Source organism: Schistocerca cancellata, chromosome 4 (assembly GCF_023864275.1).
Source record: "Schistocerca cancellata isolate TAMUIC-IGC-003103 chromosome 4, iqSchCanc2.1, whole genome shotgun sequence".
Lineage (NCBI taxonomy): Eukaryota > Metazoa > Arthropoda > Insecta > Orthoptera > Acrididae > Schistocerca > Schistocerca cancellata.
In genome coordinates, this window is record NC_064629.1 from 879,708,595 (window position 1) to 879,780,683 (window position 72,089).

The window sequence follows — 72,089 nt, forward strand, 5'->3', positions numbered from 1 at the left end:
TATCGTCACCCAGGCGAACGTCTGTTCTAAACTTGCACCACGCCACGGATGGAGGCCAGTGGGGCTGTGTTATGCGCAGGGCGACATTCACCTAAGCTTCGATGGGACCCATGATAGTAATCGAAGGTACCATGGCAGCCGTATTTCGACCTTCTCTCTCTCTCTCATCCTCCATGTAGATGTCATTATGGTCACAGAGTGTCTTGACAAATGCCTTTGTTCCGTTTACTGATTTAACGTAAGACCATAACTACACTACTGGCCATTAAAATGGCTACGCCAAGAAGAAATGCAGATGTTAAACGGGTATTCATTGGACAAATATATTATACTACAACTGATATGTGATTACATTTGCACGTAATTTGGGTGCATAGATCCTAAGAAATCAGTACCCAGAACAACCATCTCTGGCAGTAATAACGGCCTAGATACGCCTGGGCATTGAGTCAAACAGAGCTTGGATGGCGTGTACAGGTACAGCTGCCAGTGCAGCTTCAGTACGACACCACAGTTTCTAAACATTCTGTGTGGTGTCTGTTTGTTCTATATCGTGTCTCCCTACCACTTCCGCGCAACGACGCTCTGAGGGTGTTTTTTAGGGAATTGAATAATTTGAACCTGGGACCTGTTGCTGGTAAGGAGACGCCAGACCACACATGACATGTAGAATTCAGAGGAGTTCAGTGAGACTAGCGATGATATAACCAAATACTTAATGATTTCAGGGTCAGCTCCACTGCACTCCCTGTAAAAGAATCTTAATACTAACTAAATTTAGTGGAAGGGGTTCAAGGCTTTCCTATTTTTAGTTAGCTGATAAAATAACTTCGAAAAAGCAGTTAAGTTTACCATTGGAAATTTTATTCTACTCACAAAACATCGTTTATAAATTGCACTATTGATAAAAGGAAATGTTTTAATACAGGATGGTAAAAACCAACTGCGTTCAACAAAAATGTGAACGAATATTCCCTGAATGGGTTTCCAAGTTCTACAATGGATCGAAGGATGACCTATGCCATATCACATCTATAATCTAGGTTTAAATTAAGTTTCACAAAAGAGAAAACTATCAAAATGGTCTACAGTGACCCTCAATTATCTTTAATTACTTATCTAACTTGTCGTAAATTACAGTGGCTGATGTGGCTTCTCAATAACTATATAACAGAAAAATCATCGTGTTTCAGATTTTTACTTCAAGTGGCAACTGTGAACACCATGAGCTTTAATTGACGATCGATACAAGTATTACGCAAAAAGGGGGTGTAACAGATGAGACTTCTGCAGTTCTGAGTGAAGCCTTATGCGCTCAAAAATGCTGCATCGCGTGCGTTCATTACCTTGTTGGTGTTCGTCAGGGGGTGGCGGACAGCACAGCTCCGTCCAGCTCGCCCTCTCGGAAGCAACTCTCTAGCAACTATCTCCTAACTTCTCCTTACTATAATTTACCGAAGTTGGTTTAAAAAAAACTATCTGGCTGTGTTTTCATCTGACCAATCAATGTTAACTTTAAGCTCTGCCTACAAAACCTCTGTCTATCCAATGAGAAACGTTATATTTTTCGTGGTAGGGCAATATTTTTAAAGTTTGCAACGTAACAGAGACGCGAAAAAGTCTCACGCTAAAAATTGCAGCTGGTGTGGTCCTTTTAGCGTTATCGTAAGATCTATACTGTTCTTTTGGAGGGCTCTAGCTTTTAACATGGGCAGGGGGGTGGTCGTAACGTAACAGAGACGCGAAAAAGTCTCATGCTAAAAACTTGCGGGTGGTGTGGTCGTAGCGGTTAGCTGGCGACGTGGGTGTCCGTCCCTTATCGTAGGGCCTTTTCACTTAACACAGTTCTGCTCTCGGCTTCTGTTATCGTTTCTCCCCTCGGAACTGCGTCTGTCTCACGGTGGAAAGATATGACATGCATTTAGGCATTCTTGTGTTAGTCTGTGGTATTCCATTTGCTCACTCGTTACTCGTATTACTTTGGTTAATTTAATGTCACGATTTATTCAGAGCTATGTGACATACTACTGGATTTGCTTATCATGTCAGGGTTTTCATGGAAGGTGTTGGATTTACCTGACACCTTACAAGTTCATCAAGAGTAGTGACTGGCGTATTGTGACGAGCCAATTGCTCGGCCACCATTGGCCAGACATTTTCAATTGGTGAGAGATCTGGAGAATATGTTGGCCGGGGCAGCAGCCGAACATTTTCTGTATCCAGAAATGCCCGTACAGGACCTGCAACATGCGGTCATGCATTATCCTACTGAAATGTAGGGTTTCGCAGGGATCAAATGAAGAATGAATGGTAGAGCCACGGATCGTAACACATCTGAAATGTAACGTCCAGTGTTCAAAGTGCCGTCAATGCGAACAAGAGGTGACCGAGACGTGTAACCAATGGCACCCCATACCATCACGCCGGGTGATACGCCAGTATGGCGATGACGAATACTGTGGTGTCACCGCCAGACACCACACTTGCTAGGTGGTAGCTTTAAATCGGCCGCGGTCCATTAGTACATGTCGGACCCGCGTGTCGCCACTGTCAGTAATTGCAGACCGAGCGCCACCACACGGCAGGTCTAGAGAGACGTACTAGGACTCGTCACAGTTGTACGACGACTTTGCTAGCGACTACACTGACGAAGCCTTTCTCTCATTTGCCGAGAGACAGTTAGAATAGCGTTCAGCTAAGTCCATGGCTACGAACTACACTCCTGGAAATTGAAATAAGAACACCGTGAATTCATTGTCCCAGGAAGGGGAAACTTTATTGACACATTCCTGGGGTCACATACATCACATGATTACACTGACAGAACCACAGGCACATAGACACAGGCAACAGAGCATGCACAATGTCGGCACTAGTACAGTGTATATCCACCTTTCGCAGAAATGCAGGCTGCTATTCTCCCATGGAGACGATCGTAGAGATGCTGGATGTAGTCCTGTGGAACGGCTTTCCATGCCATTTCCACCTGGCGCCTCAGTTGGACCAGCGTTCGTGCTGGACGTGCAGACCGCGTGAGACGATGCTTCATCCAGTCCCAAACATGCTCAATGGGGGACAGATCCGGAGATCTTGCTGGCCAGGGTAGTTGACTTACACCTTCTAGAGCACGTTGGGTGGCACGGGATACATGCGGACGTGCATTGTCCTGTTGGAACAGCAAGTTCCCTTGCCGGTCTAGGAATGGTAGAACGATGGGTTCGATGACGGTTTGGATGTACCGTGCACTATTCAGTGTCCCCTCGACATTCACCAGTAGTGTACGGCCAGTGTAGGAGATCGCTCCCCACACCATGATGCCGGGTGTTGGCCCTGTGTGCCTCGGTCGTATGCAGTCCTGATTGTGGCGCTCACCTGCACGGCGCCAAACACGCATACAACCATCATTGGCACCAAGGCAGAAGCGACTCTCATCGCTGAAGACGACACGTCTCCATTCGTCCCTAAATTCACGCCTGTCGCGACACCACTGGAGGCGGGCTGCACGATGTTGGGGCGTGAGCGGAAGACGGCCTAACGGTGTGCGGGACCGTAGCCCAGCTTCATGGAGACGGTTGCGAATGGTCCTCGCCGATAGCCCAGGAGCAACAGTGTCCCTAATTTGCTAGGAAGTGGCGGTGCTGTCCCCTACGGCACTGCGTAGGATCCTACAGTCTTGGCGTGCATCCGTGCGTCGCTGCGGTCCGGTCCCAGGTCGACGGGCACGTGCACCTTCCGCCGACCACTGGCGACAACATCGATGTACTGTGGAGACCTCACGCCCCACGTGTTGAGCAATTCGGCGGTACGTCCACCCGGCCTCCCGCATGCCCACTATACGCCCTCGCTCAAAGTCCGTCAACTGCACATACGGTTCACGTCCACGCTGTCGCGGCATGCTACCAGTGTTAGAGACTGCGATGGAGCTCCGTATGCCACGGCAAACTGGCTGACACTGACGGCGGCGGTGCACAAATGCTGCGCAGCTAGCGCCATTCGACGGCCAACACCGCGGTTCCTGGTGTGTCCGCTGTGCCATGCGTGTGATCATTGCTTGTACAGCCCTCTCGCAGTGTCCGGAGCAAGTATGGTGGGTATGACACACCGGTGTCAATGTGTTCTTTTTTCTATTTCCAGGAGTGTAGCAAGGCGCCATTAACCATTTCTAGAGAGAGTCTCACTTGTATCATCAAGAATGCTGTATACAAATGATGGATTAAAGTTAAGTATTCCAGCAGCTACGTACTTTTCTTTATAGCATTCATTACGTATCCTGTTTCAGACCTCACGACAATCTGCGTGGGCTTAACGCGTGCATTTCGGCCTCCTTCTCTAAAAACAGTGTCGGCACGTCTGCCGACACTTCAAATACACTCTTCCAATGTGCGTTCACCGCGATGTCGCCAAACATGTATGCGACCATCATGATGCTGTAAACAGAACCTGAATTCATCCGAAAAAAATGACGTTTTGCCATTCGTGCACCCAGGTTCGTCGTTGAGTACACTATCGCAGGCGCTCCTGAGTGATGCAGCGTCAAGGGTATCCGCATCTATGGTCTCCGAGCTGACAGCCCATGCTGCTGCAAACGTCGTCGAACTGTTCGTGCAGATGATTGTTGTCTTGCAAACGTCCCCATCAGTTGACTCAGGGATCGAGACTTGGCTGCACGATCCGTTACAGTCATGCGGATAAGATGCCTGTCATCTCGACTGCTAGTGACACGAGGCCATGGGATCCAGCACGGCGTTCCGTATTACCCTCCTGAACCCACCGATTCCATATTCTGCTAACAGTCACTGGATCTCGACCAACGCGAGCAGCAATGTCGCGAAGCGATAAACCGCAATCGCGATAGGCTACAATCCGACCTTTATCAACGTCGGAAACGTGATGGTACGCATTTCTCCTCCTTACACGAGGCATCACAATAACGTTACACCAGACGACGCCGATCAGCTGCTGTTTGTGTATGAGAAATCGGTTGGAAAGTTTCCTCATGTCAGCACGTTGTAGGTGTGGCCACCGGCGCCAACCTTGTGTGAATGCTCTGAAAAGCTAATCATTTGCATATCACAGCATCTTCTTCCTGTCGGTTAAATTTCGCGTCTGTAGCTCGTCATCTTCGTGGTGTAGCAATTTTAATGGCCAATAGTGTACTTAGAATTTTCTATCAATTCAATAGATAGAATTTTACTCTCTGTGGAATCCACCACTGATAAATCTTCGCACCGAGCAGCGCCGCGCTCCATTAGGTACGATCGAGAAATACGTCGTTGGCCACACTTCGTGACATGAGCTTAAAACCTGCAAAGATCCCGACACACAGTCCCCGCCCACCCCACTTAAGCTCCACCCCTGCTCATCAAGATGCTCCGCCCAACCGGAGCAAAATGATACACATCGTCGCAGATATGTTACTCCTAAAACGAGAACTAGAAAATGAACAATTTCCAACGTATAATGCACAGACTTTAAGTTTCAGGTATTAATGTAAAGGTTTACAGACACGACTACCATTATAACTGTATGTTATTGATGAAGTAGAAGTGTCTATAACTTAAAATGGATTTCCGGTACCTAATGGTATTTACAACAAGCGGAACAAAAAATCACGAATGATTTAAAATAATAAATGAAAGCTAAGTACAAACGTGCTGTCTGTTAATTATAATGTGAGCCAATTATCATCAAATTAATCGCTTAATATGACGTGATCTTTCGGGAAAACTACACTTCGCAAATAATGTGGTTGGAAATGTTACGTATGTCGGTAATAAAAGCTTACGATGCCGCAGATGGCAACAGAGTTTATTTCTTTTATTCCTCCAAAAAAATCTTTCCAGATTATACACTCCTGGAAATTGAAATAAGAACACCGTGAATTCATTGTCCCAGGAAGGGGAAACTTTATTGACACATTCCTGGGGTCACATACATCACATGATCTGACTGACAGAACCACAGGCACATAGACACAGGCAACAGAGCATGCACAATGTCGGCACTAGTACAGTGTATATCCACCTTTCGCAGCAATGCAGGCTGCTATTCTCCCATGGAGACGATCGTAGAGATGCTGGATGTAGTCCTGTGGAACGGCTTGCCATGCCATTTCCACCTGGCGCCTCAGTTGGACCAGCGTTCGTGCTGGACGTGCAGACCGCGTGAGACGACGCTTCATCCAGTCCCAAACATGCTCAATGGGGGACAGATCCGGAGATCTTGCTGGCCAGGGTAGTTGACTTACACCTTCTAGAGCACGTTAGGTGGCACGCGATACATGCGGACGTGCATTGTCCTGTTGGAACAGCAAGTTCCCTTGCCGGTCTAGGAATGGTAGAACGATGGGTTCGATGACGGTTTGGATGTACCGTGCACTATTCAGTGTCCCCTCGACGATCACCAGTGGTGTACGGCCAGTGTAGGAGATCGCTCCCCACACCATGATGCCGGGTGTTGGCCCTGTGTGCCTCGGTCGTATGCAGTCCTGATTGTGGCGCTCACCTGCACGGCGCCAAACACGCATACGACCATCATTGGCACCAAGGCAGAAGCGACTCTCATCGCTGAAGACGACACGTCTCCATTCGTCCCTCCATTCACGCCTGTCGCGACACCACTGGAGGCGGGCTGCACGATGTTGGGGCGTGAGCGGAAGACGGCCTAACGGTGTGCGCGACCGTAGCCCAGCTTCATGGAGACGGTTGCGAATGGTCCTCGCCGATACCCCAGGAGCAACAGTCTCCCTAATTTGCTGGGAAGTGGCGGTGCGGTCCCCTACGGCACTGCGTAGGATCCTACGGTCTTGGCGTGCATCCGTGCGTCGCTGCGGTCCGGTCCCAGGTCGACGGGCACGTGCACCTTCCGCCGACCACTGGCGACAACATCGATGTACTGTGGAGACCTCACGCCCCACGTGTTGAGCAATTCGGCGGTACGTCCACCCGGCCTCCCGCATGCCCACTATACGCCCTCGCTCGAAGTCCGTCAACTGCACATACGGTTCACGTCCACGCTGTCGCGGCATGCTACCAGTGTTAGAGACTGCGATGGAGCTCCGTATGCCACGGCAAACTGGCTGACACTGACGGCGGCGGTGCACAAATGCTGCGCAGCTAGCGCCATTCGACGGCCAACACCGCGGTTCCTGGTGTGTCCGCTGTGCCGTGCGTGTGATCATTGCTTGTACAGCCCTCTCGCAGTGTCCGGAGCAAGTATGGTGGGTCTGACACACCGGTGTCAATGTGTTCTTTTTTCCATTTCCAGGAGTGTACGTCGTTGGCCACACTTCGTGACTGGCCCGCTGCTAACATCGCATGCGGCCTTCGCGCGCGCTCGCTCCAAAACGCACCCCATAACACTCAGCGGTTGGTGGCCCAGAATATACAGCGATCCCAGCCGCCGGCTCCCTTAACTATGGAGCCTTATTTAACCCCGGTCCAGACGTCTACAAGCCAGTTCTCATCGTACTATGTTTCAGCTCCACAACTGGGAAGTACTACGCTGCGGTGAACCTGCTGTTCGATGTTGATTCGGCTGCGCTCTGGACTTAGAATCCGGATGCTATACTGTAACTTGGACTTCAACGTTCACTGGACTTAGTATGTCAACGAAATTGTGATTTTCGCCAGAATTCTGCATTTCAATTGCACTTCCTGTACATTGGTTCAATGGTTCAAATGGCTCTGAGCACTATGGGACTCAACTTCTGAGGTCATTAGTCCCCTAGAACTTAGAACTACTTAAACCTAACTAACGTAAGGACATCACACACTTCCATGCAGGAGGCAGGATTCAAACCTGCGACCGCAGCGGTCTCGCGGTTCCAGACTGTAGCGCCTAGAACCGCACGGCCACTCCGGTATAACAACCATCAATTTATACAATTTTCTATAAAGTGTTCAACAACAATTTGGCACTTGGTAACAGAATTACTTGTATCAGTGCTGCGTCAATCGACCGTAGAACGGTGATGTTCAAATGACTCTAACCACTATGGGACTTAACAGTATGCCGTCCGGCGACACCACAGTGGTGTCGTGCGTGATATAGCGGTCAACGGCCGGTGACACCGAATGGTGTGTGTGTGTGTGTGAAATCTTATGGGACTTAACAGCTAAGGTTATCAGTCCCTGAGCTTACACACTACTTAACCTAAATTATCCTAAGGACAAACACACACACCCATGCCCGAGGGAGGACTCGAACCTCCGCCGCGACCAGCCTCACAGTCCATGACTGCAGCGTCTCAGACCGCTCGGCTAATCCCGCGCGGCACCACAATGAGGTCTTAAGCATAGTATCACGCAGTGGCGAGCGACAGCACTTTAGTATCTTGTGCATTCTGTTGGTGTTTTGTTTAGGTAACAATAAGTTACGCACGTCAACAAGTTTTTTGTTTTTATAAGTACTTATGCTGTTTCATCATGGCGGACGAAAGAGACAATAGGATTATTTATGATGAATGCGCGGACGACTTGTCTGACGTTCCGGGCGACTTGGTCGATTGGGTAGAAGACACTGGATATCAAAAAAATGAAAGTGAAGCAGAATCGTCGGAGGATAGTGATATACGTCCAAGAAGAATTTCGCGAACGCTACGGTTGCCAACTGATTCGGCTGAATCAGACGAAGAAGACCGTGCACAGTGGTCAGACTTTGATTTACCGAGGACCAATAATAAATTTGAAGGATCCCCGGGGCCGGCCGGAGTGACCGAGCGGTTCTAGGCGCTACAGTCTGGAACCGCGCGACCGCTACGGTCGCAGGTTCGAATCCTGCCTCGGGCATGGATGTGTGTGATGTCCTTAGGTTAGTTAGATTTAAGTAGTTCTAAGTTCTAGGGGACTGATGACCACAGCAGTTAAGTCCCATAGTGCTCAGAGCCATTTGATCCCCGGGTCCAAACATATTTCCCAAAGATACACAGAGCGTCGAGGATATCGTAGAATTATATATTGGCAACGATCTATTTGAATATATTAGCAACGAAACCAACAAGTATTACAGTCAAAATTGCAATAGGAGGAAACGATTTTAAAAATGACAAATTTGTCAACGTTGCGGGTCTCGAACTTATAAAATGATTTCCAACAGCAACAATAAACCGGATAATGCCAATCGGCTTGTCTAAGTGCAATTCGCAATTGATTATTTTTCGAAAAAGTTTAAAGAAACGTTTAATCTAAGTCAAAACATCTCAATTGATGAAGGAATGGTACCGTGGAGTGGACGATTAAATTTTAAAGTTTACAATCCGTCGAAAAAAAAATGGTTCAAATGGCTCTGAACACTATGGGACTTAACATCTGTGGTCATCAGTCCGCTATAACTTAGAACTACTTAAACCTGACTAACCTAAGGACATCACACACATCCATGCCCGAGGCAGGATTCGAACCTGCGACCGTAGCGGTCACGCGGTTCCTGACTGAAGCGCCCAGAACCGCACGGCCACACAGGCCGGCTCCGTCGAAAATTACGAAATACGGCATACTCATTCGCATGCTGTGTGATTCGATTACGGGATACATTTCCTCATTCAAGATATATTCCGGCGCTGGACAGCCTTTAGCAAAAACAGTGACGGAACTACTGACACCTTCTGATGGAAAGTGGCATCACTTCTGCATGGATTACTATTATAACAGTGTAGAACTTGCAGAGAAGTTACTTGAAAAGAAAATTCGAGTTTGTGGAACGATACGTCAAAATAGAGGATTTACGGAAAATTAAAGCGCGCAAAAGTCAATGTGTTTCAAGCTTGCCATCAACGGAAAGGTGACGAGTGGCCAGCGACAAGCCAAGTAATCCGAATTAGCACTGCCGGCGCCAAGCGAATACATTTGTACGATACGTGCGGAGGGCAAAGTGTTAACATCTGAGGTCATCAGTCCCCTAGAACTTAGAACTACTTAAACCTAACTAACCTAAGGACATCACACACACACACGCCCGAGACAGTATTCGAACCTGCGACCGTAGCAGCTGTGCGAATCTGGACTGAAGTGCCTAGAACCGCTAGGCCATAGCGGCCGGCAGAACGGTGATGTATTTATCGTGTTATTCCTATTTTAATACTTTCGATTTCGTTGAACGTTTCAGGCAAGGCTCTCCTTACGCTACTTCTGGCGTCGTTAATTTTTTGTTTGGCCGCGAGGCTTTAGATACGTTTAAGTCTACAGTGAAGCTTTCTTCGCTTTCGGAGCAGCTCTTTGACACGGCTGTCGAGCCGTAGCCCCCCTTCCCCATTCCTCACAACTTTGATCGGCACGTTCTTATCTAAGGCGTACTGCACATTACTCATGAATTTTTATCCATTTATGTTCAACGTTTTCATCGCTGGAGATTAAGGTTTAATGTGAACCGCACATGTAATCTGAACTTTGTTTCTTATGGCACTTGTTAAGGAGAAATATCTTCTTACCTTTCTTTACATTCCTGTTTCTAGCCGTATTCAGTGATGCTGTAAGGGCCTTTATGATAGTCGGTTTCTTAATATAAGTCAACTGGTCGAAACTTTCTGAACTGCTGGTAACCAGCAGATCTAAAATATTTCATTCACGAGTCGATTCTCTGATTAGCTACTCAAGATAATTTTCGGATAAAGCATTTAGAACAATAGTACATGAATAACTGTCCCTACTAAACAGGGATTGGACAAAACTATGAAAACATCACAAGAGATGCATGCTTGAGCATAAATTCAGATGCAAGCCAAGCCCACAGGTTTTGATGTTGTACCGAGTGGTTATAATTAATGTGCAGATACACACAGAGGTGGAGTGTGGACTGTAATGATCGTATGGCAGCGAAACTTTGTACGTGCTCTAATGCGTTAATACGGAAGCGATTTACGCTGGGAAAAAAATGGTTCCAATGTTGGCCACTAGGTGCAATCCTGCCGTTGTGAATACAAGAAAGACGTATAGAAATGTTTCCATATGGAATGGATTAGGAACGAGAAGTGGGCAGATAAGGTCAAAAACGCAAGAAGGAAGGTTGCAGTACGCAGATCTTTCACTGGGCGAAGGACATGAGGTGTTGTCCCTTCGTTGTCCTATCTTGCACGAAAACAGTGGTTTCCACACAGGTGCGCACTTCCAAGACAGGAATCACATGCAGTACAAGGTCTCGATAACGAGCAGACGTCACGGTACACGTGACAGTCCCTCTACGTGTATTCTCTTCAAAGAACGAACAGAGAACAAAGGTGCTTGTGAATGTACACCCACACAGTTACATACGGCGCGTGCAATGGCTCTTCGTGCACAACACGTGGTGTAACAGTACCCCAAATTCGACAGTTCTGTGCATTCACTGCACCATGTAGTGTAATATGTTCCTCATCAATCCACACATTATTACGAAGCCGTGGAGTATCCACTTTGCGCCATGTAGGAAACCGGAGAGCAAATTCAGAACATTGCAAGGTATCATGAGGTTTTCAGTTGCTGCACCATCTGGATCTTCTACAGATACCAATGTAATATAGACCGAAAAACTTTCCGTCCTGTTGACTACGGGCTGGACATGTCTCTTGACACTGCGCGAGTGCTGGCACTACCTGTGTCAAGTGCTGCTTGGTCACTTACAGCAACAGCAGTCCCGTCAATAACTTCCACTGAGGTAGGACGTCTTCAGTATTGGAACAACAGGGGTACTGCCCCAAAGTACCGTTATCCAAGAAGGGCGGCGATGACGTCATACAAGATGGCGGATTATGGCGGGAAGTTTGAATTTTGGAGGGAAAGTGCCACGCGCCCCCTCCCCCAAAAAATGGCGGGAAGTTCAAATTCCAACATGATAATGCGTCACACCCCAGTTATGTCTATTAAGCAAGGAAAATGGCGGGAAAAAAGAACTTGTCTTTATTATGTAACCAATTTCAAGCATATTTGTTCGCCACTGGGTCTGGACTCCTACTGACTTAGTTCATATCGTCGCCACCAGAGAGCACCACCGAGACGTCATCCAAGATGGTGGATTTTGGCGGGAAGATACGACACGTGGGCTACCTCCACTAACCTGACCCCCCCTCCCCCCCCCCCCAGAAAATGGTGGGAAGTTCAAATTCCAGTACGATAATGGTGGGAAAAATGGACTTGTCTTTATTATGTAACCAATTTCAAGCATGTGTGTTCGCTACCAGGTCTGGACTCCAACTGACTTAGTTCAGATCGTCGCCATCAGAGAGCGCCACCGTGACGTCAGATCGTGACGCAAGTACCGTTATTCAAGATGGCTGCACCGACACCCCCGGGATAACAAGGCCGTCCAGCAGTGTTAGTGACGTCACACTAAGCGGCCCATAGCCGACGCAGCAGTCCACGGACACCTCCGTAGAGACGCGCCTGATGCTAACGATCTTCTGTCCGTCATACAGAAAGGAGCGAACTATAATTCCAACCAAAGACCAAACTATATATATTCTTGTAAACAGCATAAAGGTTCATAACGAAATACCGATTAGATATACGGGCAGGAATAAGTTTAATCGATTGAGGAACTTTGCCACTATTTTATTATTGTCAGAACACTATTTAGCTTTGAAACTCGCATACAGGTGGTGACAGATGCCAACTGACAGCAGGACTTAACATTTTCAAGCTATTACACTGAAAGTAAATTATCTTAAACACTGTCATACACAGCAAAACCCTCACAACTTTCGTTTACAATAAGGTAACAAGAGTTCGCTTTATCTCATAAAACACGTGACTATTGTGAATTTACTCATATCTTCATGGTGACAGCTCTTTCCAAGAATTTTTACAAGTGTATCCCCAGTAATAAAGAATGGAAACAAAAGATAGATATCAAATATACTCCTTTTAACAGACATTACTGAACACAAGATTCTGTCTTGCACTGTGATACTAAGGGACTGCTCTTTCCTTTAAGAAAAGCCTGAAAATTTGAGGTTAACTCTGCTATTGAAGATACACTTATTGAAACAATATTAAAAATGTTAGGAAAGGTAAGGAAATGAGAAACAACCAAGTGCATTACATGTAAGAATGTGAGCAAAAGGCTGAGGCTCTCTTTACTTACCATTTTCAATCTCTCTACAGCTTATTTCCTTTTCCACGAAGAAATCTCATTATTGCTGTCTGTTTCTAACAAGTGCTTTTCTATTTAGAAAACCTGACAATTTGATGTTCATTCTTGTACTGAAGATAAACACTTTTCAGAGGAGTTCTAGAACCTATTCCTGCCCGTATATGTAATCGGTATTTCGTTATGCTGTTTACAAGAATATATATAATTTGGTCTTTGGTTCGAATTATCGATTAGTTCGCTCCTTTCTGTATGACGGACAGAAGATCGTTAGCATCAGGCGCGTCTGTACGGAGGTGTCCGTGGACTGCTGCGGCGGCTATGGGCCGCTTAGTGTGACGTCACTAACACTGCTGGACGGCCTTGTTATCCCGGGGGTGTACACAGAGGACGCTGTCTTGACGTCAGCTGATGACGCGAGTACCGTTATGCAAGATGGCGACAATTTTTTTTCTCCACTGAGATGAGCTTTCGTTGTCAAACCATCGTCAGGAGGCGCATAACACGGCACGAAGAGGAACTAAAGTAAAAGTACGTACGAAAGCTGAAAACAGATAATGAAGAAATATACGTAGTAACCGAAAGTAATGACAGTTCAGTACGAGAGATTTTCACTTTAATAAGGAAATAGGAAAAAGCAGCGTGACTAATAACAGAAGAAGCGTAACGAAGCAACAGTTACATGACACGGAATATAAAAAAAAAATTAAAAACTAACTCTGCCAAAGCTCCTTAGTCTGCGTTCTGTATCCTATTTTTAATTTAATAATATCACATGATTAATCATTGTACAAAAATTAGTTTTTAATTTTTTTTAAATATTTTAATTTTTAAGGATATTTCCATCTTTTAAAAGTTCTACCTTTTAATTCCTCGATTTCACAACCTGCCATTTATTATGTTTTGGCTTTTCTGTTACTGGATCCAGATTTGGGCTTTTTCTGTGTATTTCAGCTTGTGCTATTATTTATTTATTCCGCGTAATGTAACTGTTACTTTGTTGCACTTCTGATTCTATAGTTCCTAAATTTTAAATTTTTAAGCTTTTGAACTGTTTAAAGGAGTGGGTTACAAACATTTTACTTTAGTTTTCAGATACACCTGGAAATGGGGCTGAGACCCAGAAACCTTGGTAGGGTATAGCGCCTTCTGCCGTGTAAAGATTTCGGTCAATAAAAGCATTGTACAACGTTGTCTTTTTTTACCGTGGAAATGTTCTATGTAGTTAACGTGAGTGATGTACTTCGATTGTGACCTGCTATTCGTCATCAGGCCCAGAAAGGGTGCCATATAACCTAAAATATCGCTAAATGCACACCATACATATTTTAAATCCGAGTAGCCACTTACTATGTTTGTCATTTTATCGAGAAATGTAGCTCATATTCACTCTTAAACATTTGGTTATGCACGGCCTAGTCATATTCAGTGTTAATTACCCTGGTTCGTGGTTCGCAGGAGGAGAACCAAAAGCTCCTTAGAGAAGAATTGGAACGTCCGAGGGTGTCAGCAGCGTCGAATGCTGTCAAGTGCGTCCTCCTGTTGCTCATCGCACTCTGCACTGTCATTTTTCACAGCGAAATGTGTGGGAATGAACACTCCAGGGAAAGGGGTGGTTTCATTGAGATCTTTTGTGCCACCCCGTGCGGCCTTTTAGTGCCGATTTTGAGCGGCGGTTGTTTAGGATGTTTTTCTCGGCACTCATAAGAGAATCACATGTTTTCGGTATACTATGCGTCGCAGTTCTAACCTCCATCGCAGAGACGTCAGGAGAAGGGTGAAATATGGGTAAGGTGGGGTGTGACGACCTTTCGGTCATGTGACACGCCCATGGTGGCGTTAGGTAGAAATATGGTGCAGTTTTGTGACAATGTGACATCAGTAACCCACCTTATACGTCACATGAACTTCTGAGCTGTGGCTTTTTTGGCATGTGTCGAGACCTCGCTGTTTGAAACTTCGTCGAGCCCGAGGGTGACGTTCCAGAGCGCCACGATTTTACACTGTTACTAAGGAAGTTTGTGCGCATCGTTGATTTCATACTTAAGCGTCGCAATGGGTGGGAATTACGGCCCTTCGAAAAAGCCATCCTTTAATTCAGTTGCTCAGTGTAGCTCATTATCTAGATGCGTTGCACTTAAAGTGAGTGATTTACAGTACCCAGCTCCTTCTGCCATAACAATTGGTGCAGATCATTAAGATTGCAGGATTGTTTTTCGGTGACGTTTAGCGCCCTTTTTCAGGCTGTACCAGAGACTTTAGGTGGACCTTGTCTCGGTGTTATATTGTTTGGACAAGAGAATTTCCTTACTGGAAGACAGAGCTTGTAAAGTGAAAGTCTTTGTAAATATTACATGTGAATGGGAAACACTTTTGTCGACCAGTTAGAGGTAACAGTTCCGATTCAAGGTACCATTTACGTCAACTAAACGATTCATTTCCGAACATTGCAGTGCTTTCTCCGTATTGCACGCAATCCTTCCGAGGTGGGGGTCTACCAATGCGTAAACACGCTGTGCATTATTCACGTACAACTAGACACGTGATTCCTCTGAGCAGATAACTTTTTTCGGGTTTACTATGACCTATTCGGAGAGGAATGCCGTACAACATATATGGTGTGGAGTGAGGCCCTTACTCGATATGCTCGTATGGCTCAACGCCCTGAGTGCTCCTTTTCGATACAGGGGGCGAGTCACATCCGGATGGAATCCGTGCGGCGAATTAACAACCTACTGTCTGACACACCGGGCAGCTTCGGTGTGGTTTTCTACGCTCGTTTAGGCTAGTACTGCATTGGTCCCCCAATCTCCCCATCAGAAAATACGGTTCATAAACAGTTAAAATGCGAGACCACATACAGAACAAAGTTTACATGTCGTACAGACAGAAGGTACACACTACTTCTCTAATGACTAGTGACAGGAACAGCACCAGGCTACAAAGTTGAAATAAATAATACAGTTATCAAATCACGTAAACAGCAGATCCCATGAGACGGGATACAGCTAGGAAAGACACAGCGAAGCCCTTAGGCTCGACGCACACACGGGGGATTTATTATTGCGACCTCGCAGCAGCATTTCCTCGGGCCTTTCTGCGCTACATGTGAAGCAATGGAGCCACGCGCACTACGATAGTAATAATGCGATCTCACTGAGAGAACTGTGCTCGCCGGCCACTGCTGCTTCATAGCGATCTCGCAAATTGCCACGACTGGGCAGTAGACGCGTGTTACAAACCCTAGAAACGGCTGCCGTCAGCCTGACATGAATGCAGCTCTTGTGGATGTAATATTTTTTAGTTAAGAGGTGAAGAAATACACTGCAATATCAAGCACATCTCGCTTAGAGTACCATGATAAGATTAAGAAGATAGCCACATTCTAGAAAGTTTTGTAAGGGTTTTACTGCGAAGCTTTACTTTCATATTCTCTGATATCTATGAACAATATCATGAACGCGCTTTAACCAGGCATGAAATAACTTGTGGGTGAAGCGAAAACTTCCTGTTGCATTTATTAATGTACTCATAAACGAAATTAAATCAAACACTGCAGCCTTTCTTCTGCATTGGTCCATACTGGTTGACTTCTAATCTAGTTATGCGAGCGATTATCGCTACGATGTTGCCGTGTGTACTGAAAGGATTTCTGGCGCTGCGAGCGAGTGTACTGTTGCTGCTGTACATTGGGAAAAGAGGCAACATAAAATAAGATTGTTTAGTGATTCCACTCTCTACGAGTTTTCACTCTCACAATAAAAGACAAACAGAAAATAAGGCACAACTGTTAACGGTACGAACCATTCACGGCTGTGCACAGCTACAGTTCGACATACCTTCGATTCCGTAAATCCTTGTAAAGCGTTTGCAGATCACCAGGAGTCTACTTGTAGATCAAAAATTTTTCAATACTATGAGGCGGAGGTGTTCAGGTGTTAACTGGCTATCTGTCTTCCCATATGCGTTTCACGACGTTTACAATTAGCAGAACTGGGACAAACTGCAGTATATCATCACGATTCCCAAACAAGTGTAACATGATTCTGAAATTGCACTACCGAAAAACTAACAGCTGGAAAATGTCTTCACCGGTTTGTAAGCTTCAGCCATGAACTGGTGTAAACGGGTCAAATATAATACTGATGTAGTTTAGTATTTGATAGTACCCTCTGTGGACATAAACGATTCCACGAAGTCTCAGCTGAATTTCGTGAATAGGATAAACATGTTCCGGCCGTTAATCTGGTTTCATTCTGTGTTGCTCACATCAGACACGACCACCGATGTTATGTTAAACTAACGTGATTCATTCACCTGTAGTTGGATTATGGATTATGATAATCCCGCCATTGCTGTAACGCTTTCGTCTTCCCGGAGACCGTAGATTTCGGTGAATTCTGATGCAGTTTTTTTTTTTTTTTTTTTTTTTTTTTAGAGCTGACAATATTTCGATATGCACATCCTTGAGTACGGCCAAGTCATCTGCTAATAGTTTCACTTCCTTCTTCCACATCCAATAGGCTGCCCTACAAACCTCAAATTTTCCATTGACATTCTTTAGCTTTTGAAAGGCCGTCTTAAGCGGACCTTTATCAAAATCCCTTACACCAACAGTTTTCCCCATTATTCGCATGCAGGGATGACCCAATGTGTTCTCTGCGTCCCCACACACTATAACAGCGCATCAAGTTTTGCCAAAGTGTCGAAAGTGTGCTCATTTACACATTAAGAGTGTGAATAATATTTTCTGTCTGACAAGTGTGTGTATACAGGGTGTTACAAAAAGGTACGGCCAAACTTTCAGGAAACATTCCTCACACACAAAGAAAGAAAATATGTTATGTGGACATGTGTCCGGAAACGCTTACTTTCCATGTTAGAGCTCATTTTATTACTTTTCTTCAAATCATATTAATCATGGAATGGAAACACACAGCAACAGAACGTACCAGCGTGACTTCAAACACTTTGTTATAGGAAATGTTCAAAATGTCCTCCGTTAGCGAGGGTACATGCATCCACTCTCCGTCGCATGGAATCCCTGATGCGCTGATGCAGCCCTGGAGAATGGCGTATTGTATCACAGCCGTCCACTGTACGAGCACGAAGAGTCTCTACATTTGGTACCGGGGTTGCGTAGACAAGAGCTTTCAAACGCCCTCATAAATGAAAGTCAAGGGGGTTGAGGTCAGGAGAGCGTGGAAGCCATGGAATTGGTCCGCCTCTACCAATCCATCGGTCACCGAATCTGTTGAGAAGCGTACGAACACTTCGACTGAAATGTGCAGTTAGCTTCATCGTGCATGAACCACATGTTGGGTCACACTTGTAAAGACACATGTTCCAGCAGCACAGGTAGAGTATCCCGTATGAAATCATGATAACGTGCTCCATTGAGCATAGGTGGAAGAACAAACTAAAATGAGCTCTAACATGGAAATTAAGCGTTTCCGGACACATGTCCACATAACATATTTTCTTTATTTGTGTGTGAGGAATGTTTCCTGAAAGTTTGGCCGTACCTTTTTGTAACACCCTGTATACGTAGATTATCACACCACGCAAAAAATTTGTCATATTCAGGAAACATGACGTTCAAACCTTGACAATGGCCTCGATTCGATGAAAAAGAGGCTGCACAAATTCTTTCAAGTATGCTGTATGTAGTGGGCTGACAAGACAGCCAGTCCACAGTGACGGGTAACCGAAAGCACGCGTACACACACGCCGGCTGGCGTGAGTTCTGGAACAGGATACTTTATGAATGCTATAGAGAAAAGTATGCAGCTAAGTTAATACTCATCTTTAATCCATCATTGTGGTACATCGCTCTTGACGATACAAATGAGACTTTAATTACAGGCACTGTAAGGCTAATGGCGCCTTGCTAGGTCGTAGTCATGGACTTAGCTGAAGGCTATTCCAACTGTCTCTCGGCAAATGAGAGAAAGGCTTCGTCAGCGTAGTCGCTAGCAAAGTCGTCGTACAACTGGGGCGAGTGCTAGTCCGTCTTTCTTGACCTGCCATGTGGTGGCGCTAGGTCTGCGATTACTGACTGTGGCGACACGCGGGTCCGACATGTACTAATGGACCGCGGCCGATTTAAAGCTACCACCTAGCAAGTGTGGTGTCTGGCGGTGACACCACACTATATCCTTGAGACGGAAAATCGTAGTTCACAAATCAGTACGGACGTAGAAAGCATCGTTCGTGCGAAGCTCAACTTTCTCTTTTCTCATATGATAGCCTACAAATCATGGAGGGCGTCACGCAGGTTCCATATTTCTAGATTTCCGGAAAGCGTTTGACACAGTGTCCCACTGCAAACTGTTAACGAAGTTCCGAGCATACGGAAAATGTTCCCAGACACGTAAGAGGTTCGACGACGGCGGGTATTCATCAGAGACCAGGGTATCTTCTGTAGTACCCCAGGAAGGTGTGACAGGGACGTTGTAATTTCCTATATACATAAACGATGTGGCGGATAGGGTGAACAGCAATTTTCGACTGTTTGCTGACTGGCGTTGGGCTGTACTGGTATCGTGAGGTATCATCGTTCAGTGACTCTAGGAGGATACAAGGTTACTTAGACAAAATTTCTAGTTGGTATGATGAATGGTAGCTAGCTCTAAGTATCGAAAAATGTAAGTTAATTAATTCGAATAGCAGAACTCCGTTTTATTGGGTGATTTTTGGGAAAATGTAGTTCATCTATAAACAAATCAGCGTATATAACGCTAATGCGACCCATTGTTGAGTACTGCTCGAGTTTTTGGGATCCCCACCAGGTCAGATTAAAGGAAAACATAGGAACAATTCAGAGGCGTACAGCTAGATTTGTTACTGGTAGACTCTGTCAGCACGGAATTATTATGGAGATGTTTTCTGAACTCAAATGGGGATCCCTGGAGCGAAGGGAACGCTCTTTAAGCGTGACTCTACTGTGGGAATTTAGAGAACCGGCATTTCAGACTGACTGCAGATCGGTTGTACCGCCGCCAACGTATATTTCGCTTAAGGACCACGAAGCTAGATGAGAGAAAGGGCTCGTACGGAGGCTTATGGACAGTCGTTCCTCCCTCACTCCAAAGAAAATGAATAGTAAGGGTACGTGGTACCCTCGGCCATGCACCGTGAGTATGTATGTAGATGCAGATGTAGATGTAGATGGTTAGATTCCATTTCTGGGGATAATGACTGCTACGTTACACACGCGCTGTTTAAAACAGTCCGCCGGCCGCGGTGGCCGTGCGGTTCTGGCGCTGCAGTCCGGAACCGCGGGACTGCTACGGTCGCAGGTTCGAATCCTGCCTCGGGCATGGGTGTGTGTGATGTCCTTTGGTTAGTTAGGTTTAAGTAGTTCTAAGTTCTAGGGGACTTATGACCTAAGATGTTGAGTCCCATAGTGCTCAGAGCCATTTGACCCATAAAACAGTCCCACATATGTTCTGGACGTATCTGGCCAGTCGCGTTGCGAAGTGGTGTCTGGGTGGTCTACAAACCAAGAACGAAAGCCTGTAGCCCTGTGATCACGGATTTTGTCATCTTGGAAGGCAAGATTGTCCACTGCATAGTCATCAAGAAGATATAGAAAAAAATTCAAAACTTGATCGCCAAGAATGTTGAAATAATAAACATGGCTCATGTACACAGTAACATGACTGAGTGGACTTAAGTCATGGTACGAAGAACATCCCCAAAACATCACAAAACCACCCTCGACCCGAAGCACGCTCTCTACTCACAGTCCATTGAATGCCTCACTGAACCCTTGGTGCAATACTCTCTCCACTCCCTGTCCGTTGAACGCGTCACTGGACCATCGGTGTAGTACTCCCTCCCCCACTGTCCGCTGAGCACCTCACTGGTCCGTCGGTGCAGTACATCCTCTGCTCTCTGCACTGTCTGTTGAACGCCTCTTTGGACTGTCAGTGCACTGTATACCTTACGTTATTTGAAAAGAGGCAAAATCGTGACTCATTGGATCACAGTATTGGCTTCTGTCAGTTACCATCCAATTTCTGTGTTGCTTGACCCGCAGATTTATGTGCCGCTGCAAGCAGTGCCCTATTGCGAAGTACACGGTTCCAAACGACCATGGGGTGCAGTTCCGTTGGAGGTATTCGCTCGGAATCTGCTTGAAATGGATTTACATATACTGACAGCAGGAATTCGTGTCGGGTTTAAATGGAGAAGCTGTGACACTCGTCTCTCATCCCTGTTGGTTAAAATCTTTCTATGGCCACCGTGTTATATGGCTGCGAGTGGTACATCCTTCCTTTTAGACACGTTGAACAGTCCGCATGCCAACGGCCTCGCGACGGTGGTAATATCGGTTCCGGTCATATCACCGAAGTAAGGGCTTGGATGGGTCCCGTCCGGATCCACCGAGAGCAGTTGACAAGAGGGGTGCACCCAACCCTTGCGAGGCCGATAGAGAAGCTACATGAATGAGAAGTAGCGGGTCCGGTCACGAAAACTGACAACGACCGGGAGAGCGGTGTATTCTGATCTCATGCCCCTCAATAGTCGCATCCAATGACTCCTATTGGTTGGGGATGACACGGCGGTCGGTCTGTACCACTGGGCCTTCCAAAGACTGTACCGACGGAGTCTGAGTTGAGTTTTAGTACAGTCCGCGTTGATACAGCAACAAATCGGCGAACTTCATTCATGATGTAGTCATGGACAAACACGATAGCTTCTTTCTGCCATTTTGTCACACCTTCTCATCGTTCCATTACTGTGTTGTTTCCAATGCTACACTAAAAACAGTGCTCGAAAACTAACACTGTGTTCTTTTAAGGGGATGACTAGTATTTCGTCTGGCGAGCTTACAACACATAGCAGTATTTTATTTACAAATTACGTTGCATCATTGAGATGCAACAGAAGAAGGTTAATACAATTCCCTCTTAGGAAATAGGTACTCCCCATTAGCGAAGTTGGAGTTATACATCATAAAACACAGTTTTTACGAGCGTAAAATATTAGGACAGTTTCTAGAGAGTTTTGTAGCGTGTGCAGCACTATCACTGAACTCAGTTACAAAAGTGACATGCGACACTGACTAACAGTCTTCATGATCCCATAGCAATTGTAATCGCTGAGGACTGCACTCGAAATATTAGTCAAGAACAGCGATGGTCGTGGTAGTTTTTTGCCTAGTTGGAGATTATAAAAACGTGTTTTTCCGTAGGGTACTGTGTAGATTGTTAATAAAGAGCCACAGTGAATTCGAGTCTGTTGATGATACTGCATCGAGTACACAAGTGTTCAGGCTGTCTACGAATTTTCATTACAGTCTCTAATCTGGCTAGGTACTCCAGAGTGATAAAGTTCCTTCAGAAGGCGTCGGTATTGTACTCAACAAAAGTCAAGGCACGCAAGCTCTACTTAGTTACCCTGAAGCTTATTCACACTACACAGAGATTATTTGTTCGAACTGAGGTCCACAGACCGCACAAAGTTTGTAAATGTGGTCGCTGTTTTTTCGCTGGCTGTACTAATTAGACAGAAGTCTCCACGTCACACACTGTCAGCTGATTTCGGTCACAACAGTCATTTTCAGGGGATAATTATGTGTATGTTTGTCACAAACATATAGGGTGGTCAGAAACAGTCTGAAAAGCTTGTAGGTAGGTTGTGCTGAGAAAATAATTGTTGAAAAAAAAAATTGGTACGTTGCGCCTTTTTCCATTTAATTAGCATTTAAGTTAGCCAATCAGGCCCTTACACGCAAATTCAAACTGCCCGCCAGATACAATTAGCGCCAGTTGTTCTCAGAGCGTAGATGATAGCGCGCGGTCCACGAGACTTTTCAGCCTTTGGCTTTGGCTCATTCCTTACTACCGTCCCATGTCCAATTTTTGTATCGCTCTCCTGAACCCGATTGGCGACACCATACTGGCAGACCGTTTGAATCTGCGGCCCCAACGGCCTGACTGCTAGCCTGCAACACCATTACAAACTTTTCAAACTGTCCGCCGCTCGTGGTCTCGCGGTAGCGTTCTCGCTTCCCGAGCACGGGGTCCCGGGTTCGATTCCCGGTGGGGTCAGGGATTTTCACCTGCCTCGAGATGACTGGGTGTTTGTGTTGTCCTCATCATTTCATCATCATCCAGGAAAGTGGCGAAATTGGGCTGAGCAAAGATTGGGTAATTGTACGGGCGCTGATAACCACGCAGTTGAGCGGTCCACAAACCAAACATCATCATCTCAAACTTTTCAAACTGTTTCTGACTGTCCTGTATACACAACTGTCAAGCTCCATGTGCATCTACACATAAATATGTCTCTGAACGCACTATCCTGATGTTCATTAAGCGGTAAACAGTGCACTTCCGTACCAGTACTTAATCACTGTAGAGGAACATAATGATTTTGGATGGGTATTTTTCGAACAACGACTCAGTACGATACAAATGTCGTGTAACCCACATCCTCGTATAAGTTCAACTTTAATGATGGAGTACATAAGTGCACCGTTTACCATTAGTTAATGAGCGTGTGCAGACATCTCGCAGATTCGCGTGCAGATACCCATGAAGATTTGACGTTGAGTACATGAAATGAAATTAAATGATCGTATGGCACTGATGACTGGGATGACCCATCCTCGGAAGTTGGGCCGCCGAGTGCGAGTCTTTTTCAGTCGAAGCCACATTCGGCGATTTGCGCGCCGGTGATGAGGATGAAATGATGATCAAACCTCCAACCGGGCCGGGATTCGAACACGGACTCGTTGCATGGGAGGCAAGCACGTTAGTAATCAGCGAAGCAGGCGGACGTTGTGTACATATTCCTAATACACATTCACGGACTATAGCCGTTGCGGCCGAAATCAGCATAAAGGTTCCTGTCCAATTATAGTAGTCAGTAAAGAAACATTGACTTCATTTAATAAGGTAAAGAATAATTTCAAAGTTTGTTAGTTATTGTTTTTTGTGACGAAAAATTAATAATGTCCACTCTGTAACTTGATCGTGGGCTCCTCTGGCACTTAAAAACGGGTGCACCACTAAAAATTAGGTTTAGCAGCACTACTGTAACAATTCGCCTCAAAAGTTCGTCACATATTTCACAACGAAGAGTGCTAATTGACGAAATACGACAGGAAACTGCTCCTGGTACATTTTTCCAGAATTCAAATTTAAGATCTTGTTGCTCTGGTAAAAAAAAAAAAATTAAAAAAAATAAAAAAAATCCTCTGTCAACGAGTAAGAGCAGAGAAAAAAGTACTCCGTATTTTCGAAAATTCAAAGGCCGCAGCCCTTAGCAGACTAGAAGAGAATAAAATGGCTGTAGAAATTTATCGACATGGATTTTCTCCGTCGTCCCTTTTCCTTTCGCCGGCGCCTTGCAGCAAATTTCATAACAAATTCTTTGCATCGTCTTTGTGAGCGAGGGCATTTGTTCTAATCGAAGTAGCAGCCCTCCGAGGGAGATATATTTAACGGCGACAAAACGAGGCTGCAGAAGGCGCGCACAATATCGAAGAGAATACTATCGTAAATCTGAGGACGAGGCCGTAAGGCGGAGCCCCGCGTGCCTGCCAGCAAGCCGGCTCGCCATTATGTCGCTCGTCGAGACACAAGAGAAGCGCTGTGTGGCGCGCTTGCGTCACATGCAAACAATGGCTGCAGGAAAGGTTCTACCAAACTGTAATCTTAAATCACTCTTTTTGTTTTATTGCAAACGAAGCGCCATTCGTAGGTTTCTGCCTGCGATTAGTTGACTCCCCTTTACATTCAATTTCATGAAACAAAACATTTAACTTGTACATCACAGAGTTTTGTTAAAATTATACTGACTTGTTTCTTATGGTTTATTTTGTACACAATATCCCATTTTTGACAATATTACGAAGTTTGTAAAAAATGTAATTTGTCATAAACAGTATTAAGAACGAACAGAGTACCCAGAATTACCCGGGTGTGCATTTATCCTAATCTTCTATCAGCCCATCTTCTGCTTCCTCTTCTCCCTGTACATCTCCACCTTCCCCTCTCTGTCTATCCCCTCCTCCCCCATCTGTCCCTCTCCATCTCCCACCCTCTCTCTCTCTCGCTCACTCCACCTCCTCCTCCCCCCCCCCTCTCAATCTGTCAATGTCCTCCTTCCCGCTCTCTCTGTCCATCTCTTTCTCTACATCTACGTATCTACATACGCACTCCGCAATCCACCATACGGTGCGTGGCGGAGGGTACCTCGTACCATAACTAGCATCTTCTCTCCCTGTTCCACTCCCAAACAGAACGAGGGAAGAATGACTGCCTATATGCCTCTGTACGAGCCCTAATCTCTCTTATCTTATCTTTGTGGTCTTTCCGCGAAATATAAGTTGGCGGCAGTAAAATTGTACTGCAGTCAGCCTCAAATGCTGGTTCTCTAACTTTCCTCAGTAGCGATTCACGAAAAGAACGTCTCCTTTCCTCCAGAGACTCCCACCCGAGTTCCTGAAGCATTTCCGTAACACTTGCGTGATGATCAAACCAACCAGTAACAAATATACCAGCCCGCCTCTGAATTGCTTCTTTGTCCTCCCTCAATCCGACCTGATAGGGATCCCAAACGCTCGAGCAGTACTCAAGAATAGGTCGTATTAGTGTTTTATAACCGGTCTCCTTTACAGATGAACCACATCTTCCCAAAATTCTACCAATGAACCGAAGGCGACTATCCGCCTTCCCCACAACTGCCGTTACATGCTTGTCCCACTTCATATCGCTCTGCAATGTTACGCTCAAATATTCAGTCCACGTGACTGTGTCAAGCGCTACACTACTAATGGAGTATTCAAACATTACGGGATTCTTTTTCATATTCATCTGCATTAATTTACATTTATCTATATTTAGAGTTAGCTGTCATTCTTTACACCAATCACAAATCCTGTCCAAGTCATCTCGTATCCTCCTACAGTCACTCAACGACGACACCTTCCCGTACACCACAGCAACATCAGCAAACAGCCGCACATTGCTATCCACCCTATCCAAAACATCATTTATGTAGATAGAAAGCAACAGCGGACCTACCACACTTCCCTGGGGCACTCCAGATGACACCCTCACCTCCGATGAACACTCACCATCGAGGACAACGTACTGGGTTCTATTACTTAAGAAGTCTTCGAGCCACTCACATATTTGGGAACCAATCCCATATGCTCGTACCTTAGTTAGGAGTCTGCAGTGGGGCACCGAATCAAACGCTTTCCGGAAGTCAAGTTATATGGCATCCGTCTGATACCCTTCATCCATGGTTCGCAAGACATCATGTGAAAAAAGGGCGAGTTGCGTTTCGCAGGAGCGATGCTTTCTAAAGCCGTGCTGATTCATGGACAGCAACTTCTCTGTCTCAAGGAAATTCATTATATTCGAACTGAGAATATGTTCGAGAATCCTGCAACAAACCGATGTTAAGGATATTGGTCAGTAATTTTGAGGGTCCGTCCTTCTACCCTTCTTATATACAGGTGTCACCTGCGCTTTTTTCCATTCGCTCGGGACTTTACGTTGGGCAAGAGATTTGCGATAAATTCAAGCTGAGTAAGGAGCCAATGCAGTAGAGTAATCTCTGTAAAACCGATTTGGAATCCCGCCAGGACCTGGCGATTTATTTATTTTCAACCCATTCAGCTGTTTCACAACTCCAGGGATGTCTATCACTATGTCCTCCATACAGGAATCTGTACGAGACTCTGTCCTTTCGCTGTCCATTTCCCCTCCCCCTCTCTCTTTCCATTTCCTTCCCCTGACTGTGTCCTTCTCCTCCTTCCCCTTCTCTATCTGTCCATCTCCTCCTACCTCCTTCTGTCTCCACGTTATCACCCCAACTCCGACAGGAGATTGCCGGTTCTTACGCCGACAGTAAGTATTGGGTGGTTGGCTGATTTGGGGGAAGGCACCAAACAGCGCGGTCCTCGGTCCCATCGGATTAAGGAAGGATGGGAAAGAAAGTCGGCTGTGCCCTTTCAAAGGAACCATCCCGGCACGTGCCTGGAGCGATTTAGGGTCGTATAGGAATAATATGTCTAACAAATTTGACTGAAATCTATCCGGGAGCTTAAGAGGAGGTTTTTACCCGTGGCTTTGCTCTCATAAGCACATGTAGGAGGGTGAGTCAAGTGAAAACCTTAAATATTTTTTTAAATATTATTTATTATGCAGAAGTGGTACAAAGCTGTATCACTTTTCAACATAATCTCCCCCACGCTCAATGCAAGTCCTCCAGCGCTTACAAAGTGCACAAATTCCTTTTGAAAAAAATTATTTTGGTAGTCCGCGCAACCACTCATGCACCGCGTGACTTACCTCTTGATCATAAGGGAATTTCTTTCCTCCCATTGCGTCTTTGAGTGGTACAAACATATGGAAATCACTTGGGGCAAGGTTCAAAATGGTTCAAATGGCTCTGAGCTCTATGGGACTCAACTTCTGAGGTCATTAGTCCCCTAGGACTTAGAACTAGTTAAACCTAACTAACCTAAGGACAGCACACACATCCATGCCCGAGGCAGGATTCGAACCTGCGACCGTAGCGGTCTCGCGGTTCCAGACTGCAGCGCCTAGAACCGCACGGCCACTTGGGCCGCCTTGGGGCAAGGTCTGGTGAGTATGGTGGATGAGGAAGACACTCAAAATGCTGGTCTGTGATTGTTGCAACTGTTGTACGGGCCTTGCATTGTCATGTCGCAAAAGGACACCTGCTGACAGCAATCCACGTCGCTTTGATTTGATTGCAGGTTGCAGATGATTTTTCAGGAGATCTGTATAACAACTCGTTGTGCCTGACCTGGACGAGGAACATCTCCCACTGACCGAGCGGGGTGGCGCAGTGGTTAGACACTGGACTCGCATTCGGGAGGACGACGGTTCAATCCCGCGGCCGGCCATCCTGATTTAGGTTTTCCGTGATTTCCCTAAATCACTCCACGCAAATGCTGGGATGGTTCCTCTGAAAGGGCACGGCCGACTTCCTTCCCAATCCTTCCCTAATCCGATGAGACCGATGACCACGCTGTCTGGTCTCCTTCCCCAAACCAACAAACCATCTCCCACTGAAGTCACTCCATTTGCGAACTTCCTACTCCATTCGTAGACTTGCTGCTGTGACAAACATGCATCACCGTACTGAACCTTCATTCGTCGATGAATTTCAATAGATTTCACACCTTCACTACGAGAAAGCCGAATAACAGAAAGCTGTTCTTCCATGGTGCATGTCGCAAGTGGGTCGGCCATCTTCATACTGATACTGCGACGGTATGTGTCTATCTGCACTATGCTGCCACCTACAGGCCATTCTTCACGCTGTTTGTAGCACGCTTACCAACTTACAGGATAACGGTGCGAAATTTCTAATTGTTATTACAAATTTAAGGTTTTTATTTGACTCACCGTCGCATTTAATATACCACTGAAGACCCAAAAAAAGTGGTACACCCGCCAAATATTGTGTAGGGGCCTCCGCGAGCAAGTATAACTGACACGACACGACGTGGCAAGGACTCGACTAATGTCTGAAGCAGTGCTGGAGGGAACTGACACCATCAATCCTGTACAGCTGTCTATAAATCCGTAAGAGTACAAGGGGGTGGAGGACTCTTCTGAACAGAACGTTGCAAGGCATCCCATATCTGCCCAACAATGTTTATTTCTGGGGAGTTTGGTGGCCAGCGAAAATGTTTACATCAGAAAAGTGTTCCTGGAGCCACTCTGTAGCAATTCTGGACGTTTGGGGTGTCGCATTGTCCTGCTGGAATTACCCAAGTCCGTGGGAATGCACAATGGACACGAATGGATGAAGGTTATCAGACAGGATGCTTACGTACTTGTCACCTGTCGGAGTCGCATCTAGACGTATCATGGGTTCCATATCACTCCAAATGTACGCACCCCACACCATTACAGAGCCTCCACCAGCTTGAACAGTCCCCTGCTGACGTGCAGGGCCCATGGATTCATGAAGCTGTCTCCATACCCGTACACGTCCATCCACTCGATACAATTTCCAGCCATCAATAGCCTAATGGTGTTGACTGGTCCGGGCGAGGCGTAAAGCTTTGTGTCGTGTAATCATCAAGGGCACACGATTTGGCCTTCGGGTAGGAAAGCCCATATCGATGATGTTTCGTTGAATGGTTCGTACGCTGACCCTTCTTCATGGCCCGTATTGAAATCAGCAGCAATTTGCGGAAGGGCTGCACTTCTGTCACGCTGAACGATTCTCTTCAGTTGTAGTTGGTCCCATTCTTGCAGGATCTTTTTCCGGCCGCAGTGATGTCGGAGATTTGGTGTGTTACCGGAGTCCTGATTTTCAAGGTGCACTCGTGAAATGGTTGTACGGGAAAAATGCCCACTTCATCACTACCTCGGAGATGTTGTGTCTCATCTCTCGTGCGCCAACTATAACACCACGTTCAAAGTCACTTAAAATCTTGACACGCTGCCGTTGTAGCGGCAGTGACCTATCTAACAACACTTGTTGTCTTATATCGGCGTTGCCGATCGCAACGCGGTATTCTGCCTGTTCACATATCTCTGTATTTGAATACTAAGGCCTATACCAGTTTCTTTGGCGCTTCAGTGTATTTTGAACGTATCTGTACACATGTTTCACTTGTGTCTCTAGCAAATTTTGCCCTGCAGTTTAGTTTTCACGCAGCTCAATGTTTATGACGTTATGTCTCCTGAACCGCATGCTTGTAACACAGGCTTTGCGGGAACATCCAGCGGTGTATGTGAATACTGTCTGCGAAATATTTTCGGATAGTTATTTCTCAGCTGTCGGCAAAGCACCAGGAGTCTGGCAAGCCATATCTTTAGCTTTTTCCGTTTGTTCCATAGCTTAATTATTAACTTAGTAGGATAGATAGTATGTGTGCGTGATGTGTGCAGACGCAGTAGGAGCTGGCCACAGTTCGCGAACAGCTGAAGACGCTTATGGCCACGGTTACCCGTCAGCAGGCTACTGCGGCAGAGGAGAAACTGGCGCGACGCATGGGTCACGTCGGGTGTCGCTTGTTTCTCCTATGGGCTCTGCTGTCGGGGCATCTTCCAGCGGGGGCTCACTGCAGGATGAATGGTGGGTTGTTCCGTGTTCGCGTCGCTCGGGGAGGACAGTCAATATGGGGGCTGACCATTTGGCTTCGTTCATTCACTCTGTGACCACACAGATGGCCGCTCCTTCAGCAGGGTTCGAGGAGGCACATAGGGGAAGGGGTTCACTAGTTATCAGGAGCTCCCAACCTTAGGTGCGTTATGGAGCCCCTTAGGGAAACATCGTCCAAGGCTGGGAAGAATTCCAATGTGCATCTGGTGTGTCTGCAGAGGGGGGAGGGGGGGGAGATGTGGAGGAGGCCATGGCTACGGTTACCGAGGGTGCATGGTGCAGTATTCTGCAAGTTGTTGCCCATTCCAGTGCCAACGACGCCTGTCACTTGGGTTCTGAGACCATCCTCAGTTCCAATGGGAGGCTGGCGGAAGCTGTGGAGACGGGTTGCAAGCAGAGCTAACAATATGCAGCATCACACCCAGAGTCGATCGTATTTCTTTGGTATGGCGCCATGTGGAGGGCCTCAACCAGAGGCTCTGTCGGTTCTGTGATGGTCATGGCTGCAGATTTCTGGATCTGCGCTATGGGGTGGAGAGTTGCAGAAATCCATTTGATAGGTCCCGAATGCACTATACAAGGGAAGTAGCTACTCCATAGCAGAGTACTTTTAAAGTGCACAAGATTGTATCTTTGGATAGTTGGTAGTTTGAGGTCCTTTGGTGAATGATCGCCAGTCAGTAAGCAGAGAGTGAAATCAGATTGTGTACCAAATACAGGCACTTCCACTGTCAAAATTTTAACAATAAATTATCAAAGTATTCGTAACATAGTTCCTCAACTACTGCCCTCCAGGAAAGATGTCACTCCCAAATGATTCTCGGAATGAGAGCTGGCTGAAACCTGAAGTAAAAAGCTCGGAAATATTTAGCGAGGCGTGGAACGTAAATCGAAAAGAGAGATTAGACGCCGTAGGAAGGGAAAGAAGTTATCTAGACACGAGTAGCAGGCCTAGGTGAAATCAGTTAATTATCGGATGTTTTCACCGGCCGCTTGATTCCGCCGTAAGAGTTGTAGAATCATTCAAGGAAAGTCTTCGCTCAGTAGCGCAGAAATACCCAGATAATGCAGATTTAGTTGGAGGCGAATTTGCCGAAAATTACCTTGAACTACTTGTTAGACAACCCACATGCAATGGAAATATTTGAGACCATGTAGCTACAAACAGGCTTGACATTATAGACAATATCAGTATAGAGACAGGGATTAGTGATCATGATGTCATCATAGCACCGCTGGTTACTAAAGTTAATAAATTCACCAAGAAGGCTAGGAGAGAATTTTGCTAGAAAAAGCAGACAGGCAATTGTTAACATCCCACAGAGACAATAAATGGACTCATTTAGTTCCAATATTACAGACGTAGAGGTATTATGGGCAGAATCTGGAAACTTATACCCCTAGTAAGTTAATTAAGGAGGGAAAGGACCCTCCGTAGTTTAATAATCATATTTGGAATATGTTGAAGAGACAGAGTGTTCCACTCCCGTTTCAAAAAGGAACGGGCAAATATCGACAGGCAAAGTTAGTAGAAATTCGTGCGTCCATAAGAACGTCAATGGGCAAAGCATACAAAAACTTCCACCGCCATACCTTAACGAAAGATATTACCGAGAACACGAGAAAATTCTGGCCATACGTACTAGGGTCGTTCAATAAGTAATGCCTCACTTCTATTTCAGAACATATTTATTGTTAAGAGCCAGAATTTGGTGACAATATACACCAACGTCTCTTGTACATGTCCTATTTTTCTACGTAGTCTCCGTCACGTTCTATGGGCGTATGCCAACGTTGTGGAAGAGCATATATTTCCTGCTAGTAAAAGCTCTTGTCCTGTAGACGTAGCCATGTTTTCACTGCATGACTGACATTCTCGTCATCTTCATAGTGTCTTTCCCGTTGAGAATCTTTAAGCCAGCCAAAGAGATGGACTGTAGGGTGAATGAGACAATGATGTCCAACCCAATCTGGCGATGTGTTCCCGAGTTCTCAGACTTGTGTGTGGGCGTGCATTATCGTGTTGGAGCAAGATTCCTGCTGGATTCTTGTCCGAAACGGTTCGGAAACGGTTCGGTTCAGAAACGGTTCTTGAGTTTATTCGGGGTCTTCACGTATGCTTCTGAATTGATGGTTGACCCTCTTGGCATCACATTCACGAGAATGCCATCACAATCCCAGAAGACTGTCACCATGACTTTTCCGGCAGAGGGGGTTGTCTTGAATTTCTTCTTGTGTGACGAATGAGGATGATACCACTCCATGGATTGCCTTTTTGTTTCCGGAGCAAAGTGGTGTACCCAGCTCTCGTCTCCCGTAACGATCCGTGACAGAAAGTATGGTGTCACCGCCAGACACCACACTTGCTAGGTGGTAGCTTTTAAATCGGCCGCGGTCCGCTAGTATACGACGGACCCGCGTGACGCCACTGTCAGTAATTGCAGACCGAGCGCCACCACACGGCAGGTCTAGAGAGACGTACTAGCACTCGCCCCAGTTGTACAGCCGACGTTGCTAGCCATGGTTCACTGACAACTACGCTCTCATTTGCCGAGACGATAGTTAGCACAGCCTTCAGCTACTTTTGCTACGACCTAGCAAGGCGCCCTTACCAATGGATATTGTGATTATAAAGCCTGTACAGTAACGAGAGATGTTCTACAAATGTGGATTAAAGTTACGTATTCCAGAAGCTACGTACTTTTCTTTATAGCATTCATTACGTATCCTGTTTCAGACCTCACGCCAGCCTGCGTGAGCTTATAGCGTGCATTTTAGTCTGCTGAAACAAAACAGTGTTGGCACTTCTGCCGACACTTCAGAAAGGCCTCTCCGTCGGTCTCAAAACGCAGGTGAAATGGCCTTTCTTTGAATCCCGTGATCCGCTGTGTGCATTCGTAAAACTCATCGTGAGCACCTCCTTGAATGTCCGAAAGTCTCGATAATCGCAGACGCACTTCCAATGCTGGCCGACAACTGTATAGCCAACTGTCGAGTTGTGATGCGCCGTTCGGCGCGAATAATGGCTGTGAAAAGACGTCCCGAGCGTCGCTGATCATGGAGCTCTGCACGACTTTTCGGGTGTTCGAGGAGTGCTATGGTGAGTGTCTTCAACACGTGCCGAAACCAAGAAGAAACCATGTTCAGTCGTCTTAGTGTTGGGGGCCACCCCTCATTATAGATGTCGGACGTCGTAGGCTGGGCCAACGGGTAAAACAGAATAGGCGGCGAACAGTGGCGGAACTAACATCAGACTTTAATTACATATGACGGTAGTATCTGTTCCCGAAAGAACAGTTACCGTCGATGACCATGCAGCTTTGCTAGAAATGAAATGATAATTAAATTGACACCCTAGCTGCAAGCAGGCGTTGATACACTTCATTGGGGACATGTTGAAAATGTGTGCCCCGACCGGGACTCGAACCCGGGATCTCCTGCTTACATGGCAGACGCTCTATCCATCTGAGCCACCGCGGGACTTGGTACGGGACTTGGTAGATTAATCTGCCACGAGTAATGAGTATGATGGGCAAACATCTATTAGGCGCACTACGAATGTAGTGTTGTGGACATGTTGGGAATGTGGATCTCACGGGAGGCGTGCAAGGGATAAGTCCCTGCAGACGCACTATCCTCTGTGCCCGCGGTGGCTCAGATGGATAGAGCGTCTGCCATGTAAACAGGAGATCCCGGGTTCGAGTCCCGGTCGGGGCACACATTTTCAACATGTCCCCAATGAAGTGTATCAACGCCTGCTTGCAGCTAGGGTGTCAATTTAATTATCATTTCATCAGACTTTAATGCCGGGCAGAGTACAAGAGTGTCTGAACACACAGTGCACCGAACACTCTTAACGGTGGGCCTCCGCAGCCGAATACTCGTGCATATGCCAATGTTAACACCACGACATCAGCAACTAAGACTGAAATGGGTATGTGATCGTGGGCACTGGACGTTGGCGCAGTGGCAGAGAGTTGCATGGCCTGATTAATCCCGATACCGTCTCCATCATGCCGATGTGATGGTGCGAATCCGTCGTCTTCCAGGGGAACAGATCCTTGATATCCACACTGCGGGACGGATACAAGCTGGCGCCCGCTCCATTATGCACTGGAGAACATTCACGTAGGCATCCGTGGGTCCAGTGGAGCTAGCGCAAGGCGCCAAGGAGTATCGTACACCAGTTGCAGAGCCCGTGCACTCCTTCATGACGTCATGTTTCCCGATGACAGTGGCATTTTTCAACAAGATAATGCGCCATGTCACAAGGTCAGGAGTATGATGGAGTGGTTCGAGAAACACAGTGACGAGTTCCAATTGATGTGCTGGCCTCCCAACTCGCCAGAACTGAACCCGATCGAACGCATCTGGGATGTGATCGAACGTCTGTTATCTGTGCCAAAGGTGAAGGCTATTAGCTAGGTGGTCATAATGTTCTGGCTGATCACTGTATATATAGATGAAAAATGCTCAATTTTCAATTGTCTATCTATCCCATGAATTCTGGGTCTATTGCGAGTCATGAACTATAGGCGTAGTTTTCTCAAAAACGGGGGGTTGTTGAAGCAGAATATCTTAGTCTTTCATTTTAGGTTGTGCAGAAGTGACCTGCCTAAAATGAGCTGAATTGTTTGGCCGCGTTCTGTGGCCTTCCCCTTGTAAGTCAGCTACAATGACGGAAAAAGTCGCAACACCAAGGAGTTGTGCCACATAAATGAACGATGGTAGGCATCTTTCTACATCTGAAAGATGATGTCTATTCAGAGTTCACACTAGTCTAATAGAAGTGGCGCTAGTAGTGGCACTATGAAGATGCAAATCAGGTTTGGTTCAAATACACGCTATAGCGGTCGCGAGCCGTAGTTACCTTTGGGACTGGAAGTGGTGAGTTGATGTTAGTCTAGAATGTCTTTAAGCCCACAAACACGCCATTATCAACATCTCATTGAGCTTGAACGAGGTGGTTCATAAGGGCTACGAGAAGCTGGGTGTTCCTTCTGCGATAATACAGAAAGAGCTGGCAGGAACGTAACCACTGTACGTGATTGCTGGCAGCTGTAGTAAGGGGAATGTAGAGTCACAAGAAGACTGGGGTCTGGACGGCTACGTGTCACTACCGAGAGACAAGACCATCGTGTTCGGCCTATGGTACTGGTGCATCGTACTGCATCTGCAGCACCAATTAGAGTAGCAGTGGGCACCACAGTGACACAACGATATCATACAAATCAGTTACTTCAGTGACTGCTCCGAGCTAGACACATAGTAGTCTGCAGTTCACTGACCCCAAATCATCAACATTTGCGACTTCAGTGGTGTCAATCGAAATTCATTGGAGGGGAGAGTTGAGATCAGTTGTGTTTTCTGATGAAAGCTGGTTCAGCCTCGGTGCCAGTGATGGCCGTGTGTTGGTTGTAATGTGGCCCATTGAGGACCCGCAACCAACCTGCCTGCATGCACTGGACCTACACCTGGAGTTATGTTCTGGGTTCAAAATGGTTCAAATGGCTCTGAGCACTATGGGACTTGACTTCTGTGGTCATCAGTCCCCTAGAACTTAGAACTACTTAAACCTAACTAACCTAAGGACATCACACACATCCATGCCCGAGGCAGGATTCGAACCTGCGACCGGAGCGGTCACGCGGTTCCAGACTGAAGCGCCCAGACCGCACGGCTACACCGGCCGGCTATGTTCTGGGGTGCCACTTCGTATAACAGCAGGAGCACTCTGCTAGTTATCCCACACACCCTGACTGCAAATTTGTACATCAATCCGCTGATTCGACCTGTTGTGCGGCCACTCATGAACTGCATTCCAGGGGGTGTTATCCAACAGGATATCGCTCGCTCACATACCGCTGCTGTAACTTATCATACTCTACTGACTGTCGACAAGTTGCATTGACCTGCTCGACCACCATCATCGGACAAAAAAACCGGGGTCATCCACAAACAGCACTGACTGTCCCTGTATTGACCGACCAAGTGAAATAGGCGTGGAACTCCATCCCACAAACTGACAACCGGTACATGTACAACATAATACATACACGTTTGCATGCTTGCTTCCAACATTCTGGCGGTTACACCGGTTATTAATGTACCAGAATTTCACATTTACAATAGCTTTCTCGCTTTTACATTTACCTGCGATCTTGCAATGTTAATCACTTAAATATGTTACCCAGACAGATATATTCCCGAAATTTCTTTACTCTACATTAATGATTTTTTGGTGTTGCAATTTTTTCTGTCAGTACATTTCCTGCTAACTAAGACAGACAGAAACGAATAACCTGTGGCAACAGTTGCCTCGGAACTGAGAACGATTATTGACGTATTCTAGATTTAAAATGGAGACGGCGAAGGGCATTACCTAAACTTTGTAAAAGCTATCGATGCTGTAGCGCGGCTAGGCTTGCGACAGGCAGGAAAAGTGCGTCCCTTGTTTCTGTTTGGCTTGTTTGCTTGGGGTTCTCGGAGCGGTCCCTTCCACGACCGACGTCGAATACAAATAAGCAACTGAGACTGCCGACGGGCATTAAATATCTACCTCTGCATTCATCCTCTACACCCCAACCTATGGAGTGAAGCGGAGAGCAGCTGGTGTATTAAGCACTCCGGACAAAAAAAAGGTTACCCTTAGGCACATGACGGTAAGGGCCTCAGTTCGGTGAGGAAGAGAGGCGACAAGTTTCTCCAGGTATGTCACATCCAGCTGAGGCTAATCATTGATTATGAGATCCAGTAGAGCTAAAAAATGTTGAGATTTTGATTGTTATGTTCCCCCCACTGTTCCATATACGAGGGCGTGCTGAAAAGAAATGCCTCCGAATTTTTTATGTGTAAACTCTTAAAGTTTCTTAAATAAAACAAACGTTATTTATATTCTACAGCTTTTTCATATCTACATATTTATTCCTCAACATAGTCACTCTGGTGACGAAGATATTGCTGCCAGTTTGTTGATACCGTCACTGTAGAATGTCTGACTTTGTTGATGCAAGCTACAACCGCACCTCTGTTTGCACTGCTTCATCACTATGAAAGTGAAGTCGTCGAAGATGTACTGTAAGGACTGTAAACACATGAAAATCGGATGGAGCCAAGTCGGGATTTTACTGAGGATAATTGATGACAGTGAGCCTAAGATATAGGATTGCTGCATATGTGGCAGCGCTCGTGTGTGGTCTGGAATTGTTTCCTGAAGGAAAGGGTGTTCCATGCGTGGTTAATCTCTTCGAATTCGTTCTTTCGGAAACTCGGTTACAGCACGCTGTTTCTCACTCTCCAATATAGTTACGGTATTACACACAGCCATGTTACACACTACAATTCAGTGCCCCCTGGCGGCTAAGGACTGCAAATATGCAGACACGAAGAATAAAGATGTTGAGTGTTAATAACATTCGGTTTATTTAACAAACTTCAAGACTTTTCACATTAAAAAATGCGGAGGCATTGCTTTTCAGCACGCCTTCGTGGTATCAGACATTTTCTAACAGATTAACAACGGGTGGTTTAGCGGGCCATTCAAGTGTCCAGTTCGTCAAACCAGGAACGTCTACGTGCAACTCAGTGAACACTGAAGTTGTATCTCAGAAGACGGGAGTGGCCATAGCATACTCAACATGGAGAGTTAGAAGAGAAGTCACCCAGAAAGTTGTAATAAACTTCCTGGTTGACTTTCACTCTAACCTGAATGAGTAGACGAGAGTCGTGGTGGGAAACACAAGCCCATAGCATCACAGAACCAATCCAAAATTGGCTCTGAATGTTTTAGGGAAAACTCAGAAAACTTTAATCTATGTAGCCAGAAGGGGATTTCAGTCGCTCTCCTCCTGAATACAGCTCCAGTGTCTCACAAAGCCGGCCGCAGTGGCCGAGCGGTTCTAGGCGCTACAGTCTGGAACCGCGCGACCGCTACGGTCGCAGGTTCGAACCCTGCCTCGGGCATGGATGTGTGTGATGTCCCTAGGTTACTTGTTGTTGTTGTTGTTGTTGTTGTCTTCAGTCCTGAGACTGGTTTGATGCAGCTCTCCATGCTACTCTATCCTGTGCAAGCTTCTTCATCTCCCAGTACCTACTGCAACCTACATTCTTCTGAATCTGCTTAGTGTATTCATCTCTTGGTCTCCCCCCAAGATTTTTACCCTCCACGCTGCCCTCCAATACTAAATTGGTGATTCCTTGATGCCTCAGAACATGTCCTACCAACCGATCCCTTCTTCTGGTCAAGTTGTGCCACAAACTTCTCTTCTCCCCAATCCTATTCAATACTTCCTCATTAGTTATGTGATCTACCCATCTAATCTTCAGCATTCTTCTGTAGCACCACATTTCGAAAGCTTCTATTCTCTTCTTGTCCAAACTATTTATCGTCCACGTTTCACTTCCATACATGGCTACACTCCATACAAATACTTTCAGAAACGACTTCCTGACACTTAAATCTATGCTCGATGTTAACAAATTTCTCTTCTTCAGAAACGCTTTCCTTCCATTGCCAGTCTACATTTTATATCCTCTCTACTTCGACCATCATCGGTTATTTTGCTCCCCAGATAGCAAAACTCCTTTACTACTTCAAGTGTCTCATTTCCTAATCTAATACCCTCAACATCACCCGACTTAATTCGACTACATTCCATTATCCTCGTTTTGCTTTTGTTGATGTTCATCTTATATCCTCCCTTCAAGACACTGTCCATTCCGTTCAACTGCTCTTCCAAGTCCTTTGCTGTCTCTGACAGAATTACAATGTCATCGGCGAACCTCAAAGTTTTTATTTCTTCTCCATGGATTTTAATACCTACTCCGAATTTTTCTTTTGTTTCCTTTACTGCTTGCTCAATATACAGATTGAACAACATGGGAGAGAGGCTACAACCCTGTCTTACTCCCTTCCCAACCACTGCTTCCCTTTCATGTCCCTCGACTCTTATAACTGCCATCTGGTTTCCGTACAAATGTTAAAGAGCCTTTCGCTCCCTGTATTTTACCCCTGCCACCTTTAGAATTTGAAAGAGAGTATTCCAGTCAACATTGTCAAAAGCTTTCTCTGAGTCTACAAATGCTAGAAACGTAGGTTTGCCTTTCCTTAATCTTTCTTTTAAGGTAAGTCGTAAGATCAGTATTGCCTCACGTGTTCCAGTAATTCTACGGAATCCAAACTGATCTTCCCCGAGGTCGGCTTCTACCAGTTTTTCCATTCGTCTGTAAAGAATTCGTGTTAGTATTTTGCAGCTGTGGCTTATTAAACTGATTGTTCGGTAATTTTCACATCTGTCAACACCTGCTTTCTTTGGGATTGGAATTATTATATTCTTCTTGAAGTCTGAGGGTATTTCGCCTGTTTCATACATCTTGCTCACCAGATGGTAGAGTTTTGTCAGGACTGGCTCTCCCAAGGCCGTCAGTAGTTCCAATGGAATGTTGTCTACTCCGGGGGCCTTGTTTTGGCTCAGGTCTTTCAGTGCTCTGTCAAACTCTTCACGCAGTATCGTATCTCTCATTTCATCTTCATCTACATCCTCTTCCATTTCCATAATATTGTCATCAAGTACATCGCCCTTGTATAGAGCCTCTATATACTCCTTCCACCTTTCTGCTTTCCTTTCTTTGCTTAAAACTGGGTTTCCATCTGAGCTCTTGATGTTCATACAAGTGTTTTCTTATCTCCAAAGGTCTCTTTAATTTTCCTGTAGGCAGTATCTATCTTACCCCTAGTGAGATAAGCCTCTACATCCTTACATTTGTCCTCTAGCCATCCCTGCTTAGCCATTTTGCACTTCCTGTCGATCTCATTTTTGAGACGTTTGTATTCCTTTTTGCCTGCTTCATTTACTGCATTTTTATATTTTCTCCTTTCATCAATTAAATTCAATATTTCTTCTGTTACCCAAGGATTTCTACTAGCCCTCGTCTTTTTACCTACTTGATCCTCTGCTGCCTTCACTACTTCATCCCTCAAAGCTACCCATTCTTCTTCTACTGTATTTCTTTCCCCCATTCCTGTCAATTGTTCCCTTATGCTCTCCCTGAAACTCTGTACAACCTCTGGTTCTTTCAGTTTATCCAGGTCCCATCTCCTTAAATTCCCACCTTTTTGCAGTTTCTTCAGTTTTAATCTACAGGTCATAACCAATACATTGTGGTCAGAGTCCACATCTGCCCCTGGAAATGTCTTACAATCTAAAACCTGGTTCCTAAATCTCTGTCTTACCATTATATTATCTATCTGATACCTTTTAGTATCTCCAGGGTTCTTCCATGTATACAACCTTCTATCATGATTCTTAAACCAAGTGTTAGCTATGATTAAGTTGTGCTCTGTGCAAAATTCTACCAGGCGGCTACCTCTTTCATTTCTTTATCCCCAATCCATATTCACCAACTACGTTTCCTTCTCTCCCTTTTCCTACGCTCGAATTCCAGTCACCCATGACTATTAAATTTTCGTCTCCCTTCACTATCTGAATAATTTCTTTTATTTCATCATACATTTCTTCTATTTCTTCGTCATCTGCAGAGCTAGTTGGCATATAAACTTGTACTACTGTAGTAGGTGTGGGCTTCGTATCTATCTTGGCCACAATAATGCGTTCACTATGCTGTTTGTAGTAGCTTACTCGCATTCCTATGTTCCTATTCATTATTAAACCTACTCCTGCATTACCCCTATTTGACTTTGTGTTTATAACCCTGTAGTCATCTGACCAGAAGTCTTGTTCCTCCTGCCACCGAACTTCACTAATTCCCACTATATCTAACTTTAACCTATCCATTTCCCTTTTTAAATTTTCTAACCTACCTGCCCGATTAAGGGATCTGACATTCCACGCTCCGATCCGTAGAACGCCACTTTTCTTTCTCCTGATAACGACATCCTCTTGAGTAGTCCCCGCCCGGAGATCCGAATGGGGGACTATTTTACCTCCGGAATATTTTACCCAAGAGGCCGGCATCATCATTTAATCATACAGTAAAGCTGCATGCCCTCGGGAAAAATTACGGCCGTAGTTTCCCCTTGCTTTCAGCCGTTCGCAGTACCAGCACAGCAAGGCCGTTTTGGTTATTGTTACAAGGCCAGATCAGTCAATCATCCAGACTGTTGCCCTTGCAACTACTGAAAAGGCTGCTGCCCCTGTTCAGGAACCACACGTTTGTCTGGCCTCTCAACAGATACCCCTCCGTTGTGGTTGTACCTACGGTACGGCTATCTGTATCGCTGAGGCACGCAAGCCTCCCCACCAGCGGCAAGGTCCATGGTTCATGGGGGGGGGGGGGGGGGTAGATTAGTTAGGTTTAAGTAATTCTAAGTTCTAGGGGACTGATGACCTCAGAAGTTAAGTCCCATAGTTCTCAGAGCCATTTGAACCATTTTCTTGTCTCATCAATGCGCCACCTCACAAGGCAAATAACAACCACACTACATGCACTCCGCTACACTCTGTACGGAGAATTACAGAGAAAAATTGCAGTGGTAGATAAGATCATCGGACAAAATGTTAGAAAAAAAAGTAGATTACTCGCTTAGGAGCGCTCTAGGTGGTGTACAGGTGGTACCAGGAGGTAGTGTGAGCCTCCATCGTATACCTAGGGTCATGCCAATACAGTGGTGTGTAAATGCTAGTCATTTTTATGGAATGAAAATAAAAAGGCAAAGGAAGGAAGAAAAAAATAAGGTTTAACATTTCGCCCACACCGAGGTCATTAGAGACAGAACACAAGCTCGGCTTGTCTCAATGATGGGGAAGAAAATCGGCCGTACCCTTTCAGAGGAGCCATCGCGGCACTAGCCTAGACCGATTTAGGGAAATCACATGGTGGGACGCGGATTTGAACCGTCGTCCTCCCCAATACGAGTCCAGTGCGCTAACCAATGCGCCACTTCGCTCGGTTTTTATGGGGTCAGCGCAGTAAGACTGGTCAACGTGAAGACGGGACGCAATGGCTACCGTAAATGAATTTGGTGGATTTGTTAGTGTGTCAACGCGGATTCTCCAACATGTCTTCAAAGAATAGTGTACCACTTCACGCCATAAGAACAGTGGTCATAGAAAGATCCTAGCACACTGGGGATCGGAGACGAGTGTCACGCCTCGTCAGTAGCAATCGGCTTCAGACTCGGCAGAAATTGCTACGATCAGTAAATGTAGAGCCACCTGAACAGATTTCCGAACGAACAATGCGAAGGGAACTGCATGCCATGGACATTCGTGGACATTTGGAGTAGGGTAATTCGCAAAAGGCCATTGCTCACAGCGGCAAATGAAGCTGCGCTGACTGGTAGCGTATAGTGTGGTCCGACGAGTGGCGTTTTGGCGTCTTTTTAAATAAGTGCTCCGACCGCCCAATGAGGCATTTAACCCGTAGGGTATGGAGGATGGTTCTGCGATATTTTGGGGGTGTTTTTGAGCCCACTCACTCATGTTAAGGTGTGCATGAACCAGGATGTTTATTTCAACATTTTCCGCGGCCAACTTTTACCATTTTGTCTTCTCCACGTTCATGATGAGTATGCTGCGCCGTGCGGAATGGCCGGGCAGTTTGAGGCCCCATGACACGGATTGCGTGGCCCCTCCCACCGGCGGTTCGGGTCCTCCCTCGGGTATCGGTGAGTGTATTGTTCTTAGCATAAGTTAGTTTAAGCAGTGTGTAAGTCTAGGGACCGATGACCTCAGCAGTTTGGTTCCTTAGGTACAAAAAAAAAAAAAAAAAAATAAGTACAAGTGTGCTGCGGGACACTCCCGACTTTCAAGGTGACAATAGCTGTAAGTAGGCTGTTCAGGTTTTTGTATTGGTAACGCCACGTAGCGCTCTGTATGAAAATTACTGGCTGTGCTGTGTGCAGTCTGTGGCTAGTTTGCATTGTTGTCTGCCATTGTAGTGTTTGGCAGCTGGATGTGAACAGCGCGTAGCGTTGCGCAGTTGGAGGTGAGCCGCCAGCAGTGGTGGATGTGAGGAGAGAGATGGCGGAGTTTTGAAATTTGCAATACTGGATATCATGAACTGCTATATACATTATGACCTTTGAACACTATTGAGGTAAATACATTGTTTGTTCTCTATTAAAGTCTTTCATTTCCTAACTATGCCTATCAGTAGTTAGTGCCTTCCGTAGTTTGAATCTTTTATTTAGCTGGCAGTAGTGGCGCTCGCTGTATTGCAGTAGTTCGAGTAACGAAGATTTTTGGTGAGGTAAGTGATTTGTGAAACGTATAGGTTAATGTTAGTCAGGGCCATTCTTTTGTAGGGATTTTTGAAAGTCAGATTGCGTTGCGCTAAAAATATTGTGTGTCAGTTTAAGCACAGTAATTCATTAATTTTTCGAAGGGGACGTTTCACAGCCACACAGGGCTTCACGCACGCATTGCTGGTTTGACCAACGCTTTGGCATCCTATTTGTGCTCGACTGGGCTAAATCTCCAGATCTTAATCTCACGGAAATTCTCTAGGACTGAGTGTGGTGTCACCGCCAGACACCACACTTGCTAGGTGGTAGCCTTTAAATCGGCCGCGGTCCGTTAGTATACTTCGGACGCGCGTGTCGCCACTATCAGTGATTGCAGACCGAGCGCCACCACACGGCAGGTCTAGAGAGACTTCCTAGCACTCGCCCAGTTGTACAGCCGACTTTGCTAGCGATGGTTCACTGCCTACATACGCTCTCATTTTCAGAGACGACAGTTTAGCATAGCCTTCAGCTACGTCACTTGCTACGACCTAGCAAGGCGCCATATTCAGTTACTATTGATATTGATATTGTGAATCATGTACTGTCAAGAGCGACGTTCATCATTAATGGATTAAAGTTGAGTATCAAACTAATTACGTCCGCTTTCTGAATTCTAATTCCTTGACATGTTCCAGACCTCACGTCAGTATAGCTCTTCCCTCCTCACGCCAGCCTGCGTGAGCTAAAACGCGTGCATTTCGGCTTCCTCTAGTAGCATGGTGTTGGCTCTTCTGCCAACACAACACTGAGTGAAACGAAGCAATCAACTCTCCCGTAGTTTGGTAGCTTCACGGCATCTAATCATCACTGAATGGCTGTAGCTTGATATAGTATACCTAAAGAAACCTGACCGTCTTCCTTGCCGAATTGAGGCGATTATCAGTATTAGAGGCGGTGTTTCATGGTATTAGCGTCATGTCTCCTAGAGGTGCCTAATTTTTATCCAGTGTTCTTACATTGTACACATTTGACACTCGAATTTTGTCGTTCGCTGTATCACTGACGTATTGCTTCTTACACTCGTGTGTTGCACGTTCTCAGGTATCTGTCGACTCCATTTTGATGACTGCTATCTAGTTTTAATTTAAACCTGTGTAGATATATCTTCTTCTTCTGGTTCCTATCCGTTCCGGATGTTGGCAACCATCTTTGCAGTGCTTTTCCTATCACTTGCAGCTCTAAATAGCTCTGTAGATGTTTTGGAGGTCCATGTTCTGATGTTCTTTTCGAGGAACACGGCTGAGAAAATTTAGAGAACCGGCATTTGAAGCTGATTGCCGAACGATTCTACTGCCGCCAACATACATTGCGCGTAAGCACCGAGAAGGTAAGATACGAGAAATCAGGGCTCATAAGGAGACATATAGACGGTCGTTTTTCCCTCGCTCTATTTGCGGGTGGAACAGGGGAGGGAATGATAGTAGTGGTACATGGTACTCTTCGCCGCACACCGTACGGTGGCTTGCGGAGTATCTGTGTAAATGTAGACGTGGAAAAGTGTCACATGGCCTCACTACTTCTTACAGTGCGGAAGGTTCGAAATTCAGTTCAGAACCTGTGCCTTTTCCTTCCAGATACTGGCTGTTAAAATTTATGCCAGTACAAAGATTCGAACCGGCTACCTCCGAGTCGAGCTTCACTGCACAAGTGCGCGTTAACGATATCAGCCACGGAGGCAGGTATAATCTGATTAATAGCACCGTTTATTAACTTGCATGTTCTGAAACCACACTTTTTAGAAGTCAGTAACATTTGCTCCCTGTGCGTTGTTATTCAGCCACAGGTTTTTTTTTTTTAAAAAAAAAAAAGCTGGGGAAGCGAAACGGCTGAGGTCATAAGCACCCAGATCATAGCTTGAAAAAGAATCGGTTTCTGAGTAAACGACTCCGTAGATCTTGAAGTTAGGAAAGGTATAGGAATCCAGATGTCATTTGTTGAAGGGTAAGACTACACTGCTCTGCAAAACTGAAGGACGACACAGATAAAGTAACATTACATGTTAACTACGCGATGGGAACGAATGAAATGCGGGAGTATGTTGCTATAGGCCTTCCATGGCGTAAGGACAGCGTGACAACAGTGCCAAATGGGTCTGGCGCTTCGACACGAGGCAGATGAAGGAACCGGAAGAGGCAGTGTGTCGATCAGCAAGCAGTTATAAGGGGCGCTGAAAAAGAAACGAGCAGGAGGCATAATTACAGAAACCAGCACCTGTATGTTAGAAGTATTGACCCTGGCTATTGAGACCTTTGTCCCACTGTGACACATGGCAGTGAATGGCTGTCTCATAAAATTCCCGGGGCTGCGATGTGAACCAGATCCGCACGTACAGCTGGACGTCGTCGTCCCAGGTGAATCGTATGCCCCTAAGAGCCTTTTTAAGGGGACCAAAAATGGTGTAATCACAGGGAGAGATTCACAACAGTAAATGCCCAGCGTTACTCGCAAACGTTGACCACCCTTTGCTGAATCAGAACGACCAGGCAATCTCATCCGTGGGACCATTCTGCTCCACACAATGCAAAGCCTCATACGGCCAACACAGTCGCGGCAGTCCTGCAGAAATTCAAATGGGAGGTTCTCGGCCACCCTCCATGCATTTTGGACCTGTCTCCTTGTGATTACGCCATTTTTGGTCCCCTTAAAAAGGCTCTGAGGGTCAAACGATTCACCTAGGACGACAACGTCCAGCTGTACGTCCGGAACTGGTTCACATCGCAGACCCCGGAATTTTATGAGACAGCCATTCACCGCCTTGTGTCACAGTGGGACAAGTGTCTCAATAGCCAGGATCAGTACTTCTGACATACAGGTACTGGTTTCAGTAATTATGCCTCCGACTAGTTTCTTTTTGAACGCCCCTTATACATTTTGGTGGTGTTCTTCATTAAGTGTGACCCGGAGACAACATTTGGATAACATTACACGGGGAAGAATCATGGGGAAACTAGAAGAAGGACGAAATGTGACGAGTGTAGCCCAGGAGTTTGGTATTGCTCACAGCACTGTTTCGCGTGCATTGGGAGCCTTCCGAAACACACCCACTGCTGTCTGAAGGAGAGCAGATGCCCGCGGTCAACTACTGCCGCACATGATCGCCACCTTGTGTGACAGGCAACAAGGGACCTAGGTAAAACGGCTGGTTCATTTGCAACCACATTTGACAGTTCCTGGCAGATTAAAACTGTGTGCCCGACCGAGACTCGAACTCGGGACCTTTGCCTTTCGCGGGCAAGTGCTCAACCAACTGAGCTACCGAAGCACGACTCACGCCCGGTACTCACAGCTTTACTTCTGCCAGTACCTCGTCTCCTACCTTCCAAACTTTACAGAAGCTCTCCTGCGAAACTTGCAGAACTAGCACTCCTGAAAGAAAGGATATTGCGGAGACATGGCTTAGCCACAGCCTGGGGGAAACATCCCCCAGGCTGTGGCTAAGCCATGTCTCCGCAATATCCTTTCTTTCAGGAGTGCTAGTTCTGCAAGTTTCGCAGGAGAGCTTCTGTAAAGTTTGGAAGGTAGGAGACGAGGTACTGGCAGAAGTAAAGCTGTGAGTACCGGGCGTGAGTCGTGCTTCGGTAGCTCAGTTGGTAGAGCACTTGCCCGCGAAAGGCAAAGGTCCCGAGTTCGAGTCTCGGTCGGGCACACAGTTTTAATCTACCAGGAAGTTTCATATCAGCGCACTCTCCGCTGCAGAGTGAAAATCTCATTCTGGACACATTTGACAGAACTGCAAGACACGCAATCTCACGCTCCATAATGGCACGGTGACTGCTTTGGGGTGGTATCTTTGCACGACGACCAGTAAGTTGCGTTCCGCTGACAATCCTATCGCGCACTTGTGGGATGCCGTGGAGAGACGCGTGGCAGCAGGCGCACGTGCACCAGTGGCCATCCACCAGTCATCAACCGCGCTGGTGAAGGAATGGAACACCCTACCACAAAAACTCCTTACCAACCTTGTGACATAGGAACATGTTGCAGAACGTGCGCTAGCGACTTTGTTGATCGCTCATAGTGTTGAGTACCACATCCCGCCTTTAGTAATGTCCAGGAGACAATCATAGCTCTCGTTGACCTCAGTGTAACATTTCCTTTCAATAAATGTGTCGTTTCCTTTCGTCTCATATCGTCAATTACCTTCTGTACTATAACGTAAGTTTTGTCTTCGTATGCTCCAAGTTTAATTATTTGGCAGGGGCACATCATGTGAAAGTTACTTTCGTTGTAAAGTTTTGCACACCAGTGCATAAGAACTAATGACTTTGTAACTGGCGCGTGAGTTACAAAGCAACAAACATGGTGGATACGTGAAATGAACAATTAGGAAGGTCCACACTTTTAAGAGGCCCCTCGGTAGAAGTCACTAAAACAACCGGCGTCCAGGGTCGAAAATTAAATATCCTTCGCGACGATGTTATGGCGAGTAGAGAGTAGAACGCGTTCTGCAGTCTGTACTGACTGCTGGAATCTCGAATAGCTCAGACGACAAACATGCTTTAAAAAGTAAGGGTTTAAGAAACGTGATGCTGGTTTAGGAAATGGCGTACCGTCAGTGGTTCGTGACAGTGAGTGCGACGTGTTGCGCGGTCGCCGGTTAACGTAGTCTAGCTAAAATTATCTTCTTGTGGCGAGATGCAAGAGACGAAGACGAGGAGAAATTTTATCTTCCTGAGTTGGTCCCCGGGGGCAACTCGTGTGAGATCAATAGAATATTCCTGCGTATAGGAACGCTGAGATCATCTGAGGGGACAGAATAGTTAAAAGGCTTGGGTAATTGACCTGCACAATTAGCAGCAGCATCGGTAACGTCATAGCCGACACACCGGTGTGTCAAGAAACCCGTACGATAGACACGATGGCGCCTCCGTCAGCGAACGAGTGAAGGCAGTGCTAAAGTGCGGTGGTGTATGCCACACTGAGGCCCTGGAGAGCACTGAACGAATTGGAGGATATACATTTAGGGAAGCTCTGTCGCAGGCTGTAAAGCGTGTCCTGATGAAGGGTAAAGGGCTACACGGTTAAAATCTACCACTGCTCTGAAGGATGATACTTAAAACGTTCTTCGCTGACAAGAAAAGCGCATTCCAAATAGGAACTTGTGCCTTGTCCAATATATGTGTCACACACATTTGCCTGTACCACTTTTATCCAAGTGACTGTTTTTTTTCCTTTTTTTATGATAACATCCCTAACTGTTCTATCGTATGATCGTAATTATGTTCTTGATGAGGAATTTCTTCAGTAGTGTCGTTCGAAAGGCTACTATTTGTTCTCTTATCTCCTGGAGTACCTCTGAACTGATTCCCTCTTGGCCTACGGGCGACGTGACGCAGTGGTAAAAACGGTCGACTTGGGTTCGGGAGAACAGGGGTTCAACACTCCATAATCCATCCAGATTTCGGTTAGTCATGGTTTCTCTAAATCTTTTAAGTCAGATGATGGGTATGTTCCTTTTTTAAAGGCCTATTTACATCCCATCTTATTCGCCATGCGTTGCACAGTTCCTTTGGGAGTATCTATTTAGAGACGGAGCAGAAATTACGACTGGGGAAGGATAGAGAAGGAAATCGTCTGTGTTGTTTTTAGTAGCTCCAGTCCGGTATATCCCTAAGACCATTTACAGAAACCACGGAAAAAGTAAACCAGCTTGGCCGGGTGCGGATTGGAATCAACGTTCTCCCGAATAAAGTCGAGTGTCTTAACCTATGAGACCACCTACCTCAGTGCATTAAATGTATTTGCAGTTGCCAATACGGACAACCATCAGCTGTCGAAAGGAATGACGACAATGAAAATACGTGTTGGGCCGGGATTCGCACCCGGATTTCCCGCTTATCGCGAGTAGTAGCCTTACGATTTGCCTATCCGTGCATGATTCACGGCCAGATTCAAATAGTTCAAAGCTGACTTTCATGGTCAGTCATTCACAGTGTGACGCTAGACCGTGTATCGGTAATAAAGGTTTGAATCGCCAGAGCTAGCGTGCAAAAAAATGCGTACAACAGACTGTAGAAATGGTTCAAATGGCTCTGAGCACTATGGAACTTAACATCTGAGGTCATCAGTCCCCTAGACTTAGAACTACTTAAACCAGCTAACCTAAGGACATCACACACGTCCATGCCCGAGGCAGGATTCGAACCTGCGACCGTAGCAGCAGCGCGGTTCCGGGCTGAAGCGCCTAGAACCGCTCGGCTACAACGGCCGGCTCACGACCAGACCCAAACTTACACATGTCGTCGGTCATGCGTCTACAGCCTGTACTTGTACATCCATTATGTATATTCTCGTACAGGGGAGACAATTTACTTGAAAGTCCGCCGCTCGTGGTCTCGCGGTAGCGTTCTCGCTTCCCGAGCACGTGGTCCCGGGTTCGATTCCCGGCGGGGTCAGGGATTTTCACCTGCCTTGAGATGACTGGGTGTTTGTGTTGTCCTCATCATTTCATCATCATCCAGGAAAGTGGCGAAATTGGACTGAGCAAAAGGTTGGGAAATTGTACGGGCGCTGATAACCACGCAGTTGAGCGCCCCACAAACCAAACATCATCATCAATTTACTTGAAAGTCGCTTGCCCGGTGTCGGTGGATAATACGATATTGCAGCGCCTGTGTTATTCCGAATTACGATGCAATGTCCCTGTACGGGAATATACAGGGCTATTACAAATGATTGAAGCGATTTCATAAATTCACTGTAGCTCCATTCATTGACATGTGGTCACGACACACTACAGATACGTAGAAAAACTCATAAAGTTTTGTTCGGCTGAAGCCGCACTTCAGGTTTCTGCCGTCAGGGTGCTCGAGAGCGCAGTGAGACAAAATGGCGACAGGAGCCGAGAAAGCGTATGTCGTGCTTGAAATGCACTCACATCAGTCAGTCATAACAGTGCAACGACACTTCAGGACGAAGTTCAACAAAGATCCACCAACTGCTAACTCCATTCGGCGATGGTATGCGCAATTTAAAGCTTCTGGATGCCTCTGTAAGGGGAAATCAACGGGTCGGCCTGCAGTGAGCGAAGAAACGGTTGAACGCGTGCGGGCAAGTTTCACGCGTAGCCCGCGGAAAACTGGCTCATGCCACAACTGGAGACCGACAGCGCCGACTTCATCTTTCAACAGGATGGTGCTCCACTGCACTTCCATCACGATGTTCGGTATTTCTTAAACAGGAGATTGGAAAACCGATGGATCGGTCATGGTGGAGATCATGATCAGCAATTCATGCCATGGGCTCCACGCTCTCCCGACTTAACCCCATGCGATTTCTTTCTGTGGGGTTATGTGAAAGCTTCAGTGTTTAAACCTCCTCTACCAAGAAACGTGCCAGAACTGCGAGCTCGCATCAACGATGCCTTCGAACTCATTGGTGGGGACATGCTGCGCCGAGTGTGGGAGGAACCTGATTATCGGCTTGATGTCTGCCGAATTACTAAAGGGGCACATATCGAACATTTGTGAATGCCTAAAAAAACTTTTTGAGTTTTTGTATGCGTGTGCAAAGCATTGTGAAAATATCTCAAATAATAAAGTTATCGTAGAGCTGTGAAATCGCTTCAATCATTTGTAATAACCCTGTACATAATGGATGTACGAATACAGGTTGTACCTGTATTGAACTGAAAATATCTAAACTACAGCGAAAATGTCGATTGTGTGCAGTAGTAAGAAATCAAGTGAAAAGCATTTACTCTGCAACGAGGCACTGGACATCACGGGTCCGCTATACCAGAATATTCAGAAAATATGATATTGCAGTGTCTGTGTTATTCCGAATACGATGCAAAGTTTCTTTCGACAGGCACTTCAATATCGTATTTATCCGCCGACACCGGATAGGTGACTTTCAAGTAAAATGTCTCACCTGTACGGGAACATACATAATAGATGGGCGAGTACAGGCTGTAGACGCATGGTTGACAACATATGGAATTTGGGTCCGGCCGTGAGTCGAGCACGGATAGAGAAATGGCAAGGTGATCGCTGGCGAGGAGCGGGAAATCTGAGTTCGAATCCTGGTCCGTACAAACTTTCATTGTCGTCATTCCATTCTACAGCTGATGGTTGTTCATATTCGCAATTACGAATACATTTAATGTACTTCATAACGGCTGTAGTCGCCGCAGTGCATGTTCCTTTTTACATACATGCATGCCTAAAGGAACTTTGCATCGTAATTCAAAATAACAAAGGCACAGAAATATCGTATATACCTCAGTGCAGGTGCTCAGTAATGTAACCAGTGCAGATGCAGGTCACTTATAGCTGCTTCTTGCTGCTTCAGAAACAATTATCACAGATTTCACGCGAGATGGGTATCTCAGAACCTTCATACGAAAGTGCGAAAGACGCTGCCCTTCAAAGTACCCGGCACAAAAGAGGTGTCGCTAGGCGCGAAGGGCAGCTAGCTGTCCGTAAGGTTAAAGTTCAATGTCCTGTCGACGAGGAGGACATTAAGAACGTAGCACCATCTTGCAGCCACTTCTTATGGCTCAGTGGTTAAGTGCCAGACTTCAGATTCAAACGTCTCGGGTTCGAAGCCAATCATACATAGGATTATTATCTGTCACTTGTCACTTCTTTCTCATCTGTAAATGTTTGAGAATGTAGGTTGATCCGTCAGTAATTGTCTGGATATTTTAGTTCAAAGATTGGAGCAAAGAAAGGGAATACCAAATTCGATAGGACTATATACAAGGTGGTCAGAAACAGTCTGAAAAGCTTGTAAGGAAGTTGCAGGGGAGATTTTGCTGAGAAATAATCGTTAAATGAAAAAATCGATACTTTGCGCCACTTCCGAATTAATTAGCATTGAAGTTTGCTAAGCGGAGACAGTGTCGCCAAAGGTGTTCTTCGTTTGGTTTCCTAAAACCGAACAAAAGAGCGATACAAAAATTGACATGAGACGGTAGTAAAGATCGAACCCGAGCCAAAGGCTGAGCAATCTTAGGATGTATCATCAACACTATGAGAACAACTGACACTTAATGTATCTGGCAGGTGGCTTGAATTTTCACGAGCGACGACCTGTTAGGGTAAGTTCAATGCTAAATAACTCGGAAACAGCGCAAGATATCGAACTTCTTTCTTAACCATTATTTTTAAGCACAACCTACCCTGCAGTACCCTTACAAGCTTTTCAGACTGTTTCCCGCCACCCTCTATATAAGCTAGAATAAGGGAAGGGAGATTTATTGGCGTATGTGTGGGAGAGGGAGAGAGAGAGAAAGAAAGAGAGATGATATATTTATGGATTATATGAAGTTATGGAGTGTTCTAATGGAAGCACTGTATGGACTGTGCAATTTCGAATAAGATTGATTACTTTCTTCCCCACTGTGTAACTAGGAGGAGTGTTGGTAACATGAATTTTCAAAATATTCAATAGAGCCATTCCGGCATTCGCCTAAGACGATTTAGATAAACCACAGGAAACGTAAATCTGCGTGCTCTGATGGGGATTTGAACCGGCTTTCTCCCAACGTGTTAGCTTCTGCGCCACCTAGGTCGGTGCTGGCGCTCAAGAATATATTCTTGGCGCGACGTGAGCCTTTCTCCCCGCGTCACAAGACCCCGTTATCGCTTCCTCCTGGCGATAAGCCGGTGCCACAGCAATGCCACTAATGCTAAGACGCCGGCCCCAGCGTCTGGCGAGGAGACTTGTGGGGCAGGCTGTGAATTCACGCACGACTCCTCAATCGTGATTTCTTGAAAAAGGAAGTGCAGGGGGAACTCGCGCTTGTCAAGATTCACCCTCGCCAGCCTCCCTCACTCATTTATTATGTCGCGTCATTTTTTTCTTTAATCTCTCTTCTCGCGTCCCTTAAATTCTACTTCATTTTGTTCTTTCCCCCTCCCGCTTTTATCTGGGGATTACGGAGGGTTACGAAAAAGAATGAGCAAAGTGACAGAAAAAGTGGAGGGAGAGTCGCAGAAGTTTGCTCCTCGCTTCCCAATTAATCGGCGCGCGGCTGCAGCGCCGCCTCCGCGCCCCTCCCCCACCTTTACCCTCCCCCCCTCCCCAGTCACCGCCACCCCCACCCGCCCCCACCCCTGGCCGCCCTAAGCGTCCGGCTGCCGCCCTCTTTCACAAACATTCACCAGCTACCAGCTTCACAGCGCCTTTTCCCGTGTTCTCCTTATCGGATTCGACGCCTGTACACACAAAAATCATCTCCGGCTAAAAGAAGAAAATTTTTAAAAAAAGTCTGTGTCTTCGAGCCGCTCACAGGACATAAACATCTATTTTCGCATTACCTTCGTAAATATTATGTAGTTTTACCTTTATAGCTCCCGAGAAAAGAAAGAATTTTAAAAGATGAAGTAACAAATATGCGATATTCTGTATACAGTTTTTGTATTTTTATTTCCTTAATTAACTTGGTCGGATTAGGGCACTCAGGTCCTCTCTTACATCGAATCAAGATTTTTTTAAATCATGATTGCTTAACGAATGACAATTTTCGTATTATACATAGTAATGGAATTATAGCAATAGAATTAAAAATGATTTGAAACCTGATCTGAGCCGGCCGAAGTGGCCGTGCGGTTCTAGGCGCTCCAGAGTGGAACCGCGAGACCGCTACGGTCGCAGGTTCGAATGCTGCCTCGGGCGTGGATGTCTGTGATGTCCTTAGGTTAGTTAGGTTTAACTGGCTCTGAGTTCTAGGCGACTGATGACCTCAGAAGTTGAGTCCCATAGTGCTCAGAGCCATTTGAACAAACCTGATCTGAATATATCTAATGGCAGTTGGAATTTAACTAACGAGTAAGAGCTGATAACAATATCAGCGATAACACTATTACTGCCATTATTGTTATTATTAAGGAGAGACATTTAGTATAAGCACATTAAACATTAGACGGCCGCTGTCACCGAGCAGTTCTAGGCGCTTTAGTCCGGAAACGCGCTGCTGCTACGGTCGCTGGTTGGAATCCTGCCTCGGGTGATGTCCTTAGGCTAGTTAGGTTTAAGTAGTTCTAAGTCTAGGTGACTGATGACCTCAGATGTTAAGTCCCATAATGCCTAGAACCATTTTAACCATTTTGAACATTAAACATTTTAATAAAAAATTAAATTGTAAGTATGAGCTACCACGTGATAATACAACTTTTTAATAAGATGGCAGAAAAAGAGAATTATTCTAGAAAAGAATCAGCCACAACAAAAACTTGAATATATTAAAAGAAACTGACTTTTTTTTAGATACAAGAAAGTTTTACTTTCCTAACAGCTAACAGTTATATTGTTATTCAATGTTTCTACACAATTTCTAGCAGCATTGGTTCAAATGGCTCTGAGCACTATGGGACTTAACTTCGGAGGTCATCAGTCCCCTACAACTTAGAACTACTTAAACCTAATTAACCTAAAGACATCACACACATCCATGCCCGAGGCAGGATTCGAACCTGCGACCGTAGCGGTCGCGCGGTTCCAGACTGTAGCGTCTAGCAGCACTACTAGTTCTTCATTTTACATGGATGTTAATAATAGCAATGAAAATAATACACGTTTTCTGAAAGTTCATGATTTGAGCTCTCACATATACGACATAGAAACCAATTCTGTTCAAAATTCTCACTACATAAAATGATGACTACGCTGGATCAAACAGATGGTTTTTGTGCAGTAGAGTAACGAGCTGTCTCATTTTTCCTTGGATTCATTGGTTTGGATAAAATTTTGTCAACTTGACGACTATTATGGCCTATAACACGTATTAAACTGATAACCTAAGATTTCCTGTAGCGTAATTCTTGGTGTTTTCCATAACTGATAAGTTACCCCTGTTAATTTATATTATAATTCTAATCTTTCAGGAAGTTCATAGAAATGATTAAGAAATTCCTTCCGTGATATTTATTAACTTATCCTGGCAAGGTTAGTGCAATTAGGCATCCTTCATATTTTACTTTACCTTCAGTGCGACACATATGTTATAAGATGTATTACATCCTGCATTAAATACAAAACTTAGAAATACAGCATAAATAGTCGAAACAGCTGTAGCTAAAGCAGAAAACAACACAATTAATGTTCGTTCAAAAAAAGTAGAAGAACAAAGAAAAATTACACGCAGGGATGGCAGCAAGGGATGTAAGAGAAGGGGTGGGGGAGGAAGCCTCGATAAAATACAAGACGTGAAGAGAAGGGGGGTTATGGTGACGAAAAGATAAGGAAATGTGTCTGGAAAATGATGGAAGAATTGACTTTACTATTTGACTAAGAAAACTGGCTGTATATTTCTTTCATCGTTTTTAAGAAGAAGTTACAACACTGACGAAAGTAAATGCTTCAGCTTTCTATTAAATGAAACAGAGCACTGAATTTTGAGCAGAGCTCGTTCCGGAAGTGGGCACTAGGTGGTTCAAATGGCTCTGAGCACCATGAGACTCAACATCTGAGGTCATCAGTCCCCTAGACTTAGAACTAATTAAACCTAAGGACATCACACACAACCATGCCTGAGGCAGGATTCGAACCTGCGACCGTAGCAGCAGCGTGGTTCCGGACTGGAGCGCTTAGAACCGCTCGGCCACAGGGGCCGGCTGGACACTAGCAACAGAGGCATTTGTGAATGTTTTTTGGATAGCCAAGGACAGGATAGTTGATAAGTGAGATCTTGTTGTATGGTTTATGACACAAGCTGAACATTCGAATCTTTCATATTTTACGAGTTTGTTTTCATGTAATTAGTCAAATGTGATCAAGTATAGTCTTATGTATACTCGTGGTTCAAACCTTATACAGGAAATTCTACATCTATATCAGTATCTATACTCCGCAAACCATCTTATGGTATGGAGCAGAGGGTACTTTATGCACCACTGTCACTCGCCCTCTTTCCTGTTCCAATCTTGAACGATGAGCGGGAAGAGCGATTGCTGGTAAACCACCGTATGAGCTCTATTCTCCTAATTTTACCTTCATGGCCTGTTCGTGAGATAAACCTAGGACGAAGAAGTATATTGACTGACTCTTCTAGGAGAGCACCACTCGGAATTTCAACTATAAATGACATCTTGTTGAAGAACGCCTTTCTCGCAGCGAATGATAGTGGAGTTGGGTGATCGTTTTCGTGACACTTTGTCCCCTAAGAAACCAACCCGCGCTGTTTTTCGGATCTTCTCCACTTCCTCTATTAACCCTTCACCCTCACAGAGCTCCCAACGTTACCCACTAATAACAACACATAGTGAGAAAACGGAAAGCACCTTTCCGTGGAACTTACGGACGTGCAGCATGATTAAATCATAGGATGCCACAGGTGGAAAAGATTGGTGCAAGTGGCTTCAGCCGTCCTAAATAAACCTAAGGAAACTACACAGATCTAAAAAAGTTTTGCATAGCCCCGATTCCCAAAACTCCTGAATGTAGACGTTGTCTGTGGGTATTGTATTACATAGTCCCTTTGATTGTTCAGAGATGTCACCAAACCCGCCCAAAGACATAAACAATCATGCATGAGCAGCGCCTATTAGACGGAGGGGGTCCGACAGCCGATCAGTTCCAGTCATTCCACCATGAAGGAGGTACACGGCTCGTGTTGTCTGTAGTTCAACCATCCCTAGACGGTCAATACCGCGGTTCGTACGCGTCCGCATTGTTACTTTGTGCCAGGTAGGGCTCTCAACAAGGGAAGTCTCCAGGCGTCTCGGAGTGAGTCAAAGCGATGATATTTGGACATGGAGGAGATACAGAGAGACAGGAACTGTCGATGACATGCCTCTCTCAGGCCGCCCAAGGGCTAGTACTGCAGTGGATGACCGCTACCTACGGATTATGACAAGGAGGAACCCTGACAGCAACGCCACCATATTGAACAATGCTTTTCGCGCAGCCACAGGACGTCGTGTTACGACTCAAACAGTGCGCAGATGGCTGCATGATGCGCAACTTCACTCCCGACGTCCATGGCGAGGTCCATCTTTGCAACCACGACACCACGCAGCGTGGTACAGATGCACCCAACAACATGCCGAATGGACCGCTCAGGGCTGGCATCACGTTCTCTTCACTAATGAGTGTCGCATATGCCTTCAACCAGACAATCGTCGGAGACGTGTTTGGAGGCACCCCGGTCAGGCTGAACCCCTTAGACACACCGTCCAACGAGTGCAACAACGTGGCGGTTCCCCGCTGTTTTGCGGTGGCATTATGTGGGGCCGACGTACGCCGCTGGCGGTCATGGAACGCGCCGTAACGGCTGTACTATACGTGAATGCCATCCTGCGACCAATAGTGCAACCATATCGGCAGCATATTGGCGAGGCATTCGTCTTCATGAATGAAAATTCGCCGGCCGGAGTGGCCGTGCGGTTCTAGGCGCTACAGTCTGGAACCGAGCGACCGCCACGATCGCAGGTTCGAATCCTGCCGCGGGCATGGATGTGTGTGCTGTCCTTAGGTTAGTTAGGTTTAATTATTTCTAAATTCTAGGCGACTGATGACCTCAGAAGTTAAGTCGCATAGTGCTCAGAGCCATTTGAACCATTTTTTGATGAAAATTCGCGCTCCCATCGTGTACATCTTGTGAATGACTTACTTCTGGATAACTACATCGCTCGACTAGAATGGCCAGCACTTCTCCAGACATGAAAACTATCGAGAATGCCTGGGATAGATTGAAAAGAGCTGTTTATGGACGACGTGACCTACTAACCACTCTGAGGGACCGACGCCGAATCCCCGTTGAGGAGTTGGACAATCTGGACCAACAGTGCCTTGATGAACTTGTGTATAGTATGCCACGACGAATACAGGCATGCATCAATGGCAGAGTATGTGCTGCTGGGTATTAGAGGCACCGGTGTGTACAACAATCTGGACCAGCCGGCTGGAGTGGCCGTGCGGTTCTAGGCGATACAGTCTGGAGCCGAGCGACCGCTACGGTCGCAGGTTCGAATCCTGCCTCGGGCATGGATGTGTGTGATGTCCTTAGGTTAGTTAGGTTTAATTAGTTCTACGTTCTAGGCGACTGATGACCTCAGAAGTTAAGTCGCATAGTGCTCAGAGCCAATCTGGACCACCACCTCTGAAGGTCCCGCTGTATGGTGGTACAACAAGTAATGTGTGGTTTTCATGAGCAACAAAAAGAGCGGATATTATGTTTATGTTGATCTCTCGGAACCGAGGTGATGCAAGACTTTTTTTGACGTGTGTATTTGTGGCTCGGCACTAAATTACGAGCGCTTTATTTTTTCAACTTCCGATAAGCCATGAAATTAAAACCACAGTGAAAATTAGTTTAAACTTCACGTAGATGTGTTGCGCAGTGTCTCTAGTATGTCCACCTATCACGTCACTTAAAGCTAATTAGAAAATAATGTCTTCCGCTACGTGTGAAGTCGTGCTGATGGGCTTTCGCCAGACTTCATGCAACCCACATAACGTAACTGTCATGACATTTCTCAACCTCAACTGCAGGGGCAACGAAGACTCTCCTGACAAGGGAACCTCCCCATCGCACCCCCCTCAGATTTAGTTATAAGTGGGCACAGTGGATAGGCCTTGAAAAACTGTACACAGATCAATCGATAAAACAAGAAGAAGTTGTGTGGAACTATGAAAAAGTTAGTAAAATGCGAAGATAGGCCACATCAAGGACAATTGCAGTCAAGGAGCGCCGTGGTCCCGTGGTTAGCAAGAGCAGCTACGGAACGGGAGGTCCTAGGTTCAAGTCTTCCATCGAGTGAAAAGTTTAATTTTTTATTTTCTGTTTATGTGACAAACTCTTATGTTTTCATCACTTTTTTGGGAGTGATTATCACATCCACAAGAAAACCTAAATCGGGCAAGGTAGAAGAATCTTTTTACCCATTCGCTAAGTGTACAAGTTAGGAGGGTCGACAACATATTCCTGTCATGTGACGCACATGCCGTCACCAGTGTCGTATAGAATATATCAGACGTGTTTTCCTGTGGAGGAATCGGTTGACCTATGACCTTGGGATCAAATGTTTTCGTTTCCCATTGGAGAGGCACGTCCTTTCGTCTACTAATTGCACGGTTTTGCCGTGCGGTCGCAAAACACAGACACTAAACTTATTACAGTGAACAGAGACGTCAATGAACGAACGGACAGATCATAACTTTGCGAAAATAAAGAAAGTAAAATTTTCAATCGAGGGAAGACTTGAACCAAGGACCTCTCAATTCGCAGTTACTCACGCTAACCACGGGACCACGACGCTCCTGAGTTCACATTCTCCTTTATGTTGCCTATCTTGCGCATGGACTAATCAGTTTGTATATTTTACTAATTTTTTTCACAGTTCCACACAACTTCTTCCTGTTTTCTCGATTGATCTGTGTTCAGTTTTTCAAGGCCTATCCACTGTGCCAACTTATAACTAAATCTGAGGGGGGTGCGATGGGGAGGTTCCCTTGTGAGTATTTTCAATGGGGAGTGTTTGATCACCCACCATACAGCCCCACCTTGGCTCCATCTGACTTTAATCTTTTCGCTCACACGAACAACTGGCAATGAGAACAACACTTTGGCACTGACAACGAGCTGCAGACCAGCGTAGGGAATTGGTGGAAATCACAGGCGGCTCTCTTCTGTGTCGAGATTATTGAAGAGTTGGTACTACGCAAAGCCAAATACCTTAATCGGAGCGGCGATTATGTAGAGAAGTAGCTGTAAGGTGTAGCTACATTTTGTAAGAAATCAGTTTTGATTTTCTCTGTGGTTTCCATTTCACGAGCGATCAGAGGTTAAAAAAAGTAGCCCTCGTAAACTCTGAATTTCAGTTCGAAGTTTTCAACATTTACTAACACAGAATGAAAGTTTCACTCTGCAGCGAAATGTGCGCTGACATGAAACTTCCTGGCAGGTTGAAACTGTGTGCCAGATCGAGACTCGAACTCGGGACCTTTGCCTTTCGCAGGCAAGAGCTCTACAATGTGAGCTACCCACGCACGACCCGCGACCCGCCCACACAGATTTACTTCCACCAGTACCTCTTCTCCTACCTCCCAAACTTCACAGAAGCTCTCCTGCGAAACTTGCTGAGCTGGCATTCCTGTGAGGCGGCTGCCTGAGTCGTGCTTGAGTAGCTGGGATTGTAGAGCTCTTGCCCGCGAGAGGCAAAGATCCCGAGTTCGAGTCTCGGTCTGGCACACTGTTTTAATCTGCCAGGAGGTTTCACCATAACAATTGGTAAAATATAATTTCTTTTCGTAATATTTCAGTAATTTATTTAATTTCATGTTGCTGGATATTGGCTATTCTATTGTGATATGTCCCGATGTCTAACTGCGTGTACACAAGTTTGTATTCTTTTCTCTGATGCGTTGTGGGAATGGCATTGCCACGTTTCGTAGTATAACTGCGCAGTGAGGTATACGTTAATGTGAGGCGACATAATCCAAACCATCCTACCTAAATCTCACATGATTGAGTTCTTTTCAGTTACAGGCTATTTTTGCAGTAAGGTAAGATTTTTTCCTTAAATCTCCATGCTTTTAAAGTCATGTTACTACAGTGACCAAATAGTGACGTTCCAATGTGGTTTGCGCATTGTTTATATGGTTTCATGCCACTGTCGTTTCTCTGAAAGTGAACTAAATGTACGTTGATTTCAAGCTGCGTAGCAATAGTTTTTTAATGCCATAAACGTAAAATCATATGGAGTAAAAAATTTGCTGACATCCTGTTTTAATGCACTGCTCTCTATCCTTGTGTACGTAATAACACTAAAAAAGTCTTGTCCATCTCATTAAATAAATTCCCAACACGATGATTTCTAACTAAAATACGTACTTTTGACTATTCGTAGCTATGTTAATTACTGTATGTCAAATTTATGTAGTGACTGAAGTTGCAAAGCGCATACTTTTCCTAGCAGAAATTATGATCGATGACACTATGTTTCTGCTCCGGTTCAGAGTTAGTCATTAAAATGTTTACTGGTGCAATTTATGAGAGCAGCAAAACTATGAAGAAAAACGAGACTTTCTGATAAATAAAATGAAATGAATAAAAGTTTTACTTTAAAATCGGCGTAGCTGGCTTTCGTGGTCAGCTATTCACAGTGTGGTTCTAGACCGTGAAACGGTAATAAAGGTTTGAATCGCCAGAGCTAGCGTGCATAAAAATGCGTACAACAGACTGTAGAAAATGGTTCAAAAGTTTCTGAGCACTGTGGGACTTAATATTTGAGGTCATCAGTCCCCTAGAACTTAGAACTACTTAAACCTAACTAACCAAAGGACATCACACACATCCATGCCCGAGGCAGGATTCGAACCTGCGACCGTAGCGGTCGCACGGTTCCAGACTGAAGCGCCTAGAACCGCTCGGTTACAGCCCTCGGCCAACAGACTGTAATCGGACTTCGTAAATCATGAGAAGATGATGAAGGGAGGTTCTATGATTCATCATGCAAATATGCATATAGGCTGCTACATTGGCGGCCGATCAATTGTATCACTTTATCAAGACTTCCACCTCACCTCGTCTCAAATTAAAGCTGAAACAGATAAATACAGGTTAGGACCAAGTAGACGCAGTAATTCAATTCAATAGAGAACATTTCAGAGATTAAGTGATATGAGGACATTAGAAAAACCGCATCTCCTATCAAAGCGTGTGTCTACATCGGAAGCTAAGACAGGCGTGAGTAATAGAGACAAGATCCCTCTCTAAAGAAACTAGAATCATTTGTCAACAGACATTGGTTCACATTTGCAGAGTCACAGATTACGTTTACATAATTTTCTTACTACGTCGCGTGAGTCCATCTGCGGAGCAGTCAGTTATCCAATAAATTTAGAAAAATTGATAGCACAACATTCGTCTCTTGTGACAATCTAGTGTCTTAATCACTATGTCACCTCTCTGGTTCTCTGAAAGTAGAACACAATCCCTTTCAGTTCTAACGTTGTTCCTAATTTGCAGATGGCGAACCACCGGCAGAGAGTACACCGAGCCCAACGGGAAGAAACAGCACCACCCGCAGCAGACTAGGGAGTCACCATCGTGGGAGATGAGCAGCCCCGTATCAACATTCAAGCGCTCGAGGTCGTCGCCACGAGTACGAAAATATTTCAGATAACCTGCCGCCACCCCGTACAGTTTTCCTTGTTCACACACGCAACGGCTGCTACAGCTCTGCTCGGGCGAACTGGTGGATGGCTTCTGGCACGCTTTTGCTAGTGCGCATCTCTATTACACGTTGTAATACACTCCTGGAAATTGAAATAAGAACACCGTGAATTCATTGTCCCAGGAAGGGCAACTTTATTGACACATTCCTGGGGTCAGATACATCACATGATCACACTGACAGAACCACAGGCACATAGACACAGGCAACAGAGCATGCACAATGTCGGCACTAGTACAGTGTATATCCACCTTTCGCAGCAATGCAGGCTGCTATTCTCCCATGGACACGATCGTAGAGATGCTGGATGTAGTCCTGTGGAACGGCTTGCCATGCCATTTCCACCTGGCGCCTCAGTTGGACCAGCGTTCGTGCTGGACGTGCAGACCGCGTGAGACGACGCTTCATCCAGTCCCAAACATGCTCAATGGGGGACAGATCCGGAGATCTTGCTGGCCAGGGTAGTTGACTTACACCTTCTAGAGCACGTTGGGTGGCACGGGATACATGCGGACGTGCATTGTCCTGTTGGAACAGCAAGTTCCCTTGCCGGTCTAGGAATGGTAGAACGATGGGTTCGATGACGGTTTGGATGTACCGTGCACTATTCAGTGTCCCCTCGACGATCACCAGTGGTGTACGGCCAGTGTAGGAGATCGCTCCCCACACCATGATGCCGGGTGTTGGCCCTGTGTGCCTCGGTCGTATGCAGTCCTGATTGTGGCGCTCACCTGCACGGCGCCAAACACGCATACGACCATCATTGGCACCAAGGCAGAAGCGACTCTCATCGCTGAAGACGACACGTCTCCATTCGTCCCTCCATTCACGCCTGTCGCGACACCACTGGAGGCGGGCTGCACGATGTTGGGGCGTGAGCGGAAGACGGCCTAACGGTGTGCGGGACCGTAGCCCAGCTTCATGGAGACGGTTGCGAATGGTCCTCGCCGATACCCCAGGAGCAACAGTGTCCCTAATTTGCTGGGAAGTGGCGGTGCGGTCCCCTACGGCACTGCGTAGGATCCTACGGTCTTGGCGTGCATCCGTGCGTCGCTGCGGTCCGGTCCCAGGTCGACGGGCACGTGCACCTTCCGCCGACCACTGGCGACAACATCGATGTACTGTGGAGACCTCACGCCCCACGTGTTGAGCAATTCGGCGGTACGTCCACCCGGCCTCCCGCATGCCCACTATACGCCCTCGCTCAAAGTCTGTCAACTGCACATACGGTTCACGTCCACGCTGTCGCGGCATGCTACCAGTGTTAAAGACTGCTATGGAGCTCCGTATGCCACGGCAAACTGGCTGACACTGACGGCGGCGGTGCACAAATGCTGCGCAGCTAGCGCCATTCGACGGCCAACACCGCGGTTCTTGGTGTGTCCGCTGTGCCGTGCGTGTGATCATTGCTTGTACAGCCCTCTCGCAGTGTCCGGAGCAAGTATGGTGGGTCTGACACACCGGTGTCAATGTGTTCTTTTTTCCAGTTCCAGGAGTGTAGTTTCTGATTTGACCAAAATCGATATAATTACGTTTTTACGGCGAAATATTGATTTAGCCTGTGTCAGTCATAACTTTATGTAAGCAAAGTACGTGTGCAATATTTGAATTTTAAAACATTTTAAAAGCGCTCTCATTCAATTCGTTATTTGCCGTCTACAGTGTGTAAAATTATTATGGACAGCATTAGGTATTATATATTTATATGAAGTGTAAATGTACGCGAATCAGTGACCAAAACGCATTCCGGAGTAAAAATATAACTACTGCCATTTCGAGCAAATTATCACGATAACAAAAATTCATAATTGGTCAATATGACACATTCTGAACCTTTAAGATAGCTGAAATCTAGTTCTGCAATAAAACCGGATTACTACGCGACTAACTGCTGTAAATACCTACCTTGTTTTCCATAACATTCCGCCGTCACTGAACACAACAGTATCCCACGTTTGCGAACGAATACAAAATACTAACCAGACAATATTTTATTGAATTATTACTTTCGAAATGCTCATGTTATAACTGGACAGTAAACTGAGAGAAAAGTGTAAAATGTAGCAATGTCCCATCTCAATTGTCTTCACTTGTGTCATCCGCCTCATCGCATTTTCTTATTTGGCTTCTTCTTCGCTGCTCTCGTCATCTGTGGTTGCTCAGTCATCGTTGCAGGTGATGATTATGGGACGACTTCTTTCTCAAAATCTTCTTTCTGTAAATTTCTGCATACTGAACACATTTAACCCATTTTTCGCTTGTGAGGTTTTCCAAGGCTTCGTCAAGTAAGCGCTCAACATTGGCGATTTCAGACATGTTGTTCCTCGCGGCTACTTCTCTCTTGAATTAAGCCCAAATGAGCCCAGTCTGGTTGTGCTGGCAATGAGTCGGTAAGCGTAATACTCGGTGCCCCGTTTCACTTGCCAGTACATCAAGCTCGTATATAGGTTTTACTTCGGTTAAACCAGGGCTTAACAACTGGCCGGTTTTGAGCGCCAGTACTCGCGTCTGCTCAGGCACGTGCTCGCGAGCAGCTGCAAGGTCGCGGAGTAGGGGCGGAGGGGAGGGAGGGGAAATGCGCGCGCACGTTTGAATGTGATCTCGCGTACTTAGCAGACTTAACTAGCCATCTGAATGCTTTGAACATTTTACTACAAGGTAAAGATCTGCTAATTACTCATTTCATAGATCGAATACGAGCTTTTAAAATGAAATTGACACTTTGGGTGAGTCAGCTGGAAACAGGAAACCTAGCTCATTTTCCTAAATTATCATCCATGCAAGATGTTCACAAAGACTGTGAACGTTATTCACATAGTTTAGTTGATCAGCGCTTTCAAGATCTGACAGCACTAGACGGTGATTTTGATGTGTTCTCTCCATATTCAGCGAATATTGAAGAGATTCGTCCTGAGCTGCAGCAAGAAATTATTGACCTGCAGTGTGACAGAGAATACAGAGACAAACTTCAGAACAAGAAAAACATTTTGGAATTCTACAGACACTTCCCTCAGGATAGATTTCCTCGTTTGCACAAACTGGCGGCTACAATAATATCAATGTTCGGTTCCACGTATGTTTGTGAACAACTGTTCTCTGCAATGAAATGTAACAAGACGCGCCTGAGAAACGCACTGTCTGATCGAAATTTAAACTGTACGCTGCGCCTAAAATGCACAAGAACAATTACTCCGAACATAGACGCAATTGTAAAGGGCAAAAAGTACAAGATAACCGAGAATCCCACACTTCAGTGACATCTTTTATTGTGTAACAGTTCACAAATTAATGCGAATGTAGACGCATTGTTGTTGTGGTCTTCAGTCCTGAGACTTGTTTGATGCAGCTCTCCATGCTACTCTATCCTGTGCAAGCTTCTTCATCTCCCAGTACCTACTACAACCTACATCCTTCTGAATCTGCTTAGTGTATTCATCCCTTGGTCTCCCCCTACGATTTTTACCCTCCACGCTGCCCTCCAATACTAAATTGGTGATCCCTTGATGCCTCAGAATATGTCCTACCAACCGATCCCTTCTTCTGGTCAAGTTGTGCCACAAACTTCTCTTCTCCCCTATCCTATTCAATACTTCCTCATTAGTTATGTGATCTACCCATCTAATCTTTAGCATTCTTCTGTAGCACCACATTTCGAAACCTTCTATTCTCTTCTTGTCCAAACTATTTACCGTCCATGTTTCACTTCCATACATGGCTACACTCCATACAAATACTTTCAGAAATGACTTCCTGACACTTAAATCTATACTCGATGTTAACAAATTTCTCTTCTTCAGAAACGCTTTCCTTGCCATTGCCAGTCTACATTTTATATCCTCTCTACTTCGACCATCATCAGTTATTTTGCTCCCCAAATAGCAAAACTCCTTTACTACTTTAAGTGTCTCATTTCCTAATCTAATTCCCTCAGCATCACCTGACTTAATTCGACTACATTCCATTATCCTCGTTTTGCTTTTGTTGATTTTCATCTTATATCCTCCTTTCAAGATGCTATCCATTCCATTCAACTGCTCTTCCAAGTCCTTTGCTGTCTCTGACAGAATTACAATGTCATCGACAAAACCTCAACGTTTTTATTTCTTCTCCATGGATTTTAATACCTACTCCGAATTTTTCTTTTGTTTCCTTTACTGATTGCTCAATACACAGATTGAATAACATCGGGGAGAGGCTACAACCCTGTCTTACTCCCTTCCCAACCACTGCTTCCCTTTCATGTCCCTCGACTCTTATAACTGCCATCTGGTTTCTGTACAAATTGTAAATAGCCTTTCGCTCCCTGTATTTTACCCCTGCCACCTTTAGAATTTGAAAGAGAGTATTCCAGTCAACATTGTCAAAAGCTTTCTCTAAGTCTACAAATGCTAGAAACGTAGGTTTGCCTTTCCTTAATCTTTCTTCTAAGATAAGTCGTAAGGTCAGTATTGCCTCACGTGTTCCAGTATTTCTACGGAATCCAAACTGATCTTCCCCGAGGTCGGCTTCTACTAGTTTTTCCATTCGTCTGTAAAGAATTCGTGTTAGTATTTTGCAGCTGTGGCTTATTAAACTGATTGTTCGGTAATTTTCACATCTGCCAACACCTGCTTTCTTTGGGATTGGAATTATTATATTCTTCTTGAAGTCTGAGGGTATTTCGCCTGTTTCATACATCTTGCTCACCAGATGGTAGAGTTTTGTCAGGACTGGCTCTCCCAAGGCCGTCAGTAGTTCCAATGGAATGTTGTCTATTCCGGGGGCCTTGTTTCGACTCAGGTCTTTCAGTGCTCTGTCAAACTCTTCACGCAGTATCGTATCTCCCATTTCATCTTCTTCTACATCCTCTTCCATTTCCATAATATTGTCCTCAAGTACATCGCCCTTGTACAGACCCTCTATATACTCCTTCCACCTTTCTGCTTTCCCTTCTTTGCTCAGAACTGGGTTTCCATCTGAGCTCTTGATGTTCATACAAGTGGTTCTCTTATCTCCAAAGGTAGACGCATACACTAAGCTAATAAAATTATGTGGCATGTGTACATTCTCCTTTATTTGTTTCATTTGTCGCAGTAATAATTCGTGAGTGATATCCCTGCAGGTGGCCGCGGATTTACATTGACTGGCGGCAGCTGTTGTGTGCCCTACGTGACTTTCCCCACTCTCCGCTCTGGTCCGGTAGTGGGGGTAGCATGCTCGCGCTGCTCCATGCTCGCGCCTTGCTGCTCACAGCTTGCTCCGCGAGCACGTATGTTGTGAAGCCCTGGTTTAAACGAACCTCATCGAACATTTCAGCTCTTCTGCCTGTAGGTGAGAAGCCAATATTTTTTCGCAGTTAGCCAAGCAAGTATTTCAGCCTTCTGCGTGTTCGGTTTATAACTATTGAATGAGACTTGGCGTTGTCCATGGGAGTGATGAAAACTTCCTCCAATACAAGAAACTGGAATCAAACTAATTTTTAATCTTAGCTGTGCTCATTTTCAAACGGTAATCTTATTTTTTTCTCTTTTACTTCATCTGCAAATTAATTTACTTTCCGTAAGAAAACCAGTCTTCGCTGACCACACATGCACAAAAATGAGCCTGCCCCATTTCCCAACAAATACCTTAAGGTCCCTACTTCGGCTCGAATCCTGTCAGCTGCACTTTAGTGAATGGGTTTGAGTAAACCAAGTTTCATCCAAATAACATATAGATCGCATGTCATATGAAGTACGCAGCGAATTCATCGTCCACAAAAACTTAATTCTACAGGCCACTATGTCGTTGCGTTCAAGTAAAAATTGTCTACTGTCATTCTGACGCTTGAATTTAAATGCTATATCGTTTAGCATGCATCTCACAGGTCCAACAGCTCCAGTAAAATTTATTTTTTCAGTTAACGTTTTCCTTAATGTTGCTGATGTTGGGTACTCGCAATATTGTAAAATTGATAGACAGTGCGCCTGACGACGACTTTACCACAGTTGTTCACTTTGGTTAAAGAACTGTGTTGTTTGATATTTTTCCTAGGAGGATCGAACATCGAGGATTTTCCTGACGACAAGCGTTCAGAATAGTCCTTAAGCCAACGTCACAAGCAGAAATAGCCTGTACTTTAGTGAAATTTCCTCTAACAATGGTTGTTTTTTTGGCAACATATCACTGCATTTCTTGATGTCATCACGGTTGAGTATGCCTACGTTCCGCAAATCTTTCCTAACAAGCCTGCATGTAGATGCTATCATTTTACCATCATTGCCTGCGAGATGTTTTAAATATTTGTAGACTTTTGGATTATGGATTTGTTTTGCCAGAGAAACTCGGTTATCTTTTTCAGTCACATTTTCCTGCTGTCACAGTGCGTCTTGTTGGAGATGTTTGTAAACCCGACCCGCATGGCACAGGGAGAACTCTACTTATTCTTGCTTTTCTATTCTCACCGGCTACGAGGCCCAGGTTCGATTCCCAACTGTCGTAAATTTTTAAACGAAGGTGTACGTTCGGTGAGCATTTTTGCATAGTGTAAAACGCGTAAGGATGAAAGTATTAATGTCTAATGTTTTTTTTAATTTAAATAATCTTTTATAAAAGATCAGCAATTAAAAGTTTATATTTTCAATGAAAACTCGATTTTTGTGCGCTATATGTAATTAGAAATACGAAGACGTGCCATTTTCATAAGATGACAGTTATATACGTTAATTAGCATATATTTGATGAATTTTATGTTTAAATAACATAGGTGTTCGAATTGAAGGAACAAAAACTAAGCCCGCATCTCGTGGTCGTGCGGTAGCGTTCTCGCTTCCCGCGCCCGGGTTCCCGGGTTCGATTCCCGGCGGGGTCAGGGATTTTCTCTGCCTCGTGATGGCTGGGTGTTGTGTGCTGTCCTTAGGTTAGTTAGGTTTAAGTAGTTCTAAGTTCTAGGGGACTTATGACCACAGCAGTTGAGTCCCATAGTGCTCAGAGCCATTTGAACCATTTTTTGAAAACCACATGTTTGTAAACACTTCACAGATTACAAACATGTGGTTGCGCATTTGCCTCTTGTATGAAGTGATGTGCTTGAAAACGATGGAGGGAAAAAAACTTACGCTGTTACTAAAACGTTAAAAACGCTTTTGTTTGATTATTTGGTAAGTTTACACTATTCATCTTTTCCACTATTTCGCACATATTTTCCGCGTCTGACTTAAGGAATTCGTAACCCAACAGCAAACCTTTTCGTGACGGGGATATGCATTTCACCTCATTCAAGAGAACAAATACAGCATGTATTAAGACGAATTACACCTGAAGATGGACCGACAAGGTCCGAAATGCATCGTGTACTGAATAAAACACTAAAAATTGTGACTGAAGGCTTGTTTTTTAATTCATACCTCGAGTGTACAGTTACGTTTGAAGGTGCAAAATATGGATAAAATTAAATTTATTTATCATGTTCATATATTTGCAGCCCTCTGCCGTTAGAGGGTTTCGAATTGTAGCGTGTAAGATGGTGATGTGTAACGTAACTATGTCGGAGCATCAGAAACAGTGTGCTGTAATCGAGTTTCGAATTCGAAGGGTTCATCCAGACACGGAGCACACTCTCCTGCAGCGTGACAGTACATACCACACATAAGCGCTGCGATGTCTGCAGCAGTCCGATACCTTCGGTTCCCTGTCATCGATCATCCTCCATACACTCTCATCTTGGTCCCAACCGATGTTCATTTCTCTGCAAAATTTAAAGAACGTCTTAGAGTGCTTCACTTTCATAATGATGAAGCGGTACAAGCTAAGGTGATGATGTAGCTTCGCCAACTAAGTCAAACATTGTGCAGTGACGGTATCAACAAACTGGTCTCTCGCTGGGAGAAATGTGTTCGTCGCCAGGGTGACTGTTTGAGAACGAAATATGTAGACATGAAGAATAAAGATACAGAATGTTAATAACGTTTGTTTTATTTGAAGAGCTTTAAGAGTTTTAGATAAAGAATTCGGAGGCATTACTTTTCAGCACGCCCTCTTAGTTCCTTGAAAAAGTTGCAGTATGTTGCTCACATACCAGAAGTGACAGGTGGAGAAAGATTGGTCATAGTTGGCGTTGCACTAACTGCGCATCATATCCTGTTTTTGCATCACGCAGGAGGTCTTCGTGTAAATGAGGAGAATTATCAGAAATCCAACGTCGACTGCTCTGCGAGTTATGGTAGCCAGATAGGTGCAGTCGTGCCTCGTATGGATAAAAAAGAGCATTTCAGCATTAGCATCTCCATCACGAACAGACTGAAACAGTTAGCTGTTGTACTTACGTCGAGCTACAGTATTTGATTTGGTCAATCCATACCCAGTTGTTTCTTTGAAAGGCTACTCTTTGAGCTTGTGCACAGCTCTACGCAGATGCCCCAAATACACCAGTGAGAAGTATTAAACTGCTCAAGGCTGCTCCTAAGTCTTGTATTCCTGCGAAAACCGATACTGTAGCGTATGTGGCGATCAGAGCCTGCCTCCCTGGTACTGATTCCGTACAACGTCGGACGCATGAAACACATTGTACCGGGTGATCAAAAAGTTAGTATAAATTTGAAAACTCAATAAATCACGGAATAATGTAGATAGAGAGGTACAAATTGACACACATGCTTGGAATGACATGCGGTTTTATTAGAACCAAAAAAATACAAAAGTTCAAAAAATGTCCGACAGGTGGCGCTTCATCTGATCAGAATAGCAATAATTAGCATAACAAAGTAAGACAAAGCAAAGATGATGTTCTTTACAGGAAATGCTCAATATGACCACCATCATTCCTCAACAATAGCTGTAGTCGAGGAATAATGTTATGAAAAGCACTGTAAAGCATGTCCGGAGTTATGGTGAGGCATTGGCGTCGGATGTTGTCTTTCAGCATCCCTAGAGATGTCGGTCGATCACGATACACTTGCGACTTCAGGTAACCCCAAAGCCAATAATCGCACGGACTGAGGTCTGGAGACCTGGGAGGCCAAGCATGACGAAAGTGGCGTCTGAGCACACGAGCCGGCCGCGGTGGTCTAGCGGTTCTAGGCGCTCAGTCCGGAACCGCGCGACTGCTACGGTTGCAGGTTCGAATCCTGCCTCGGGCATGGATGTGTGTGATGTCCTTAGGTTAGTTAGGTTTAAGTAGTTCTAAGTTCTAGGGGACTGATGACCACAGATGTTAAGTCCCATAGTGCTCAGAGCCATTTGAACCATTTTTTGAGCACACGATCATCACCGAACGACGCGCGCAAGAGATCTTTCACGCGTCTATCAATATGGGGTGGAGCGCCATCCTGCATAAACATCGTACTAATAAAACCCCATGTCATTCCAAGCATGTGTGTCAATTTTTACCTCTCTATCTACATTATTCCGTTGTTTATTAAGTTTTCAAATTTATACTGACTTTTTGATCACTCGGTGTTGCGATTCTGTCGCCAGTGCAGATGGGAATGTGGAAGAAGTAAGTAAATAAACACTGACGGCAGCAGGGCCTATGCTTATAGCAGCCCGACTTACTACCTCAACACGAGACAAATATCGGAAGA

General features: G+C 45.4%; 2 non-coding genes across 2 annotated transcripts; one reads left to right on the top strand and one right to left on the bottom strand.

Annotated features, from left to right (window-relative positions):
* Positions 1-33,586: 33,586 nt before the first annotated feature.
* Trnat-ugu (transfer RNA threonine (anticodon UGU)) lies at positions 33,587-33,662 on the bottom strand. Its single transcript has one exon. It is a non-coding gene; the product is annotated as a tRNA-Thr (tRNA).
* A 160-nt stretch (positions 33,663-33,822) lies between these two features.
* Positions 33,823-33,897, top strand: Trnat-ugu (transfer RNA threonine (anticodon UGU)). Its single transcript has one exon. It is a non-coding gene; the product is annotated as a tRNA-Thr (tRNA).
* The last annotated feature ends 38,192 nt before the right edge of the window (positions 33,898-72,089 follow it).